The sequence below is a fragment of the Phragmites australis genome, chromosome 21 (assembly GCF_958298935.1).
Source record: "Phragmites australis chromosome 21, lpPhrAust1.1, whole genome shotgun sequence".
NCBI lineage: Eukaryota > Viridiplantae > Streptophyta > Magnoliopsida > Poales > Poaceae > Phragmites > Phragmites australis.
The window spans coordinates 10,952,963-11,025,051 of NC_084941.1; the positions used below are offsets into that span (position 1 = coordinate 10,952,963).

Consider the following 72,089-nt stretch of genomic DNA (forward strand, 5'->3'; position numbering starts at 1 on the left):
AACTCATATTTATAGGGCTAGGGGCGGTTGGTTGAGGTGGAGTCCAAGCTGAACACGAATCGGATTCGAGTTCGAGTCGGTTATGGTTTCCTTTTTTGTAGCTCTCTATTCCGAGTATGATATCTCCATCGTTCAGACTCCAAATTGGACGTTTCTGGACTCTAAATTTTACTACTCGAAAAGATCTACAACTGTGGTATTCATTAGAACATCTAAAAACGATATCTTGATTTCCAAAAATACACCACAATATAAACTGTTTGAACTCGGACTTATCTGCGCAATACTGATTTCGGGGTCATAACTCCTACCTCCATTATCCAAAAGGGGACTTCCATAGGTTCAAATCGAATCTCTCGACGAAACCTACAACTTCGGTATTTTTAAGATTTGCATTTGAGACTGTTTTGAACTCTGAAACTTCATGAGAAAACGAGGCTGTCCACGACTCCGCGAAAATTTGCAAATTTCGTGGATCCTTTATTGGGCCATCTAGAAGACTTGGCTAAGGGTTTAGACTTAAGCAAGATTGAGCCCAAAGATACTTTAGGTATATCTAGGGTTTAGAAAAGAAACTTTTGTAGAGAAATTTGAATAGGATTTGAATTTGAATTGAGGTTGAAGTGAATTTAAGAGAAACGAAAAATGAGGTTGAACAAGAATAGGAGTAGATAAGAAATTTGAATTTGAATTTGGGTAGAATTTAAGAAAAAAGGAGAAATTGGCTAACAAGGATTTAGATAATATTTGAATTGAACTGGAGAAGGATCAAGTATGATCAAGGATTGAATAGATGATGAATTCAAAGATTTTGAATTCCAACCATTAAGATCCTTAACTTATTCACTTATTCACTACTAAGTTTTGTAAAAACCTTTTCAAAATCTTTTTCTCTCAAAACACTAAAGAGAAAGAAAAGGAAAAGGAACTCTAATGCATTTACCTGGCTTCTAACAAAACTCAGCATGCAATGCACACAAAATAATAACCTATATTGATTGATTGATTAAGAAAATATGTTTTAAAACTATACTACTGTTGAAGCTATTCAATAATCTTGGAAAATTTTAGAAATTTAAGAAATCTAAAAATTAGGGTGTTACAGTAGAAAACCCAAGGGTATCTAGATACAATAGTTTAATACTACTCAACGTCAATAGTGGTGGGAACTATGATTCAGGTGTTGTTCAACCTTGGTGTTGGGAACCATGATTGAGGTGTTGGAAGATTGGTTAAGTCAAGAAGGTTGAAATCTTTAAGTGGTCATTTATTTATTGTTATTCATTTAAATATTACATGCTTTTAATTGTTTTTACATAAATACTATTTTATGCAAAAGAGTCATTGCCATATTGTTGTCAAGTCTTCATATGCATATTATTTACTCACAACTTATTGAGTATGACATATGCTCACTCTTGCTATCACTAAACACTCAGTTGGAGAAGGTATTGAAGAGTTTGTTGAGGATAGACTCTAAGATGCTTTCTACGTCAGTTTAACCTGTGGAGTCGTCCTGAAGGATTAGAGTCTATGTAGTTCCACTGTACTTTATTTGGATCTTGGCTCTTGGATTTCAATTTTGTAAGATGTTTAATGACAATTAATTATGATATTGTAATTATATTCATTTATAAAGTTACTATATATTAGAATTAATTTGTAGACTTAGAATATAGATGAGATTAATCTTTTTCTTAGACTGAACTCAACAATACCTGTCCTACATAGATCCACCTCCAGAGGGAACAGACAGAGCCATGCACTCTCCATCTGTAGCCCCACTGCATCTTCCTTCACTAGAATCCGCTCCTAGTGCATCTCCTCCCGAAGATCCAATCTCCCATGATTGGCTTCTGCAACAGTAGTAGCCCATAGATCTGGAGATTGTTGCTCTTGTCGAGGCGGAGGAGGATTGGTTAGGGGAACAGAAGGAGGAACCGAACGAGGTGGATCGGGACAAGAACCCCTAACAGAAGATCAAATTGCCTGCCAAGATCTCCCAGTACCACCACGATTGGTGGTCCTTTCCACACCACGCCCGTAGCTTCTAGATCTGAACCCATCCTGCCAGGAAGCCCCCAACCTAGACGACCAACCATAATCACCAGAGCAGTTGTGCTCTTAGGAGCCAACAACGAAGATACAACCTGATAGAACAACCTTGTATCTCCAGATATGGATCCTTTCCAACCCGAGGATAGCACTTAAGATGAAATAGAAGGAGCAGGACAAAGGTGACACGGCAACTGCCGCAGGGTGAAATTTGGAGGTAGTGGAAGTAGCTAGATGCGGAGAGGGGCTAGGTTTGGAGGTGGAGCGGCCAAAGGGGTTTTGGGAGCAAGGGGAGGGCACTAGGATTACTCGGGCTGCCATTGCGAAAACTAGTAACTGCCCCCATGCGAAAATCCCCAACTGCCCTCACCTTCCCTAGGCCCTGCGACGCCACCTGCAGATTCGATGAAGTTTGCACTACGCTCTCATGGCACCATTGTTGCTCGAGCACAATGCCCGGTGGTGCTCGACCTAGAGTACTCGCTGAGATATGAGAATTTTGTGTGCATGAAACCCGCAAGAACGCAAGGAAGAAAACGGCGAGAATGACCAAGGGTCCGAAGGAACATGAACCCAGTGAGCAGCCACTTCACGATACGCTGCCTCTAATGGAAACAGCTTCGCTGGAGGGAGACGGGGTGGGAAGTGGTGGTGGTCGGCTGCATGTATCCAATGTGATGCCATTGCACCGCACAACTGCGACGGAGATAGCGGAATCCGGGTTGGCGAGGCGGATGAACATGCATAGGATGTGACCTCAACAAGGCGACGTGAACAGACGAGGATGGTGCCGAACTCGAGCAGCACGTACCCCTGCCCTGCCTGATGCAGGACCGAGGTCTGCATAGGACGCGGACGCCATCGTAATCTTGTCAACAGGCGGTTGCAGCTTATAGCAGGCTCAGAACAAGAAGTGGAATTGCTTTTATAGGGTTTTGGTTCTCAGGAGATGGAATTGCTTTTATAGGGAATTGCTTTTATAGGTGGAATTGCTTTTACAGGAGGTGAAATCGTCGTTGCATCTCCCGAGGCTGGGTTGCTTTTTTAGGTGGAATTGCTTTTACAGGGCTAAGGATGGCATGTTGTTGGTTGTGGCTGGGCTGTGGTTGCTTATGGGGCAAAGAAGGCACGTTGTTGGTGGTACCAGGTGCCGTCCTGGTCGTCTATGGAAAGGTGCCCGGTTGGGGCTGGGGCTGGGGGAGCCCAAAACTGTGTTGTTGTTTGGAACTGATGACAAGTGAGATAAGCCATTGTGGCATGTCGACAAGGAAAACATTCTACTCCATAGATAAATTAAAATCTCTTTGGAATGGGGGATTCAGACAGGATTTTTAGAGGATTTGGCTATCTTCAATAGATACTCTAAAAATTCATCTTTTAATATACTATTACAGTATCTCCTAATACTATTACAGTATCTTCTATTTTTTTTTATCTCCAGCAGCTACTCTATTTTCTACCTTATATTAATCTTGTTTTCCTTTCAGATCCATAATCATTGTCTGTGAACAGTATTGAGGGGAGGAGAGAGAGCCACAAATTTACCGATCACCAGCCAGCTGCCGTCTCCGTCCGCATTGCTGTAGCAGCTGTTGCCGCTTCCGCTGGAGCACTTTGCCGCACGCAGCGATCGGTAAAACTAGTGCAACAGTGTTGCAGCTCCTTTTTATGGTTGCCGCTGGAGTCGCCCTAAGGATTGTTTCCTATACCCCTTTTGTTCACAGGAAAGGAAAGGAAACATTTCATAGGATTGCATTCCTGTGGTTTAATTTCATAGAAAAGTAAGCAAGAGGTCAGACCTCTCGAAAAGTTTCCTAGCGTGAAAAGATATCGCTCTCGCACGTCACTCGGTCTTGTTGGCGCCCTCGCTTCACACTTGTTCTGGGGAAGAATTGGTACCCCATCCTCACAAAGAGCATTGAGGCTACAAGAGCAGTGAGGACCTCTCTCCTCCAACCACAGGTGGCCTCCTTCCCCATCGCCGATCACGCAAGACATTCCTCGGCAACTACGTACCAGGGTTTAGGTTACCAACCAGAGCTCAGTTACCGAGCTCCGGCGGTAACCGAAAAATCATGATTATCGCAGTAACCGCTCGAATTTTTAAAAACTTTTGTACAAAATTCATTTGAATAAATTTGAAATTTGGAGAAAAAAAAACGCGATTTTAGCCGCTCAGTAACTGGTCGAATTGGACCGGTTATCGAGCAGTTTTTGCAATTTATCGAGCAATTTTCTCAAATTTTCCGCATTGTCGGTAACTGCTCGGTTTTGTCGGTAACCGCTCGATTTTCTCAATTTATTGAACGGTTTTCTGGATTTTCAGTGAAGTTGAACAAAAAACCTAAAAATTATCTCAATCTTGTAAAATCAATAACTAGTTCATCTGAGCTTCAAATGGAGTGAAATAATTTTTTTTTATTTCCTTGTAACATGATCTACATGATAAAAGTATTTATACTCATAAAAAAGTTCAAAAAGTTCTGTGAGAAAATGTATTTTTTAAACCAAGTTAAATGCATAGTTTACTCTTTGCTAATCCAAAAATCATGAAACTAATTTTGTTAGTCTTCTTACATGATCCTATGTCTTTTAAAAGTACATGAACTCATGAATTAGTTATTGTAACATGCAGTATTGTGTAAATGTGTTGCGACTAGATAAATTCATAACTGACCCATCACACCTCAAAAATTAGTGAAACTACTTTTATTAGTTTATTTATACTATGATTTACGTAGGAAAAATAATAGTAGACATGAAAAAGTTAATTACAATGTTGTTTCTTAACATATTCACTTTATGCTTATGAACTTTGTAAAAATCATAGAGAAATTAATAAAAATCTAAATAAAGTGAAATCAATTTTAAAGATCCTCTTAAGATACGTTCTACACAAGAAAAATATGTATTTGCATGTTAAACTTTTCATTAACATGAGTTAATAACTGAGCCACACGCTTCCATTTTTTTCATTTTTTTCAAACTTCCTCCCTATAGAATATGATACAAACGACATTATTTTCGAATTTTTTTTTTACAAAAGGTCTTAGAATTGTGTATAGTTTTTTAAGATTTTTTTTGAATTTTTTTATTTTTTAATTCAAATTCGGTTACCGTCCGGTTTCTGAAACCGAGATGACCGGTTATCACGATTTTTGCTCGGTTAACGTCGATTTTTTTAACCCTGCTACGTACGCACGCGGCTACTATGACGTGCAGGTTCCATCTAGTTTGCTTTTGTTTAGGAAGATTTGCCTTCGGTTTGCATGGCGTGTGGAGCTATAAATTATTCTTCCCCATCTTCAAATACCCATGTGATCTACATGCTTTTCCTTTTTTCCCCTGAGAATCAATACCTTCTTCTCTCTGAACTGGGAAGATCTGCCTTCCTCTTATCAATCTTGCGAGACGGTGACGTCCCCAGCAGATCCACGAACCGGGGCAACGCCATCTGTTGCAGTCTTTTTTTTGTTCTGCTTTGTTGCGGATTTCTTGGTCCCTTTGGCATCAAATCGATCTCTATCTCATAGGCGAAGAGAAGTGCAACAAGCAATGATTCAGGCAGCCCCTTTATCCAATCTCAATGGCAATGGAGGTGTTGCATTACCCGGAGAACAAATCTTCTGCTCTTCAGATCGGCTGAGGGGGGAGTTCGCCTTACCTCATTGAGGTTGGTCTAGTTCTCTGAACCTTTTTTTTTATTGAAAACTTTCTTTTGCTAATTTCAAATGTTGGGAATGCATTTGAGTACGATGGTGTTGAATGGAGCAGTGGCTGCACAACAAATTTCTCAGTTTTTTCCCCACTAGATTTCTACCAATAGTTAGATATACCTAGTTCCTCCCAGATGCATATTGATGTTGACTGCATTGTTTTCTTAGGGAAGTGATGCCGCTTAGAGGTTCTACTCAGATGAATGTGGCACTACTACATAATTCATTTAGTGGGACGATCCTATACAGACAGATCTACAGAGCCATCTGTACAAAGGGTACCACAGACGGCTCCAAATTAGAACCGTTTAAGAAAATGACAACGAGCAATTCTAACAAAGTGGGACACTATAATACAGACGGTTCTAAACTGCAACTGTATGTATTAATAGTACTAACAGTTTCAAACTGAAACCGTCTGTACTGTTCCTTTTGTACAAACGGTTCTAGTTTAGAACCGTCTGTACTATAGGCAATAATAGTACATACAGTTCTAGTTTGAAATTATCTGTACAAATGGAATAGTACTATCGGAGGATGAACTCCACAAGCGGGGATCCGGAGGGACCCCTTTGAGATTCGGTCAGGGGAATGATTCTAAATCTACCTCACACGTGAATTAAATGAGAGTATATGGGAGATGCAGGCGGGACGGATGATCGGATGCTAGAGGAAATAAATGCTCAGGGGATTTTAGACAGGTTCGGGCCACACGGAACGTAATACCATACTCCTGTGTGTATGCTATAAATGCTCTGGGAATGCCTCTCTATGGGTCTCTTGCGTTACAAGGATTTTTGTCTAAGTCTAGAGCTTCGGTCTTCGTGAGCCTCTGCTCGGCTTCGTTAGCTTGTTTGCTTGTCTGTTGAATTTCTTGAACTTGTCTTCTATCACTTCATTTCCACCTTCTTCAGACCTTGTTTCTCTCCGGGGTGCCCACCCCTTCTTATATCCCGTCGGGGCAGCCTGGCGTGTCCAGAAAGAATGGCGCGAGTCCCAAGGCGCCATAAATGGAAAGCAACCATCATGGGCTGCAGCTTGACATTACCGGGGGGGGGGGGGGGAGGGGTTGAAAATGCGTCCCCGTCCGGCCTTGTCGTCATCATGTCGCTTTTTAGCGGGTGCAGCAGGGGGGCCCACCGAGCAGCCTCCGAGCAACCCCGTGTGCCCGCTCGGTCAGAGCAAACTTGACACAGTAGAGCAATAAAGGCTCGCCCTTGAAGGGGGCCACCAGTACGGGCGATGAGGTGAGATACTTCTTCAAGTCCTGGAAGGCCTACTCGGCCTCTGGTGTCCAGTCGAAATGACCGGTCTTCTTCAGTAGTTTGAAGAGTGGGAGCCCTCACTCCCCGAGCTTGGACATGAAGCGCCCTAGGGCCGCCATGTAGCCAGCGAGACGTTGGACCTCCTTGAGTCGAGCCGGGGGACGCATCTGCTCGATGGCCCGGATCTTCTCCGGATTGGCCTCGATTCCTCTGCTGGAAACCAAGAAACCGAGGAGCTTACCCGCGGGTACCCTGAAGACGCACTTCTCGGGGTTGAGCTTCAAGCGGGTAGTGTGGAGACTATTGAAAGTCTCGACTAAGTCCTTCAGCAGGGTGACGCTTCGGGACTTGACCACGAGGTCGTCGACGTAAGCCTCGACGTTGCGGGAAACCTGCGAATCAAGGGTAATGCGCACGACCTGCTGGAATGACGATCCAGCGTTGCGCAAACCAAAAGGCATCGACACATCGCAATAAGTCCCCACCGGGGTGGTAAAAGATATTTTTTCCTCATCCTGTTTGGCCATGCGGATTTGGTGATAACCCGAATTTGCATCTAAAAAACACAAAAGATCTCATCCCGCAGTGGAATCTACAATTTGATCTATGCGGGGTAAAGGGAAAGGATCTTTCGGACAAGCCTTCTTTAGGTCGCTGTAGTCGACGCACATCCGCAGCTTGCCGTTGGCCTTCGGGACGATGACTAGGTTTGCCAGCCATTCTGGGTGGAGGACCTCTTGGATGAAGCTGGCGTCTAGGAGCTTACTGACTTACTCTTGGATGAATTCCTGGCATTCGGGCGCCTGCCGCCGGACCTTCTGCCTCACCGGCCGTGCGTCTGGCCGCACAGCGAGGTGATGCTCGATTACCTCCCTAGGGATCCTGGGCATATCGGACGGTTGTCATGCAAACACGTTGATGTTAGCCCGGAGGAAGGCGACGAGCGCGCTTTCCTATTTGTCGCCCAGGTCACCGCCGATCCGGATGACCTGGGACGAGTCTTCACCCACCACGACCTCCTTCGTGGGGATAGAGGCGTCGGTGGCGAGTCGGGGTTTGGATGAAGAGGGTCCCGGGCCCCCTGGGTATCCTTTGACCTCGGCTCGAGCAGAGACCAAGGCCGAGTAGAGCTGCTTGACGCAGGAGACGGCGCTGCCGGTCTTGGCGGGCACGGAGGTGGGGCCTGCGGGGCTCAGCATCTTAACCGTGAGGTAGGTATAGTGTGTGACCACCATGAATCGGGCGAGCGCCGGGCGCCCGAGGATGGCGTTGTAGGGCAGGGGGACCTCCGTGATGTCGAAGACGACGTTCTCCATCCGGAAATTATCCCGGCTCTCGAATGTGACGGGCAGCTCGACCTGCCCGAGGGGCAAAGTGTGCCCCGGCGTCACCCCGTAGAAGGGGAGCGACGGCTTTAGGCGCCTAGAAGGCACTTGTATCTTCTTGAAGGCCTCCTGGGATAGAAGGTTTAGGCCTGCACCCCTATCGATCAGCACTCTGCTGACCTTTACATTACAGATGGTAGGGGACACTACCAGGGGTAGTTACCCTACGCCTGCAGTACTCGCGAGGTGGTCCGCCAGACTGAAAGTGATCGGGGTCCTCAACCACTCCAGAGGCCTTGCGGCCATAGTGCCTGGGGTAGCCGAGGACACCTCACGCCGCATTGTCTTGACGCAGCGACGAGAGGAGGGCATGTACACGCCCCCGTCGATGAAAGCGACAGTGTGCTCGGGCTCTTGAAACCCGAGTTCTTGGTTTTCAGGGGTGGCTCTGTCGTCGCCCCCCCTGCGGTGCTCCTCGCACTCCTTCTGGCGCCACTCGACGAGTCGTTTAATCGACCAGCACTTAGTGAGGTCGTGCCAGTCAGTTTGGTGGATCTCACACCACTTTCCCGGTTCGGGCCTCACAGGAGCGGGAGCCCTCTCGGGAGCGGGCCTCCCGTCGACAGCCGCCCGGCGTGCTGACCTGCAGGCAGGACCTTCCGCCGCCACGACAGGGTAAGTTCATGAGCCAAGAGCGGGCAGAGCCCCTCAAGGCTACGTGGAAGTAATTGGCCATTACCTTTTCACTGCCGCCCACTGCTTGAACGGTGGTGGTGTAGATCTAGAGGAACTAGACGGGGTCGATGGACCCGTCGTACTTCTCCGGTAATTTTGGCCGGAACTTCGTGGGCCAGCTGACCCGACGGAGCTCATTGGTGAATGCGCGGCAGCCTGTGCCATATTCCATGGCACCAACAGCACCCCTGGGGGGCGAATGCAGGTGCATCGGAGAACGCCGGCGGTCACGGGCCGGCATAGAGGAAGCCTGGTCCTGTGCCTTGGCCTCGTGCTGGGACTCCCGATGGCGCTCAAGGGTGAAGCGCGCATCCTCGGCGGCCCTCCGCTCATTGAGGTGTAAGCGAAGGTCCTAAGCTCCTGTTGTGGCCAGGGGGTGGCACTACGCCTAGAGGCCCCCCGACCGGTTCTGCCACCACCCGAAAATGGACCGACTCTGGTTGCACTGCAGTGGGAGGTGGCATGGGAGCTTTCGGCCAGCACCTGCCGGTGGGCTGTGCCCACCAGGGCGACCACCTCCTGCAGCCAACGGGCTTCTGGGGTTTCCCCTGCTGCCTGGACAGGCGGGTGTCCGAGGAGTGCTTGCGCCGCAAGCAACGCACTCCCAGGGCTGGCGTCACCGAAGGCGAGCCTGCGCTGTAACGGTGCCCGACGCTGTCCAGATGTAGATCTCACAGCAGGGGCATCTGCTGCTTGCTGAGGGTTAGGCGGCCCGCCTACGACGGCGGCGGCGGCCCTGCTGGGCCCAGCGTTGTTGTCCCCAAGGGAGGGGGCGCCGTACGGGCCGACCGCTGCTGCTGCTGAGGAACAGCAGAAACTGGGGCCTCCTGAGCGATGGGCTCCACTTCTACGCTCGAGTTGGAGCTGGTGCGTTGAAGGCGATGTCCGCCTGCCATCTTTTCTGCAGAAATCAAGCCGGATTCAGAGATGCAACCCCCCTACCTGGCGTGCCAGCTGTCGGAGGATGAACTCCACAAGCGGGGATCCGGAGGGACCCCCTTTGAGATTCGACCGGGGGGATGATTCTTAATCTACCTCGTACGTGAACTAAATGAGAGCATATGGGAGATGTAGGCGGGATGGATGATCGGATGCTAGAGGAAATAAATGCTAAGGGGATTTTAGATAGGTTTGGACCGCACGGAGCGTAATACCTTACTCCTGTTTGTATCCTATAAATGCTCTGGGAATGCCTCTCTGTGGGTCTCTTGCGCTAGAAGGATTTTTGTCTAAGTCTAGAGCTTCGGTCTTCGTGAGCCTCTGCTCAGCTTCGTTAGCTTGTTTGCTTGTCTGTTGAATTTCTTGAACTTGCCTTCTATCACTTCACCTCCACCTTCTTCAGACCTTGTTTCTCTCCGGGGTGCCCACCCCTTCTTATATCCTGTCAGGGAGGCCTGGCGTGCCCAGAAAGGATGGCACGAGTCCCAAGGCACCATAAATGGAAAGCAACCATCATGGGCTGCAGCTTGACGTTACCGGGGGGGTTGAAACTGTGTCCCCGTCCGGTCTTGTCGTCATCATGTCGCCTTTTAGCGGGTGCAGCAGGGGGGCCCACCGGGCAGCCTTCGAGCAACCCCGCGTGCCCGCCCGATCAGAGCAAACCGTTTCCTTTTAATGAAGAGGTTGAGGAAGGCAATTTGGATTTTTTTTTTTGCAGTGTTCCTCTAATCTTGTGCATCACATTCATGTCCCACTTAGCTCCACACAAATACTTTCAGAGGTTCCTGAATCTCGATGTGAAAAGAAACAAAAGAGCTAACCTGCTAGCCTTGATGATGGATTTCATGAGAGATACCTAAAACTAAAGAAGGAAGAAATAGATCGATTTGCTGCTATTGAGGAGAAGATATTGGAGGATCCTTAAAGTATCAACAAGTGCATCACAATGCTTGAAGGGGTACATGTTCTACAAATGGGAGATATGTTGATAGTAGCTGATATCTTCAAAATTAAGGAGAACAGGAAGTTTTCTTGTCATTTTCTAGTGATGCATTACGGTTGTCTTGGATTACAAGGGAGATTGGGTGTAAACAAGCAGACCATCAAAATTAGGGATTTTACATTAGGATATACTTTTGCGTTAGAGTACTTTTGTGAAACAGTAGGCCAGTGCTTTTGTTTGGCTTCTCTAGGTCGCTAGGTGTAAGTAAGGCCCAAGATTGTTACACTCTATTTCAATAGCTTCAATTATGCTAAGGGGAAAAAGGAATATGCAAGTAGTTACAAGATCAAGTAGAACATGAATGTCACAAATTAGTACAAGAATAGTAATTGACCATGTAGGTCATATCAATACAATACAATATGTATGTACAAACTTGATTTGTATAGACTCTTTAGTACAGACGGTTCGAAAAAGTGTCTCATGCGGGGTTTTTGAACCGTCTGTACAAATTATTTCTGTAGTAGTGTGGTTGATCAACACAGTTTGTTCAATCAACGAGGGCACCATCAATCACAAGGGCTTGTTGATGTTGATGGTGAGCATCAGACTATAGAGCCTAGTCAAAAAATGGGTAATGCTTCTAATTTCAGTTACACCCATACATTACATTAAATTTTTAGTTTCATATTACAGCTGAAACTGAAATAGTAAAACGTTTGTTAAATGTAGCAAATTTAGGGACCACAAAGAGAGCCAGATGGAGTCATCAGATGAAGATGTTCCTTATTGTGCTTCTAAAAGATCATGATGTGCCGGGTTTTTGAACACATAATGCTTAGAGTAAGGAGGCATGGAAAAATATTGTTACTACCATCTAACGCGAGTTCTTGAAAATCTTTGTTGGTTATATGAGCCATGTCCTACATGAAATACAATGAACTTAATTAGTTTACTATGAGAGTAAATTAAATATCATGTAAATGTTGTAATAATGTAAAATTAAAAGTCAATATGAGTATTGAATAATCATTGGTGTAGACCTTCATGATAGGCGAAATATTCCCTGCTAACATATTGTACTTCACTTCTAAAGAAGTAGGTGACATGCAGTCATATCCAAATACATAGGCTCTGTACATGTGAAATATTGGGAAACATGTTGAAGGTAATCACCATATCGTCTAGACCTCACAGCAGTAGGTGAGAAACTCACTGCTATAATGGACTCCATCCAATTAAGGCGGATGACACTATAGTTGTAGCCAATGTTATAGGCTCTACTACTTTGTGTTGTGCCAATTCTATGAAAAAGGTAATCACCAAAATTTTGCATAAATTTCCACAAATTATTTATTCAAAGGATTAAATAAAAAATTGAATTGCAGCAGAAATGAAAATAAATAATTGCAAGAAAGCAAAAGAAAATGTATATTAAACTGTAATTATATTAAAATGTGGAATATTACTTAGGTAATACATAGTAATGGCAGAAAGTACACATCACCGTGCCATTCATGATGACCTGAGGATCCAAAATGCATATCTACATAAGGTAAATACAACAGAACACAATTTACATATAGTCTGAGAACTAAAATATAAAAATAGAGGTTCTCTAATTTATATTGATTTTTGACACGAAAATTTGTGAAAACTAGAGGGTTTTTTTTACAAATTAGCGCTGTGTAGGGTTGCCGCCCCCGCCGCTGGCCGTTGCGGCCATCCTCATGTGCTGCGGCCATCCACCGTCTTGAGGATGCGGTGGCCGCACTCCACCTTGGAAGGCATTAGCCTCGGGTGCCGCTGTCGGCCTTGGAGATGCGGTGCCACCATCACCGGCCTTGGCGATGGGGTGCCACTGCCATAGACCTTGGAAATGGGGTGTCGCAACTACTGGCATTGGATGCCACCACCTAGGGCTGATTAACCACCATGAGGATGGCGGGTGGATTTGCACCACTACCTGGGTGTAGCTGGAGGGCTATCGTTGGCCTAGTGCCATGTGCCCCTAAGGGGCATCGCCCAAATGATAAGCTGGCCAAAGGAGATGGAGGCGCTATCGCCGATGGAGGAGCGACCACCGTCGAGCTAAATCCGTCCGACCTGAAGGGCGCCATTGCGGGTGCCACCCCTGCCCTCCCGCCTATGCCCGATGCACCCTAGGCATCATTGGAGAAGAACCTACCAACAATGTTGTCGACATCACAGGAGGAAGGAGGAAAGATGCCCCTGGTGAGATGGAGAGCCATGGGATGCAACATGTCGGAGGCAGAGATGATACCATGACGATGACAACGGGCTCATCTACGGTGACCCAGATGAGGAGATGTTTCGGGTGTGGCCGCCTCCATGAGGGTGGGGTTGCCGCTGTAGACAACCACCCCGAAGGGTTAAAGAATGGTGCAGCGCCACGGGGTGGCCATGGTAGTGAAGGGTCGGGATCTAGTGCCATCTTCTTTGTGGACAAATATCTGAGAGAGATAAGTCATCTCCTTCATTTTGATTACCTTTTGTTCGGTCTTCTCCATCATTTCTTCTGTGTGTGCTTAAGTGATGCGGCCGATTAGGGGATGAGCGTGTTGATGACATATTGTGAATGATTGAGACAATAGAGTAAAAGAGAATTGAATATCTATTTCATTGATTTGATCACGAATATATACAAGTTGCATGGGTGAGTTTATGCCCGTTCGGAAGGCATCCATTCCGAATGGGAAACTCCCTGTAGGGATACAAGCAACTGCCCATGGCAGTTGTAATGTCAGTGTTTGATCATTTTGCCCATAACAGAACTTGTTGAACCTCACCAGGAAGTCCCAGGCAAAGAGCCCCCTGATGGTGATCCAATTGAAGATCACCTTGATCAGGTCTAGCATCGCGCACCGCCTGTCGCCGGTGTACTCAGAGATGACACCGCTAATAGCTACCCAGCCATAGGTGTTCATATTGGCCAACGCCCACTCCAGCATCTCTCCACAGACGTTCTTGAAGTAGATGTCAATCCCGTCGGGGAAGTACCTACGGATTTCATCAGACTGAGCAAATTGAATGCAAAATGATATAGACATTTCTGAGCAGAGCATGAACTAGGGCATTGACCTTTTGAGTATTGATTTCTGATCAGGCTCATCTTTGTAGTTGAAAGCATCATCAAATCCGAGCTTGTGTTTGAGCAGATCCACCTATGAATTAATTCAGAATTTCATAGAGCTTCACAAGCTGCAATCAAGATCTAAAAGTCCCATCAAACCCTATCTTCTCTGCCGAGATCAAATCAACAGCGCAGCAAGGATCGACCGAAGCTGATGGACCGGCCAAGTCTCCTGCCTTGCCCCTTGCTGGGACATAAATTCCTCTCTCACCTTTCCGATCTCCTCCTCCTACTGTTGTGAGCTTCCTGTGGTGCGTCAATTATGGAAGGGAGAGGGGGTGTTGGACTGCTAGAAGGTGGCGGCAGTGGCGCGGGTTGCCTGCGTGTGCCCACCACACTGCCTCCACCTCCATTCCATCAGGGCCGGTTCTTAGATTTTAGTGGTCCGGGGTGAAACTAAAAACAGGGCCCCATTGAATTGGAACATCAAAAAATTAATTAATAAATAAATTATAAAGATAATATTTTGTGCATTAAAAAATTGTTCATGATAAATACTTAAAGTATATAAAAAAATAATGCTCACCTCAAACACTTTCTAGAGATCATCTTAAACAATTTCTTCTAACATTTCTAGATATGAAGTCATTGATGATAGTATCAACATCAATTCATCCAATAATTTCTTCTCAATGCATAAAATTGTCAAACCATTTAATCTTTCTTGAGAGATTGTGGACCTCAAATAGTTCTTCAATAATTTCAACTTTGAAAAGCTTCTTTCAGCTGACGCCATAGTCACATGCACAGTAAATAAGAGTCGATAAGCAATTGAAATATTAGGATAACAATTTGCTTCTCTGATATAAAAAAAATCTCCATAGAAAATATTGGTCTATCTAGCAAAGTCAATTGCACAACCCTTAACTCATACATTATATCATTGAACTCAACATACTATGAATCATCTAGAGATAAAGTATTTGCAAATTTAGCGTAGTAAACTTTCAGTTCAATATCATCCAATGAATTCAAGGTTGTCAAGCTCAGTAAAAACCCAAATATAATTTTGAATGCTAGAGTTCTTCAAATCTATTTTTCAATGAAGTGTTTGCGATATCAACCATAACCAAAAAGTAATCATCTTTAAAAGCCTTCTCAGCTTGTAGAATTTCTTCATTGTAATCAGTTTCATCAAGTTGTTTGTTCCTTAGAGCACAACACTTTACTAGAAATGATGGCTCCACACCTATTTCAGATGCAATATATTTGGCAATGATCATACTAGAAGAAAACCCTTCATTTCTATACTTGTCAAAGTAATTAATTACACCTTCTATTTGCTGCAAGGTAGAGTCAATGCACATGGATGGTGATTGCAACTTCTTGCTCACAATATTTACATCAAATAAAACATCATGCCAAAGAACCACATCAAGTATAAACTCAAAGCTGCCAAGCATCTGAAATAATTTTTTTGCATCACTTGTTGCCATGGGTTTGATATCACAAGCTTGACGTAACTTAGACAAAGCTAACCTTAGGTGAGGAGCTTGATATCGAATTGCTTTAACACTTTTGATCCAACTCTCCAAATGAGTATGCCACAATGATTTCACAATTAAACTTGGAACGTGGTCAAGCAAAACTTTCCATTTTTTGGTAGAACCAGAAAATAATGCATATATTCGTTGCATAATTCTAAAAAATGAAACAGCTTTACCATAAGATTTTGCCTTATCACAAAGAGTAAGATTAAGACTATGACAAGCGCATGGCATATACAAAGCTCCTAGATTCATATCAACCATCTTTGTACCCCTGGTGTTTTCCTTTCATATTAGAATCATTGTCATAACCTTGACCCCTGATATCATCAATATTAAGACCAAAGGACTTCATGGAATCAAACAAATATTGAAAAGCCCTAAACCAAATGTGTCATCCACCTTCAAGAATCCCAGAAAGTACTCCACCTTCAACTCATCAAGTCATTTCCTTTTTTTCCTTTTTTCGCTGCCAGATGCATGCTTTCTAGAAGACATGATATCAAGAATGTGCTGATTTTTTTATAAAAAAAATACATTTAACGGTTGAAAATTAGTAAAAAGGAGGGGATGGAAACATGTGAATTGGGGTTTGCAAACAGCAAACACTGACCACCAAGTTGCCGAGTCAACGATTAGGGTCCTTATGGCTTACATTGAGCTACTGATGTCACTGTGTCTGTCGTTGAATCTGATCGGCATCGAACAAAGCAGGCATGACTAATCTAAAAAAATTCAGAGTTCAGAGATCAAATAACATACTACTTCAATGTTTTCTACTACAAAATGGAGTAGCAAGTAGCGAGATAGACTTGCATAAAACAATTTTGTTGGCAAAATAGAGTAAAAGAGAAAAAAAAATGGCGATGGAATTAGCAAGGGGAACCATTCTGCTAACCTCCTTGGTAAAGCTGACAGTTGTCGCCTTGGACTTGTAGGACTCGGTAGCAACATCATAGAATGCATCAGTGAGCTCGACTTGGGAGGAGTCCACAGTCCACCCAGATGCCACCTCCGAAGAGCACGTGCGGCAGCGTAGGAGGCGGATCAAGACTACACGAGATGAAGCGATCACATTGACTTCTTTGCACATGAGAGGATTGCTAATTTAGGATACTACTAACATGCTGCGATGGAACCAAAGCAGCTTCTTTTGGGCCGACCAAAGGCCAAAGCCCATGTACGATCATGTAACTCCGGTCACCAATTGTTTGGAATTTGGACTAATATGCTTCGTTGGGTCACCAGTAGTATACATGTATACCTCTATGGTAGGGGGCCCTTGGTTTTTGGGGCCCGGGCAACCGCCTCGCTTGCCCCCCTCCAGGGCTGGCCCTACACCATCCAAATCCTACTGACCTTCTCATGTACCAAGAGGCACCCAAAACCTAGACCTGCCTCCATACATCCAAACGCTAGAACTCCAGGTATTCCAGTAGGGAGGAGGAGGAGAATCAGAGCTCATGGGATCCACGGATGACAACAGAGAAGGATCGAAGGTCTGTGGTGGGATGGATTAGAGAGGGAAGGGAAAGGAAATGGAGTTTTGCGGTGGTTTATTGGAGCCCGCGTCTTCTTTGGGATCGTGGGCATGCCGGTTGGATCGCACGTGGGAGAGATCAGCTCGATTGGCTCTAGCACTGGAAAAAATTCTATGGAGCCAAGTAAGTCTCCTCCTGCCTCCTACAACACTGCGTGGATGGCCATCACCTGCCCACAATGTGAATTTCAAAGCAGGTGGATGGAATCTACTCAACGCTAATCATATATGTTAAGTAACGAGCATGTAAAGGATATTTTCCATTTTGACAAAATACATCGCTTTGAGATCTACATTGGGCACATGTGATGACTATCCATGTGATGCTTTAGGAGGAGATGTCTACAACACCACTACATAGAATTTTTTCCTGTGCACCACTAGAGGAAGCCATCGAGAGGGGGGATCGGGATGGGAGATCAGGGACCCTGCAATAGCCTATTTTCTAGCCAGCTATACACACAAACATTTTTTTTTCTTAGATAAGGAAGCTTTATTGACCCTTAACGTTATATCAAGGTGATACAGATTAAGAGTACACTTTCAGCCTCTACATAACTAAGATGCACACAGCTAAAAAACACCAAAAGGAAAATAAAATAAAACAACTCCAGTGTTGGTTTATTGTGGAGGAGCCGCTGTGCGTATTCTAGATTGCCATCTAAACCGGGTAAAAAGCTCCTTAACCACCCACTCCAAGTGCACGCACATAGCTGCCACCGTCTCTCTGTACTCCTGCTGTTGCATAACAGATCATGTACGGAGTTAATGTGCACATGTATATATAACAATTTTTCTTGTTATTGAAGACAATATCATTCCTGCATAGTCATAGCGACCAACAAAAAGTGACCGCCGCCACCATAATTTTAGCTTTTCGTTGTTTGCTAAGACCACGAAGCTAATTTCTAAATAAATTTGGTACACCTCACGGTTGGTAAAAATTTGAAGCTATCTTGACAATAAACCGTGCAGAAGGAGTGAATCGACAGTCAAAAAAGAGATGCTTAATCGTCCCATTTTATGACAAAAACAACACTTCTAATTTTCTTGCCATTGTCTATTAGCTAGATTATCTTTGATCAAAAGTACCCCTTTATGAAACACACACACATTAATACATGTATATACATACACACACACACAAATATGGTGCTATTTGAAATGCACAATCAGCCTCTTTGCAATCAACCGAATGCCAGCATTTTGCTGGTAGTCATATAGTTCCAGTGAGAAGACGGCATCCACCATGTTCCCTTGAACAAACAAAGGGTCCAAGTTTGCAGCATCAACCTTGCTAAAAACAAGCTTCTGAATGTTACCACTAGGCTCTTTCTGGTATATATCTGTTGAGTACATCGCAGAGTAACCGCTGATCGTAGTAGGGATGCTACAAGTAAAGGCCATGTTAGATTTATGAAAAGCACAATCACTTAAATATTAATAGTGAAAAAATAGAATACAACTCACTTTAGGCGGACAATCGGATAATTCATGTATCCATACTTCTTGATCAGGGGTCTCCATTCAGAAGTGCTGCCGGATTCCTGAGATGACCTCCGAGCAAGATCATCACAGAATTCTAAAAGTTTACTGATATTCTCAGGGATCTCAACCACTATGCTCAGCTTTGGCCAACCTGCATTGTCTAGGAACTTTGCACTGACCCCAAATTGGACATTCAACCCTGCACAACAAAGTTGCAGTGGGGTATCCTTGTGTTGGATAAATGTTCTCCGACCAAATTGCTGTGATGGAGCAACTGAGATTTTGATGAACTCAGGTGAAACATCATCTGGCTCAACAAACCCAGAATAGCCACGGGAACTTGCATCCATCTGTGTAGTGGCATCTAACTTCATTTCCTCGATATGGGATACAAACTCAACAGATTTACTTGTTCCCTGATTATATCCCTCTGGCATCGTAATGTCAACCGGAGAAGTTGTCCACTGAACCTCTGGATGACTTGCCTCCTGTGAAGAGAACTTTGAGATTTAGCCAACAGATTATATTCAACAACGAAACAGAGCAATGAATTCTACAAACATACCAGGAAAAGCACTGTAGCACAAGACTTGAGAACTTCAAGATTCAGTCTAACATAATCAAGACTCCTGTAGATAATTGCAAATCAAATTAGGAGAAGGCAATCAACTCCAGCTCAGTTCAATCAATGGAATCATAAGGGAACTCTCAATTTGCAAGTTGTAACTGTTCCTAATATGAATATCAATGGAGTGTCATTGAAGAAGTATATTAAAACGGAACATATTGATCAATAGATGTCACTTGTGTCTGGTAGCTGGTCATTCCCAATCAACATGTACTAAGAGTTAAATTGATGCAGTTCACAATCACAACATCTATTCAGAATGATCAAGATAAAATAGCAAACGTAGCCCGTGACATCTTTTGGGAATTTAAGTGTGTCCAAATGAGCTAATCCTAAGATGGGATTGGGAAGATCCAGGGGGCGGTTGAATTTGGATATCCTGGAAGAGACTATTCTGCATATTGAAAATTGCAAAGAGGTCAAGGATGGTATCATGTTGTCCAACCAAATCCCTCATATGAGTATGACTATCAAAATAGCCTGATGCAAGGTGTGCTCAGCTGAGCTGGGTTACCAAATACCCACTAAAAGGATGCAAGCCAAGTTCCAGAATGTGATGTAATACGAATATTAGATATGTGCTTGACCATTTCACACTTAAATGGGAAAGGTTGCCAATGAAAACTAAAAGTCATAAAAGCACTTAGAATATAAATGCAACACACTTTGGATTAGCATGATATCTACCTCTTCATTTGCCTCCCTAGGTCGAAGTAATTAGCTAAGCTTGCCATCTGCAAATGAAACAGATAAGGAAAGAACATCAGATGCATCCCTTTTGAAGACAAGAAGGAGCTGTGTCATCAATGAGAAGTTCCAATAGAGGTCAAGATTTTTCAGCTTAGGTACAACATCAACCATCCTGATGATTCATTTCTATCCAAAACCTACTTTCCGAAATTAAAACTGATATCACATCAACAAAAAGTTCTGTACCTTCATGTCCCCTGCTCTCCTCCCAAACCGCTGGGTAAGCAGAGGTAATGTGTCAATGAACCCCTTTGGTTCAGGAGGTGGCCGACTAATCTCAGAGAATGCCTCCCTTATTCTTGGCCAATCAAACCTCTTAATGTTGTGCCCTGCCCAGACCCGCCCTGTCCATGATTGGCATGGTTTTTATGAGTGAGATTGTTTATCTAATATTTAGGTTCAGAATGGTAAACTCCATAAACATTCCTCCCCTCTTAATTAATTGAGACAGAACTCCTGACATTTCCCGTAAAAAAAATACATTAGGTTCGGGATAAGCAAGACCATGTTTTTAGCTTGTACTATGCTGAAAAGTAATGAATAACACCAACTGACTGTCCAACCTACGGCTCATATATAAGAATTCAAATTTCTATCGTTGTGCACCTTGACTAGATACCAAGACCTTGACTAGTGTTCTAGTCATCGTCTAGACCAGGGATTAAAATTTCGCTAAAATTTCGGTGAAATTTCATGAATTTTGATAATTTCGGTGGTGAATAAAATATTTTATTTCAAAATTTTCTTTCACTGACACGTGGGACCCACGGAGTAGAAAGATGACCAAAATTTTGACAAAATTTCACGAATTTCGGTCTTTTCGCCGATGAACGAAAAATATTGTAAAACGAAATTGAAATCCCTGGTCTAGACACGCTAAACGACCATATACGCAAACACTGCTAGTTGCGAGGGGAGGGCACTAGGATTACCCGGGCCGCCATTGCGGTAACTAGTAACTGCCCCCATAAGAAAATTCCCAAGTGCCCTTACCTTCCCCAGGCCCCGTGACCCCACCTGCAGATCTAAGGAAGTTTGCATCGCGCTCTTATGACGTCATTGTGGCTCAAACGTAACGCCCGGCGGTGCTCAACTGAGAATACCCACCGAGATCTGAGAATTTTACAGGCATGAATGATGAAACCCGCGAGAACGCAGGCAAGAAAACGGCGAGAACAACCAAGCTTTTGTTGGAACATGAACCCAGCGAGCAGCTAGTTCACGACGCGCCGCCTCTGATGGAAGCAACGTCACCTTAGAGTCGGGGCGGGAAGCGGCGGTGGTCGGCTGCATGTATCCAGGGCCGGCCCTAGGGGGGCGAGCAGGGCGGTCGCCCCTGGCCCCCAAAACCTAGGGGCCCCATACGTATATATATATTGTGTATGTGTTCTGTTTTCTGTGCTGACTAGGCTGTGCTATGTGTATGTGTTATGTCTCTGCATCGTCTGAAAGAAGCTTTTCATAGTTGAAGTTATTGAACAATTATTGTCAGTAATGTCTCAAGAATGGATAAATGGTTTGGCGACTTTATGTATTGAGAAGAATTTGCTAGATGAGATTGATATTGATACCATCGTAAGTGACTTCGCTTCTATAAATATTAGAAGAAATTATTTCAGATGATCTCCACAGGTAAAGTTACATTCATATGCTATTTTACTTTTGTAAGCTTAGCTACATTCATTGTCTCTAACATGTATAATTATATTCTTATATTTGTTTTAAATTTATGATAAGCTGGCTTCTGTTTTAAAGTTGGATGATAGAGTCGTGATTACTAATCTTGATGCTGACAAATACAGAGACTTGACTGAGAAGTATGTCTTTATTTTACCCTCTCATATAGTCATATGTTTCATGTGCATCTTATTTTCTCTGTTTATGTTATTATGTACTAGGCATGCTATTTTTTTCATATGATATATGCAACTACTATTTGTTTAATATAAAAAATATAATACTATTGCTTTGAGCCACTGTGCTATATAAATATTTCAAAATTTATATTTAATAGGGTTTCATTTTTAATCTCGCCCCAAACTACCGAAACGTTAGAGCCAGCCCTGCATATATCCAACGTGTGTTTGGTCTCCCATTGGTGAACAAAAGCGAGCAGCCAGTTCACGACGCTCCATGAATTAACACGGCAACAAAAGGTTGCAATTCGGCACAAACAACGGTGCACAAAAGGGTGGGGACAAAAAAACTCACCGTGCAGGATGTCGTAGACGTCGTCGGCGACGTCACGGAAGCTCGGCGCCCTTGAGAGGTCGTCCCGCGTGATGCCGTTGAACAGCACGGACGTGGCAGAGACGGCAGAGGCCGGGTCGGCGGGGCGGACGAGCGTGGTGTAGGGCGCGACCTCGACGAGGCGGCGCGGGCAGATGAGGATGGCGCCGAACTCGAGCAGCGCGTACCTCTGCCCCGCCCGCTTCGGGACTGAGGTCTGCACACGGAAGAAGGCGATCTCGGGACCAACTGCGCCCGGAAGCGCGGGCACCCGCGCAGATCCCTCCGCCGCCGTAGCTGTAGGCTCAGACGCGGATGCCATCGCCATCTTGTCAACAGGTGGTTGCGGTTTATACCAGGAGGCGCAATTGCTTTTATAGGGGTTTGGTTCTCAGGAGGTGGAATTGCTTTTATAGGTGGAATTGCTTTTACAGGAGGTGGAATCGCCGTTGCATCTCTGGAGGCTGGTTGCTTTTATATGTTGCATCCCCTTCACACGATGCATCGTATCGGCGGCCCGTCCAGTCTGCAGTATTAGCTCGGTTTAAAAATATTTTTTATCTTTAATATTTTAGACGTTTAAATTTAATGTTTCAGACGTTATAAAAAGTTGTTACCGTAATTATTTTTTATGTTGCATCCTAGGAACCTTTTGTGTATAGATCCGGTTAAAAAAATTATCTATTCGTGTTAATTCCTATATAGCTCTAATATTTCAGATGTTATGAAAATTTATTGCAGAAGTTCTTCAAAAATGTTGCATCTGTGTACAGATTCGGACTAAAAAATTATCCATTCTTGTTAATATCTATATTTTTGTATCTCTAATATTTTATACGTTCAAATTCAATGTTGTAGGTGTTATGGAATTTTGTTGTAGAAGTTATTTTTTATGTTTCGTCTCGGAATATAGAAATTAACTTAAATAGATAAAAAAAAATTCCAGATCTGTATGATTTTTTTTATTTTTTACATTGTGAATGTTAGTTTTAAATATTAAATCTTCGATGTTAGACAGTTATATCTCGGACGTTCGGGCACATACCGAATTACTTTTACAGGGGTAAGGAAGCCACGTTGTTAGTTGTGGCTGGACTGCGGTTGCTTACAGGGCAAGGAAAGCACGTTGTTAGTGGTACCAGGTGCCGTACTGGTCCTCCACTTTGGAAACGAAGGCACACTGTTGCAGTGTTGTGGCTGGGCTCACGAACGAATTTTGGAGGAATCACGCGTGGCTCGGTCTCGTTCGCACCGCCGCTTCACGCTCGTTTTTGGGAAGAATCAAGGTTTAAATAACTGTTTGGAGCACGAAAACTGAGATTAGATTGTAGTAATCGAAAAATCGCGGTTATAACTGTTTAAAATTTGGTGAGAATTCGTTTAAAATTTACTCGATCAAATTTAAAATTCGACAAGAATTTGAACTGAATCGACCGAACGGTAACCGCTCGGTTTGCACCGGTTACCGAGCGGCTTCACCAATTTATCGATCGTATTTTCTGTATTTTCTGTATTGTCAGTAACCGCTCAGTTTTGTAGATAATCGTTTAGTTTTAGTAATTTATCGAGCGATTTTCTCATATTTCAGTAATATTAAAAAACAAAAAAATGACTCAACTTTATAAAACTAATAACTACTAATTTATCTGAGCTTCAAATCAAATCAATTTATACAAATTTGGTTGGTACATGATAAAAATATTTTCGTGGTTATCTGGAGGTGGGATTGCTTTTATAGGTGGAATCGCTTTTACAGGGGTAAGATGCCACTTGTTGGTTGCATCTCTGGAGGCTGGGTTGCTTTTACAGGTCGAATTGCTTTTACAGGGTAAGAAAGCCACTTGTTGGTTGTGGCTGGGCTGCGGTTGCTTACAGGGCAAGGAAGGAGTCCTGCAGCGTCCGCGCAAATCTTCCGACAGAAAAATGACATAGGGCGGAGCGGCTCGTGCCTTAGGGCTGGCTGGCGCTCGGGACGGGCGGGGCGGGTGCGTGCCTTAGTGCGTGTACAGTAGTAGTACAGACGTGTGCTGTTTATAACATACTTTCACATTATCTAAATATAATAGAAAAGATATATTTTATAATAGTTGTTTGTTATGCTGTATATATAGTATCCTATACCTTTTTATTCTTGCATGCATCTTACTTTTTTATTCTTGCATGCATCTAAGAAAAGTGCGGATAAAAAATAAGCTTTAACTTTATGTCATGTTTTGTGTTGCTTGCTTCCATAAACTTAAAAAAAAAACTCCACATCTATGTTTATTTTTTAAGGAACATGAATGTTATTATAAATGAAATAGATGAACTAATTTGTGCAGAGATGAACTTTAATTGAATGAGTACACAAACTTTGAATATATAAATTATTTGCACAGAATGAAATTGAAATATAACTTTAAATATTCACGGCTTCTCTTATTTAAACTACTCTTTCACGACTACATGATATGGTTATTGAAACTAGTCTCAACGACTTACCTTATTTTGAAAGTTTTCCAAATAATCCTTCTTGAGTTGTTTATGAGCTGGCCGAGCTCAAATTTTGGAATTCCTTTCTAGCACCTCCTTGAAGGGAATGTTAGGCCTACTATTGACTTCCAGTGGTCGAACATAACATGACCTTGGGGTCTCATTCAAGTCCAAAGGAATGTCAACCATATCTCCTTCATCTTCAACAATCATATTATGAAGAATAACACAAGCTTCCATGACTTTTGCGCAAGCAACCCGCTTCCAAAATCATGCAGGGCGCCACACGATGTTGAAACGTGATTGCAGTCTCCCAAATGCCTACTCAACATCTTTCCTTTCCCTTCTTGATATTCTGCAAAAAGTTTATCCTTCTCTATTTGAAGAAGTAGTATAGTCTTAACGAAGATGGCCCATTCTGGATAAATTCCATCAGTAAGGTAATAACCCCTATCATATTGGCTTCCATTAACGGTGAAGTGCACCTGTGGAGCTTCCCCTTTTAACTCTTCAATGAACAATGGTGACCGATTAAGCACGTTACTATCATTGTTTGATCCGGCGATACCAAAATAGGCATGTCATATTCGAAGGTTGTGTGAAGCAACTGCTTTGAGGATCATAGTAGTGACACTGTGATCACCTCGAGTAAATTGCCCCCTTCATGTGGTAGGGCATTTCTCCCACTGTCAGTGCATAAAGTAAATGCTTCCTAGCATCCCAGGGAAACCGCGTGACTCGTTAATTTGAAGCAAATTCTCCACTTCGTCACATCTAGGGGGTCGCAAATATTCTTCACCGAACACTTCAATCACACCTAGTGCAAACTGATCCAAGCACTACAATGAAGTGCTAGGAGCAATCTTCAATGTCTCATCGAGTTTATCTGCTGGTGTGCCATATGCCAACATACGGATTGCTGATGTACACTTTGTGAGCGGCGAGTGCCCTAGTCTATTAGTGGCATCTGTCCTATAAGTGAAAATAGGGATCCCAATTCTCTACGGCGTTCACAATACGTAGGAACAAGTATCTTCTCATCCAAAACCTTCTACGAAACATACGGTCAGTGTAGAGAGGGTGTTCAGAGAAGTAATTGTCCGCGAGTGCCTTATGAGCGGCTTCATGGGACCACTTCGGCGGTGAGAGTGTTCAGTTCGACGAGCTTCAAGTTTGGCCTTCAATTTCGCACCGATCCACTCACCGATTTGGTCCAAGACATCTTGCTCTACCATGAAGTCTTCTAACGTGTATACCTCCATTGGATCAAAACTATCAATGTTGTCATCATCATCAGAGCAAGAAGAGGAACCTGCATGATATGACATATTGTGGAGCATCGATGATGTCCTATGTGATACAATGACACCCTTAAATTAGTTTGCGTACAATGATTTTGTAGACGGTAATCAAATTAATGTACGGGGAAACAAGGTAGCATTAGAAAAATAGGCTAATTTGTACGATCTTGTATCCACAAAACATAATTCGTACTGATAAAATTGCATACAGAATAATTTGTATAAGCCAAACTATATGAATGAACATGCAATATTTATCAGCATCTTAAAGTGCTACGCTCGATCAACAAAGAAAAGACTAGAGATATCAGATATGCACTCACCGATTGCAGAATGCAGGCACACAGTGAAGCAGGGAGTACTAACTGGCAGTAGAAAGAAATGGCTATGGGCTATTCTGAAATGCTGATCGAGACACGGACTCTCTCAACTCAGTCGTGTATCTAAATAACTTATGTCCAGTACCAGCTCACTAAAACAAACCGAGTCTTCTGCCATGCAGATCTTGACTAATACAATTGCATACAGAGTCAAAAAAGCATATCCGAACTACTACTGTACAGTAGCACCTAACGAAAACAAAACTGAGTCTTCCGTCATACAAATTTTGACTAATACTAATGCACATGAATGTATACACTAGTACACGTAAGCTTGCGCTAGAGATCAAAAGCAGCAGAGATGAACTCAGTTGGCATTAAATAAAATAATAGAAGGATGAACTAGTGCATATTTGAAATTTTAGTTACAGACCTCGCAGATCATAATTCCTAAAATTAAAATAAAAAACAAGCTTGTCCACATGAACTCGCATGAAGTCATGAACACTATACTCTAGACCCTGCATACCAAACTAACACTGAACCTATGACCTTAACTCCAAGTAATCTTCATCAAATAAGAAAATAAGAGCATCGCAACATGATCTTGACTCCAAGTAATTTGGAAAAACATAATCCAATGACCAATGATATGTAGAAAGCATAATAATCAACAATACAAGAGCCGATCTAGTTATAAATATAAGAGCTGTACACTTAACCAGAACTCAGGAAATGGGGAAACAAGTTACCACAATTATCTTTGAACTTACTACTGAGAATTGCCAAACAACCTCTCTCTTATAACCTTCAGTCCCTTTGCAAACTCATCTTTTATACTATCTGTCATCCCACTTGTGTCTTGCGTAGCCATTGCTCTGTATGTTCTCCATATTTCACACTCCTTGCCATGCTTTCTTGCCTCTTTATTCTCCTTTGCTGCAAGGTAGGTGATCTTGGCTGTTTCAAGCTTCTCGGCAGAGAGACGTTGCTGCTTTTCTAGTATCCCACTTCGATTTTTGCTAGACTCCATCTGAATTTCCTGATACTTCTTGAGCTCTTCCATTTCTATTGCAGCTCCCTTCGCCTTGCCTTTGGCCTTTGCCACTACGTGCAGCCTTGGCTTTTGTTCTCATTGGGCGTGGTTGATCTCCATTCGGTATAGCGGAGTATGCATGTCCTCCCGGCTCCTCCGCATCTGTCACCCTTTTTTTCTTTGCTTCCTCGAGATTCTTATTGTAGTTATGCCACTTGGGCTGGTCTCGGACAGCCTTCCAGACATTCATGAGAAGAAATTGTCCTCCCCAATCCTTATCATAAAATGCATATGCCTTGTCTATTAATTGGTCATCAGACTACCCACTAGAGTATACTCTAAAAGCCTTGTTCCAAGAGTACTGAAACTGGTAGACCAACTTGTTAACAGTATGCAATCGGTCCTTGGCTGCTTCGCACTTCTCCACCGACTTTTTGGAGTGGTGCTGTTGTAGACAGCAGCAACATCATTCCAATATTGTTCATTCTTCTTGTTATTCCCCTTGATTGGGTCATTGGAATTATTTAACTGGAGCTCATCTACATTGTGAATGAATAAGATTAGTGCATATTCGTTGTGATTATGTAGTTAATCATACAGAGCGACAATGAGTGCATAAAAACATACCAATCTTAGATCCTCCTCTGGATTCCATATAAGCCGCCTGCTAGTCCTCATTTCGCCATCCTCGTTCGCACTTTCAACATCGATGAATTGCTGGGATTGTGAACCAGATGGCATATGTGAAGAGCTCAGCTCATAAAGTGATGGCGATGGAATCCCTTTGGACATCGATGGCCATGGTTCCACAGAAGGAACATGATGTGCGGGAGCAGGACTGCTGCTGAAATGAAATTTTGGTGACGCAGGTGCATGATGAGGAATTTGTTGTGGAAAGGGGACAGTTGACGCATTCTGGATATAGCTTAGAAAGCCACCAATCGGACGAGGATCTTTACCCTTGAAAAAAGAAAATAAGATGAACACTTGGTGCTAGAAAAAAAAGCAAGAATAACATGAGCTAATTAGGTATCAATGTCAATTATTATGGAACGTACGGTATGCATCCAGATAATTTATCAAGTGCTAGCCGATCAGTCAAAAGAATTCAGTGGCACTAATCAATTTGCAGGAATAAAAGGTACATAAAGTCGTCTGGTCTTTGCTGCATGTGAAGTATATGAGAAAGCTTAATTTTTGTCAGAGCAGTAATCTAGATTTTACACATTGAGAAGCCTATTCAGAGGTTGAGGAAGGCAGTTTGAATGTGGCTGATACATATCAGTCGCCATCTCCTACTTTGAATGCTCCAGGTGAATAAGGTTTGCAGTTTCCTTTTGATGAAGAGGTTGAGGAAGGCAATTTGAATTTTTTGCAGCGTTAATCTAATCCTGTGCATCACATCCATGTCCCACCTAGCTCCACACAAATACCTTCAGAGGTTTTTGAATCTCGATGTGGAAAGAAATAAAAGAGCAAACCTGCTAGCCTTGATGATGGATTTCATGAGAGATACATGATATTGAAGAAGGAAGAAATAGATCGATTTGTTGCTATTGAGGAGAAGAAATTGGAGGATCCTTATTGTAAGACCCCTTTCCCCTCGTTGGGACATAGATTCCTCTCTCTCCTTTCCGATCTCCTCATCCTGCTTTGTGAGCTACCTGTGGGGCGTCAATTGGTTCCTTAGATAATTATCATTTAGATATGTGACTTGTTTGTTAAGTTCTTTGTTTTATTATGATGTTATTCTAAATGATCTATAGTCTTATATCATTATGTGAGATAATAATGATTCACATACTATCACATGTATTAATTGATGATCATATTTCACGGATCATAGATATTGAGATACCAAATCAATAATATGGACACATGTTAGAGAATATGGTGTTGGACAGATCTACCTTGAGATATTACTGGGATTGTTATATGATGTGTCATCAGTTGCAATCTCAAATAGTGTACCTGCAGGATCCTTAGATCTGAGATCGTCATTGATTCCTAGAATGTGTAATGGCACACTTAGAGACGGTCAAACGCTACTCCATGACTAGGGAGTCATAAATATAGCTTTCATATTTGCTATGAAATATTTCGTGGGGTGTGAGTGATTAAGGTCAAAATTTTCCCTCCTATATAACGGGAGAGATATTTCTAAACCTCTCAATGTAGTTAGATTAGGAAGTGCATGACCATACCAATGTGATTAAAGAGTTAATCATGAGTTGAATAATCTGGTACAAGATTGAATGAATGGTAAAGCTATCACAAGGATGTCACGTGTCTCATCTTTAGCTTGATTGGTATTGTGAGACAAAAGGATTGGTGCATGTGCATATCAAGATTTAGCTGATATGATCTTTATATATATTCGAGAGTTAATAAGCATTGCTAGGGACCACTGTTGATTTCAGTTTGGAAAAGGGTTTCTGAGTCAAAGCCTTTTATTCATGAACCTAATGGGTCACACTTAATGGGTTGGAACATGACACATAGATTGGATTCGTAAGAGGGTTTAAACGGATTGTGATTTGTGAGGGACTAGAGTTCTAATGGGATTCCAATATGGTAGCCTATAGTAGGAACTATATAAGGGGAGGGGTGGGGAGGGGTTTGCATAGTTGAGCCACTTCAAAACCCTAGCCATGCCCCTCTCGGCCTGACCTCTTGAAACTCTAGTTGTACGTGCAGTGCTAGCACATCAGCGTTTGACATTCCAACCCAATAAGTGTGGATACTGTAGAGACACTACTGCTATTATGGCGTTGATCGGCTCGACGCCGCTCCTGGTAAGGCAATCACGACTAGTCGGAACTCTCCCGACTAGGTAGTCAGAACGCTCTCGATAAGGAAGTCGAACTCGAAGATTGATCCTGACTAGGAGGTCGATCGTCTACAATAACCCTGCTGAGTTTGACTATTTTCTCTACATCGACGCACACTTCATTAGATTGGTCTACTTTAACTCTTCTTCCGTTGCACTACGTATAAGTGGTAATGGTCCATGATCCTCTACTTACATAGTTTTCTAGTTGAATGCGGTTGAAATTTTTATTTTGCGCTAGCGTAGCCTACCAGTTCCCCAACAGCTGATGGGGGAGTTTGCCTTCCCTCATTGAGGTTGGTCAAGTAGTCTAAAAAAAATCTATTTCGTACTTTCTCTGAACCTTTTTTTATTGAAAGCTTTCTTTTATTAATTTCGACATTTGGGAATGCTTTTGCGTACGATGGTGTTGAAGGGAGCAGTGGTTGCATAACTTTTGGGGATGCATTTATGTACGATGCTATGTAGAGATTCTACTCAGATGAATATTTTTGATCAACACAGTTTGTTTAATCGACAAGTCCACCCTCAATCACAAGGGCTTGTTGATGTTGACGTTGAGTATGGCACTATAGAGCCTAGTCAAGAAATGGGTAAAGTTACACCCATACATTACATCGACTTTTTAGTTGCATATTACAGCTGAAACTGAAATAGCAAAACGTTTGTTAAATGCAGCAAATTTACACCCAAATGGAGTCATCAGATGAATCTGTTCCTTATTGAGCTTCTAAAAGATCATGATTTGCCGGGTTTTCAAACACATAATGCTTGGAGTAAGGAGGCATGGACAAATAATGTTTGTCACCTGAATACAAAGTTTGGTACATCATTTTCTCTTAATCAAGTCAAACTGAAGGAACAAGATTTGAAGAAATATTATCGTAGTGTTTAAGATTTAATGGTTGAAAGTGGTTTTGGATGGGACAATGAGAAAATGATGGTGCATGCACCAGAAAGTGTTTGGACCAGTTTTGCAGCTCACAAGAATAGCAAGTTGGCCCTCCATTAGAGAGATAAGTCGCTCCCATATTTTGATGATTTGGTTCCATTCTATGTTGGTGAGCTTTATATATTTTTTATCAGTGCTTTGTCTTTTTGGTAAAATATTTTAATCAAGTTTTTTATTAAATATGGACCATGATGCAAGCAAGTTAAAGAATGCATCAGTTACATCAACACAACCATCGCATGTGGCTGATAAATATCAATTATCATCTCTTAGTTTGAATGCTCCAGGTGAATTAGGTTTGCAGTTTCCTTTTGATAAAGAGGTTGAGGGAGGCAATTTGGATTTTTTGTAGCGTTCATCTACTCATGTGCATCACATCCATGTCCCACCTAGCTCCACACAAATACCTTTAAGGGTTCCTGAATCTCGATGTGGAAAGAAACAGAAGAGCAAATTTTCTAGGCTTGATGTTTGATTTCATGAGAGATGCATAAAATTAGAGAAGAAAGAAATAGATTTATTTGCTGCTATTGAGGAGAAGAAATTGAAGGATCCTTACTATAAGACCCCTTTCTTAAGATCTCCTATGCCTCCTGTATTAGTCACTGGATCAAGTAGTTGATACACATAGTACAATAATTATTGTGTCATAGTCATGCATCATATATATATATATATGTATGTATTAAGGTTCTAGCAATACCAAAGGTCTTAAACCATAGAGTATATTACAAGCCTAGCCAACAAAAGCGCAGTGAAACAGCAACCCAAAGCCATAAGCATCTAGGATGCGAACACGACCACTAATCTACTCCTCATCCGCGCCTTCGTCTCCAACGAAGTTAGCATCTATTTTCTTATCTGAATGATAGCAAGAATAAGTATGAAAGGTACTCAGCAAGTCCTATACTATTAGTGTAGCCCCCAAGAGTATCCTCACCATAAGATAAGATTTTATGGTTTAGTTTTAAGCGTAAAGCAGTTTATACAGGTATCTAGTTATATTCTCTACTATTCACTTTGAAACAACGTAGGAGGGGCTACACCTCACTCTGCAGTCCTTATCATTATGTCTGGTGTACCTCTAATACCACACAGCTTCTGGTAGATCGAGCTAGCAAGCTCATCATACAGACATTGAGTCCACAGACTCACTCATCAAACATACACATACCCTGAGTCTAACCAGGTGAGGTCATTTCTTTGCATGTCCATGACCGTGGATATAGCTATTCGAATAAATTTACATTCTACAAAGGTTGTACATTGTACCCACAAGATATGCTCAGCCTCCAACCGTTACAAGCGAAGGAGCAAATCATACCAAGATGCTTTAATCATCTTCCCTTGCTGGACTGTACTACGGGACACCCCAAGTGCTTTAGGTCTACGCAAGGGATGACAGGGTACCACCCGAACCTTCGAAAAGAGTATGGTTCCATAAACATCCGTGAAGCACCTGACAAACGCTTGGATGCCCGTTGCTCCTTTGGCCTCCTAGTAAATTGTTCAGCTTGGTCGAGAGACAGAAATGTCAAGTCATGCCCATAATAGACACATGGTTGCACTGGGGTGGCTTAGAATGACGGCGCAATGATTCAGTACTTATACGGCCAGGGCAAGCATCTTTAGTTGACAATGAATACCACGCAGGTGATTCAAGTCCTCAAGAGCATCCTCACTATAGGACTACTCTACTTGCCCCGTCAAAACAGTTTTCACCTATTTTACACACCACATACCATATCCTATATGACAAAGGATTCCACAACCACCAAGATTCATGGCATATGAGTCAATTGATTAATCAGTGAAGCAACATCCCCGAAGAGATGTATTTCATCCTAAACATGGTAGATATCAAGGCACCGTCCGATGTTAATATAGATAACGATAGGTAATTCTAAAGTGATACGTATACTGGATAATGACATTTAAGACATGATAATTGTTTGATAGTACTACAAGGAGTTGATAATAACACAATACATAGCACATGCGATTGCAAGTCAAGTTTAAAGTTGATCAATTAGAATATTGAAAACATGGGTTCAAAATGATCATGGAGATAGAACTTTCCTTCTCTGAAGTCTTTTTTCTAGCCCTTGGTCGAAGTCGGGGTTCTCTGGTTCTGCAAATGCAATTATGATTAACGATGGCTTATATTAGAGAAGAATAAGATATACCAAATGGGATACCAAATGAGAAGTAATGGATATCACACTTAGATAAAAGATATAGATCTTAAATTTAGATGAATTTAAGCAAAAGAATCACCGAATTCAGAGTTAGAACGAAGAAGTTGTGACTCCCGAGAGATTTAATCTAAAATTAAATCGAGAAATACTAAAAAGTTACCATTCATGGGTGGGGCAACAAGTGGGACCCACTAAATAGTGTTGGGCCTACTATAAAGTGTACTGGTGGGACCCATTGCAAAGTGCTTGGGTTGGGTTGGATATGGGCTTTGGGTCGGGTTGCACAGTGGCGGCCCGATGGAGTCAGGCCGCTTGGCTTCGCGGGCTAAGGTAGTCGAGCACAGTGGAAGCTTGGGCTTGGGCCAGGTTGCCCAGTGTTGGACCACGGGGATATGACCTCGGGCTTGCTATGTTGTGCCAGTAGGCTGGCTCACCAACAATCGAGCAACGACATGCATTGGCCAGGTCATGCTGGCGGAGCAGTGTAGCGACGAAGGTGAACAGAGGCTGGCGACGAGGAATCGTGGGGGAGCGACACCGGAGGCTCATCGGAATTGCACTCCCACCAGGGTTTTACGATGATGAATACATGATGGGCATCTACTTGTGAGGGGGGCTCATTTTGGGGCTTATCGACGACAGGCGGTAGTTGGAGCGACATTAGAAGATGGCAAGAGTGGGTCAAGGCGGAGGAGCAAAAGTTCAGCAACACCTATCCTCTATTTGCGTGAACAAGGCACATGCTAACCTATGAATATGGCTTCAAGCAGCTCCACAACACTAAGGTTGGTACACGGGGGTGGCAAGGGTGGCTGGCGGTGATGAGGGGCTCGCCGCTAGTGCCAGCAGGCCACTGGGCAATGGCAGTTGCACTAAGACGAGCTCCGGCTATCCTAGCGCACTACGGAGAAGGTTAGAGGGAGAGACAGGGATGCTCACCGGCATTCTCGGGTAAGGAAGGTGGCTGGCGGCGAAGGATACATGGTGATAGCAATGGTAGAAAGCTTGGCCTAACATGGGCGCTTCCTCCTAGCTTCTGGATAAGGAAGGGCATCACATAGGGGTGGGAAGCGAGCTCCTCTTGCTCCTTGGCTGCATATGGGGAAGGGGCGGTGACAGAGCTACAACGATGGTGATGAATTGGGCGACAACGATCTGTGGTTGGGAGAAGGAGGAAAATAGGGCTAGGCTCCTTGCCTTGTACAGAGAGGGGAAGCAGGAGGTGGCGGTGGTGAGGTGGTGCGGCGCGTGGCTCGGTGGTGGCGCCTATCAGAATTTGCACTGCGCTGGCGGTGTGGGCACCGGCCAACCGTCATGGCGGTCACCAAAGCCACATATGTCGGCAATAGAGAGGGCGAGAGAGAGAGAGAGAGAGAGAGAGAGAGAGATGCCTTGAGAGAGAGGGAGGGGGCATCGAAGCCGCCGGTGTCTTAATGGCGCGGGAAAGCGACGATGACAGCTTGATAAGGAGCAGCATGACGCGGTGAGCTGGAGGTGGTGGAAGACTCCTAGCGGTGGGGTCCGCGACTCAACGAGGGAGAGAGCGAGTGCTACTACGGGCTAACATGTGCGTGTGAGCGCTGGGCCAGGCGAGCGCGGGAGTTGGGCTGGGGAGCGTCACGGTGGCCCATGCATGCGCAGAGGGTGGGGGGAATGAACACCGGGCCAGATGGGCTGCGTTGCTAGGTTGTGCAGAGAGAAAAAGAGTGGGGCGGCGCAAGAAGAGAAAGGATTTTGGTATTGCTTTGGAAGAGGTTAAAATAGAGTTATTTAATTTAGATTTGGATTTGGATTTGGCATTAATTCAAATAAGAGTATTTGAATTAGGATTTGGATTTGAAGCTTTGAGATTTGGGAGAGGATTTGAATTCAAAATATTTGAGTTTGATTGGATTTCAGCTAAATTGAATCTAAGGAATAGATTAGAATTTGAGAGATATTAAAATTCAATTCTCCACTCAAAGAACTATAAAAACAAATAAATCTAAATGCATATGATTCAATTTATTGCAGGGATTGATTTAAAAATTAATTTGGTGCTCTTTGGAATACTTAGCCAAAATAATATATTTGAATATACACATACAAGTATATATATATATCTTCAAATATATATTTCCTTGATTTTATATTAGTTTAAATAATTAGAAAACATTAAAAAGGACTAAATGTTGCTAAAATTTAAATGCTAAAACTCGGGATGTTGCACTTATAGCATCTACAAGTGCATCACAATGCTTGAAGGATTACATGGTCTACAAATGGGAGATATATTGATGGTGGCTGATATCTTCAAAAGTAAGGAGAAAATTGAAGTTTTCTTGTCATTTTCTAGTGTTGCATTACGGTTGGCTTGGATTAAAGGGGGATTGGGTGTAAATAAATAGAACATCAAAATTAGGGATTTTGCATTAGGATATACTTTTGTGAGTATTTTTGTGAAGCAGATGGCTGGTGCTTTTGTTTGGCTTCTAATCTAGGTCACTAGGTGATAAGTAAGGCCCTAGATTGTTACACTCCCTTTCAATAGCTTCAATTATGCTAAGGGGAAAAGGGAACATGCAAGTAGTTACTAGATCAAGTAGAACATGAATGCCACAAATTAGTACAAGAATAGTAATTAACCATGTAGGTCATATCAGTACAATACAATATGTATATATTAAGTTCTTCATGCTACGTAATGATCCTACATCCGTTGTGCTACTTCATATCGTTTTTTATTTCCTGCTTCTCAAGAGTTGTTAAATGCTTGGATATCACCATTATAGTAGTGGTCTCCATTTGGCACGTCAACAATCTGGTACTGGCAAAATACATGCGCGTTTCTACGGACAATCAATATTATATACATACATCATGTAAGCTCAAACAGAAAGAGTAAAAAAAAAAGTGATTATGCCTAACAGATGTTTTCCATATCAGCTAAATAATCAAATCAAGATGCATGTTGTTTATGTGACCATAAGGAGACAATTCAACACCTTTTCTTCAAAAACTGTGCACATGACTTTTGGTTTAAGACCCCCAAATAGTGTCACCAATATTTTTGGTTCATGGTTGAATGAGATTGATGTTAGTGCTAGTGCTCTATGTTGGTAAATTTGACATAGTCAGAATGACATTATTTTGAACAAAGCAAAAATTGACTCTACTATACAAGTTATCTTCAGAGGAACATACTAGTTTCGCTTTTGGGTTCTATTGCAAAAGGTGTAGAAAAGGGACGGTATGCGAGTTGCATGCCACCAGTTGGAGACTACAACAATGGAGATCTTTGCAAGACATAGATGGAAGTTTAGCAATCGAATTTATTTTCGAAGTTATTCTCCATTTATTTATTTGGAAATTTGGGTCATTTGTTAGACCGCCTTTGGTAGCATGTTCATTTAAACTGTGTAATAAGTATCAGCCATGTACATCTATAGATATAGAGGCTGGGATATTTTTCATTAGTTTGATGAAATATAACTCCCTTATCAAAAAAGGTTTATGTGCCATTTTTTATTGGAACCAACAAGATGCATAATGAATGTCACACAACAAGTCCACATTTGTTCAAGGAAATAAACTATGAGTACCAGAAACTAAAACACTATAATTATATTGCATGTTGCATCGCCTTGTCTTTATCACCCGTCACTAATGAGTGTGCCCTCTCTACCCGTCACTAATGGCTGACTCATTAGTGACGGGCCTTTAGGTAACCTGTCACGAATGAGTGTGCTCTCTCTACCCGTCACTAATGACTCCATCATTAGTGACGAGCTTTGAGGTCACCCGTCACTAATGAGTGTACTCTCTCTACCTATCACTAATGACTCCATTATTAGTGACGAGCTTTGAGGTCACTCATCACTAATGAGTGTGCTCTCTCTACTCGTCACTAATGACTCCATCATTTGTGACAGGTTTTGAGGTGATACGTCACTACTATCTTTAGTGATGGGTTGTTCCCTCGCTGTCACTAATGACCCCTCATTAGTGACGGGTCTTGGTCGAGTCCTAACCCGGGCCACACATTAGTGACGAGTCGTCATTTAACCCATCACTAATAGTGCATTAGTGATGCGTATTGAGCAGCCGTCACTAATGACTTGTCTCCTTTGATGGTTTCTTATGTAGTGTTTATCCAAAAAAAAAGTTTATGAGCCATTTTTTATCGGAACCAACATGATGCACAATGAATGTCACACAACATGTCCACATTTGTTCAAGGAAACAAACTGTGAGTACAAGAAATTGAAACACTATAATTAGATTGCATGCTGCATCACCTTGTACTTGCCAAATTAAAGCCAGTTCAAGCCTTACAGACGCATTGTCGCATGTTTTGTTCAGTCATATTAAGGAGCACTATAGTTTACAAAAGATATATGTCAGCCAACATGTCTGTAAATAGCAAGATAACAGAGGCTCAATATCTACAAGATGACTGATAGCATATATGTAAGTTCAGCTCAAGCCTCAATTAATGAGCATTTTTTTGTTAGATCAAAGGATTCCATGTGATAAAAATATTTAGAAAGTAAGCATTACGATGCAGAAGGGTGAAAAAAAAGTACTTCTTTTCCAACATTACTGAGATATTAACCATAAAAGGTACCATGTACGCATAATATGTTAAACATGCTTTCTATACACAAATTTGTGGAACCAAAGTTGTTCTACTTGTAACTCATGCAAAGTCAACATCGCATTTCTTATACAAACAAGTTAATTCCTGACAATAGATGAAAAGTGTCTTTCATGACAAAATAGAAATTGCACGTCACTATGTAGAGTGCTAATGAGTTTGCTACTTTGCAAATAAGGAAGCAACTCCGTGAATGACATGCTTGTACTTGTCTTGTGAAATGGCAACCAAACAGATTTGGTTTGGATGTATTCCTCACATTTGTACCACACACACACTAGATCCCATTTGAAACATAGGGGCAGTCCATTAGTGCACAAACTGATTTAATTCAAAACCATATATCCATTAATTGTAATTTAGTCAACGTTGTGTCCTACGAACAAAAGGTACAGCTGAAGTCTGTGTGAACAAAACAGTGGCACAAAACAAACAAACAGAGATGTTCAATAATGGCAGAAATGGTGTATGGCGATAATGATGGTTTGGGATCACTGGTGCATACCTTAGGTATCGAAACGCTATGCGGAGAACGCAGCCGCAGCTGTTGCTGACGGCACTGAAGTTCATTGCCACAGCTTTGAAATGCCAAATTAGTGATCATGGTGTGAAGAGAGCACATATCAAAGGCACAAATCCGACTATGAGACAGCACCAGCAACGATCACATCTTCCATTGCTTGGTTGCTCTCATGCAGGACGCACTACAGGGAGAGCACGCATGAGTTGTCCACGGACCTCTGGAGCAGCCACCAGGCAGCAGTGCCGGGCTTTGCCACCACCGACGTGAACTCACAACGTGAACGCTACCCTGCGTACGCATGGGTTCGAGGAACACCCGGGCTTCAACAGGAAGGATGCCACAAGCTCCAACCAATCTGAGCAAGAAATCCCCAAATCACATAAGCACATGCACAAACATGCGATCCCCAAATCATGCACAAGCAGAAATGTTTAATCCCCAATTTGCACTACCAATCTGAACATTCTACAGCATCGAAGACCATAGACCTCGGGCCCAGATGCTGCGTAGTAGAGCATCGCTGCCCCGAGCGACGTTAGTGTTGGCCTAGTCATCAACCTCACCACATTGGCATCACTGTCAACCTCTCTCACTCTACGCACTCAAATCAACGGGCTCAGGATGAGGATAGGGATGGCAGTTACCCCCGTTGGGTCGGGTCCCCGTGGGTTTCAGACCCGACGGGGGCAGGCTCAGGTGGGAAAATAGCCCCATGGGGGCATTGGGTCAAGGCCCTGACCTGAATCGGGTTTGGGGTCGGGGCTATGTTTGCCCCCACAGATGCCCCCATGGGCCCCAAAACACGCTAATTGGCCTAGGAGCGGAGGAGCCCAGGCAGCCTAGCCGACCAGCATGTGCACACCAACTAGGCCATGTGCACAAGCATGCTAGCTTGCTCGAATGTGTCCTACCTGGCCACCATCCGTCTGATCACCCATCGCCTAGCCGCCCGTCGCCCGACCTCTATCCGTTAGTTCGACCGCCACCCTCGTCACTTCCCAGCCGCTCGCCATTGCTGCGCCCATCCTGTCCACTCTGCCTCGCCTGCCCACCTTCCACCGCCTTGTCCTATCGCCCACATGCCCACGCCCTCCACCACCGTGTCGCCCCGCCCCGTCGCCCGCACCCCCTCTGTTGCCGCTGCCTCACCCGTGCCTTCCGCCGTCGCGCCACATCGCCCATGCTACTCTGTCTGTGGCCGCTGCCTCGCTTGTGCTTGGGTCCCCGCTGGGTCTCAGGTCCCCCCCAGGGCCAGGGCCGTTTTGCACCCGGTATCCATTTCGACGTAGGGTCGAGTTTGAGAAATTAGGTTTTGGGTCCGATCTATTCTAGCTAAACCCGATGGGGGCAGACCCATTGCCATCCTTAGATGAGGAGAGGAGATGAATTAGCACATAGAAGGAGACGTCTAGTACAAAAGGCAAATAACATGTGATTGATAGTACTTTTGGAAGGTAAGTGGGCCCAACTTATCACGGTGACCATTTGATTAACTTGGATGGATAGTGGAGATCGTTCAAATTAGTCATAACTGGTGAATTATATAGGAGTATAGATGGATCAATCTCTTCATTATAATTACTTGGCCAGAACATATCTCCATTATGTAGGCGTATGAAGTTATTTAGAACACAACAAGCAACATATATGTTAACTTGTTTATTAACCAGGTAATGTAGTCATTAGTATAGGAAATCTCATTTTTAATACACCAATTGCCCTATAAATATGGTTTTTGAGCTGTGCATGTTGAAGATTGAACAACTCCTTGTAATCCCGTGGCTTTTGATGTGCTCTTCCTTATTCTTGTAAATGATGTCTTGTCCCATGGTATGGTGCAAGGAACTACGTTGTATTTGTATAACCATCATCTACAAGAAAAAGTTTGCCAGGAGAAACTTCAAAGCCATGGTCAAGTGCATCTTGTAGAACCATTACATCTGAAGCAGATCCCTCCTCGATAACATGTACATGTACAAACTTTAGATCAAAATCACAAGCTAGCATAACATTATGATATATTGTTTGCTTTCTATTTTGATATGGTTCTTGTCGGTCTAAATGTGTGTCCCATTAATAGAGCTGATAGAGTCCTACATGAATCAAATTATAATCTTGTCTCTAAAGTGATCATTTTGACTTTTTGAAATTAAATGAATTGGAACATGCATTTGTTTATACCTCGAAGGGGTGAAATTTTGGTCTTCTAAAGATCTGATGTGGGTGTAGGGAGGTTTAGCATATATATATATGTATGTATATATGTATATATATATATTTATAAATATATATGTACATATATATTGTATATGTATGTATATATATATATATATATATACAGTATATATGTATACATATATATATGTATATACATATGTATATATGTATACATATATATATGTATATACATATACACACACACGCATGTAAGCCATGTAACTGCATCAAGCACCGCACCAAAATGCCGACTTATTGTTTCTCCATTGTGTTAAAACTCATATTACAAGGTCTCCTTACTTGCATTTTTTGCTAGTGCATACAAGAATATAGCAACTTGTTCTTCTACAGAGACAGCTCTTGGATTAGCAAGTAGTTGTTTCTCATGCAACTTATTGACGAAAGCTTGAAAACATCAACTTCCATGGGAATGTTCCTTTTGCTTAGGCTCCCATGTTCCATTAAGATTTTGTTAATGCGACCAGCCCCTGAAAGTTTTGATGTATGCATCGGTTTCTTACTAGATGATGACTGTGATGAATCTCTGTCCATGGTAGGGAGACCAAAAACATGAACTCATCTTCATTTCGTGATGTTGTCGGTAGTTTGGATCCATGACAATGACAATGAAAAAGTAACAATGGATACTCAAATGTTATGCTGGTTTGTTCTATCATTATCTACAGCCTCATAGGAGAGAAGAAATAAGAAAATAAATTGCTAATCCTTACATACATTCAGAAAAAGTTCAGTTATGACTCACCAAATGAAGTGGCACATTTGATCTCTTAACATGCTTGGTGACCGAGTAGAACGTGCAAAACGGCAATCAAAGAAGAGGTACTTAATTTTCTTGTGTTTGTGATAAAAATTACACTTCTGATCTCTAAGCCATTGCCTTTTTCTAAGATTATCCTTTGTTAACAGAACCCCTTTACGTAAATAGCAAAGGAATATTTTAATTTTTAACGATAACTTTAATTTCCACATTTTACTCTTCTGGATTGGTTCATCACCTGGCACCAGGGCCTTGTACAAAGAGCTAACCGTAAAATTTCCAATTTTATTTAAGCTCCATTTGAACTCATCTTGGCCCCCCGACAAAGTGATGTTTGATAAACGAATTGTCAATTCATTCCATGCGATAAATTTTGGACCATTTAGATCCCTCCTAAACGAAATATTTTTAGGGAATGACTCCATCACCTTAGTTACCGAGTCTAGTTTGTTTCACACTATGTTATATAATGAAGGGTATAGGCACCTCAGAGGCAAGTTGCCTAACCAAATGTTCTCCCAAAATCTAATTTCAGATCTATAATCCGAAAAGACATCTGGAAATTCACACACCACAGGAATACTCAACAGATCCGTGGTGGGAATAGCCTTCAGAGCATAAAGGCAAGGATCAACGGCCTTGAGCTTCAAATGAATTCGGGTGCCGGCGAACCATTACGAGTGATGGTCCGCTGAGCACAATCCATGACAGCTTCATTCTTGGCAAGCCAATTCATCCCCAATATGACATCTATCCCCTTTGAGTCCATCACTAACAAATTGGCACAGAAAGGTATATCGTTGATAATCACTGATGCGTTGGACACACATTGCTTAATAAGAATCTTAGCTCCGGGTGCATCTATAAGATAAGGCATAGGGGTGGTGCCGATTCTCAACTCGTGCCGCTGTGTATAACTCGTCGCTACGAAACAGTGAGAAGCTCCAGAATCGAAAAGAATGACTGCAGGAGCAATGATAGAATTTGAATGCATAAGCAACGTACCCATCAGCACGTGGTCACCATCGTGAACCTCTTCAGCGGTGGTGTGGCGCGCTCGGCCACGCTTGGGGACGTGGGTGGCCTGAGAAGACTACGGTGCAGAGCAGGTGGTGGCCTTGGAGCGATCACCACAACTCCCGGCTTCGGATATGGGTAATCCCAAGTATAGTGGCTGACACGGCCGCAGTTGTAGTACGGGCCACCGAGGCCACCTGTCATGCTCACTTGAGAGTCAACGGGTCTTGCAGGCTACCCTTGTGGAGTGGAGAAAGACGGGCGCTGCACCATCCACATGGAGTAGTCGATGCCGACACATGAGATGGTGGAGGCTGACTCTCAGTGCGGGCGCGTTGAGAGCTCCCGTCCATGGAAGACGACGGACCCCTCTTGCATTTCTTCTCCTCTTGGTGGTTCTTGAGCTTGCCACTCCACTGTGAGAGATGTGCTCACCAACTTGTTGAAATCGGTGAACTCATGTGCGGATAGCCGGTCTTGCATCTTCGAGTTGAGGCCATTGACAAAGCAGTATTGTTTCCTCTCGTCGGTGTTGACCTCATCCTGAGCATACTGTGCAAGGTGGTTGAACACCTGCACGTACTCCATCACTAATCTACCTCCTTGCTTGAGTTCCATGAATTCCCTTCTTTTGATCTCCATAAGGCCCTTAGGAATATGGAAATCCTGGAATGCCTGGCGGAACTCCACCCAAGACACCCGATAATTGGCGGGGTGCATGGCCAAGTAATTGGACCACCACGCGCCCGCCGGGCCTTGAAGCTGATGAGCAGTGAAGAGCGCCTTCTCGTGGTCCTCGCATCGAAGGGGAGCGAGTTTCTGCTCGATGGTGCGAAACCAATGGTCGGCATCGAGCAGGTCCTTAGCACGTGTGAGGGTAGGTGGTTGAGTCCTAAGGAAATCCGAGAAGTCATCTCGGCGCTCGGCCCCACCTCCTCCTTGAGGGGTCGTGTTACGCACGAGAGCTGAAGACCTCACTGGAAGGTCTGATGTTTGAGCAGAGTACTCACCGGAGCAATTCTTCCAGAAAAGGTGTTGTACTGAAGAATGAAGGTTAAGTCTCACCAGATAGTCCGGTGATCAGTGGGAGTTTCACAAGAGCATTCCAGAGAAAAGAAGATAATGCTCAACCCACTGGATAGTCCAGTGTTGAGAATGATGAATACACTGGAGCATTATTACTAGAGAAGGATGCAGCCACTGACGATCGAAGGTTCAACCCATCGGATGGTCTGGTGTGAATGAAATGAACACCGGATAATACACCAGACAATGAACAGTGCAAAAAAGCATAATGGAGTTCAACCTAATGGATGGTCCGGTGATGAAGAATGTGTAACATCGGAGTATTATTTCCGGAGAGTGTTGCATTGGCTCGGTTGGCTAAAGACAACTCACCGGATAGTCCAGTGATGAAGTGATGTGCACTGGATGGTTACACAAGAGCAATTTACCAGAGAAGAAGGAAAAGCTCGGATGGCTCAGAATAAATCACCGGATAGTCCGGTGATGGAGATGAAGTATACACCAAAGTGTCCGATGTTCACAGGGGCTTGAGTGGAGTTCTAACAGTTAGTTTGTAAGAGTGTACTCACTGGATGATCCGATGATAGTACTATTGTTCTCACCGGATCATTCATGTTAACAACTTTTCAGAGCCGTTGGGTTAACGGCTAGTACGTGAGTTTAAGGCTATAAATACCGACCCATTCGACCATTTGAAAGGGTTGGAGTCCAGAGAAGTTCATGTACACCTGAGAAGACATCCAAGCCACCAAAGTGCTTCAAGTGATCAATCAAGGCGATTAAACGCACCATTAGAGAGTGGTTAGTGTGTATAGGCCTAGAGAGAGTGTTGCTTGGTGATTGGTGCCTCGAGATTGGATCAAGGAGTGATCCAAGCTTGTACCCCTTAGTACGCTGACATCTTAAAGTCTTAGTGACTCGCTGACAAGCTTGTTAACCCTCTGGTTTGGTGTGGAGCGACGACAAAGTGATTGTGCGAAAACGCGGAGACTCTTGCCTTGGCGACCCAAGCTCTGAAGTGATCACAGCGGCAAAGAATTGAAAGAGAGGTTAATGGTGAGACATTGTCTTGGTGGCTCATCCGGGTGGAAACCTTGTCTTTGTAAATTGGTGGCTCAAGAGCCATGATCGGATGCCGATCGGGAGCATATTCTTTGCAGAGCAATAACGTGGACTAGAGGTGGCATTCATGCTATTGATACCATGAAAAAAATTCTTGTACCGAGTTTACTTTCTCTACCTTATTTACGTTTCCGCATTTACATTCTTGCAATGTATCTTCTTATATAGGTTGTAAGTGCTTTGATCGGTAGAATAGACACATTAGATAAACTTAGAGCATATTTAGATAGAAATTGATATAGGTTTAGCTTATGTTGTTTTTAGAGCTGAAATAGTTTTAAGTGCCATAATTCACCACATCTTAGGACGTCACCGATCACTTCAAGTATCTACTACAACAATTACAGCATACTTAGACGTAGATTAGACCGGCTGTCCAGACACACGACACTCCATATCAAGATATTTTATCTTCCTTGGCGACACACTGGTCTCTTGATCATCTAAACAGCAACCAACGGTTTCGCGTTCCAGCACGGAAGCAGAGTACCACACTGTTGCTAACGCAGTATCCGAGTGTTGCTGGTTGTGATCACTCCTCGGCGAACTTCACTGTGATGTCCCCAAGGCGACAGTGGCCTTCTGCGATAACATCTCTATGGTGTACATGTCTTCTAATCCAATACATCATCGACGCAGAAACGCATTGAGCTCGATATACACTTCGTTCGGGAAAAAGTGGCCTTATGTGAGCTTTGTGTCCTGCATGTTCCCAACGCACAGCAGTTTGCAGATATTTTCACCAAAGGCGTGTTCAACGAGTTCAGAGACAATCTCTGCGTCGGACAAGCACCAACTGAGACTGCAGGGGGTGTTAGTCAATAGTTTGTATAGCGATGCATTAGTCGAGCCCTGCGGCAGCCGAGTCGCTCGTACACTCAACGTCCTCGCCAGGAGCTTTGCTTTCTCACGTCGCTCGCTCGCCCGGCATGCTCGCCAGCGTAAGAATAGGAATATAGGTTACCGCTTTGTTTCTAAGAGGACTGAAACGATTTATATAATAAGAACCCAGGCTGCAAATAGCATACTCGACTAAAAATTAAAGGATTATTGGTCAAGTTAGAACCCCATGAAAATAGACACTGGTTCTATCTGAATGTTCTGTTTTGCACTAGAAACTCAAATTATCTAGGAACATCAAAGAATGGAACTTTGCAACTAACAAGGGTTTGGTACAGAACTTCCCAGATATCACTGATCATAATTAGCATAATGCATCATCACCTATTCGTGAAACAAGAGATACATTATGCTGTATAATGTGTAGAGTTCTCAGGCTTACCTGCAACGGACAATTACTGGAACAGGTTTCAGGGCTTTGGGTCCATTCCTCAAACCCTTCTGAGACCTGAAATACATGCGATTGTATGAGTTAGTCTTCCATCATTAACAACTACTGGCAAGAACAAGAAAAACTACTTCAAGAACATGATCGCAGCAAATGACCTCAACCTAAATGAAGCTGAGACTAAGCAAGCATACCCCCCCTGATCAACAGCCAAAACTGGACGAATTGTACTTGCCAGATAATCTAAACAAGCGTCCACTATTTAAGCAAGTATCTCCGATAAAAATGTGAACAAACATTCGTCCAATGGAGTGGAATGGTTTTTTTCCACTCTAAGCAGCTTGTTCTTGCAAACCTAAAACAAACTGCCTGGCACGGACATTGTCCAATCAAAGAACAGAAAATGAAAGACAAGTTTCTGCTCCCACAGCTCACGAGCAATTCAGCGAACACCTGGTGCGCGAACACTGCACCACGAGTCTACCACAGTACCGATCCGCACCGGCATTGAATTCATCAGGATGAAAAGACCACGGACCGCGGGCAAACATAACAAATGTGTTGAGACGGGAACGAAAACGGTGGCAGGGACCTTCTTCTTGGGACGGCCATGAGGTCCATGGCGGCGCTGCGGGCGGGGAGCGCGAGGGCAGGCGCCGCCTCCGGAACCGGAGCGGGCGGAGGGATCGGGAGGGAGAACGGTTTGGGCTACGAGAGCTGGGGGAACTTGGTACTGGCCTGCGTAGGAGGTTGGGCCCTGTGCTTCTGCTACTCCGAGGAGACAAAAAGCCCATCCAAACTGGGCCCAAGTTTTCTCCTGGCCCAGAGAGAGACTAGGTAGGAGCTGGTCCGACGGCCCAGCGAAGCAGAAAGAGATGGGATAAATTGTTTTTGCAAATTTTACTGTTGGACAGGGCGACTTCGTGGCAATTGCTAGAGGATAAAAGAATTTGATCTTTAGAGAAAGACACTGACAACTTGTAGCTATTTTATAAGGACTAGCAATTGCACACATATTTCACGTATATAAAATCAATCAAGTATATAGCCATTTAAAAAATATGAAAGATAAATAATGGAAGATTAACTGTATTTTTAGAATATATAAAAGGTAAATATTAGACGCTTAAGAATGAAAGATAAATAATAAGAGATTAAATGTATTATTGAAACGAGAAATAGGGTCTAACTTGGTACGGTGAGCGTTTGATCAATTCGAACTATAATTCCTATATTTTATATGAGTATAAGATAGCGTGCCCACTAAAATAACATTTACTGCTGAATAGAGAGAGAAATAACTCAAAATGTCCTTGATATCCCTGTCAGCTTATATGACTGACACATCTCTCTTTTCTTTCTTTCATCTTCCCTTTCTTTCCTTATTTCTTTCTTTGATCCACCTAAGCCGGCCAATCAGCTAAAATTCTTATTCTACGCACGTGCACTCTGAGCACACGATCTTCCCCTTACATGTGCGTGGGGGCCACGTGAAGGCAACTTTATCCAAACTTTTCTTGGTAATTTTTTCTCAAAATTTTTGAGCTAAACTTTTGTTATTAATTTTATCTCAAAACTTTTAAGTCAAACTTTTATGTTAACTTTTTCTTAAAACATTTTTTAGTCAAACTTCTGAGAAAAAAGTTTCTAACAAACTTTCAGAAGAGGACGTGAGTTATCTGCTAGCGTGTGTGCATGTATTAACAGGGTCCCCAATTGGCAGGGAAACTGGTGACAGCATACAAGTTTGAATTTATGTATGTCACAGTGAAGCTCTTTGGAATACCATCTTCTCTCGGATCTCTAGAGTTGATTGAACAGATACTCAAAGAAATCAGACATACCTCAGATCTAGACCATTTTATAGAGGCTATGCTATATAGGGATGAAGAAAGTATCACATGTAGGGTTAAAATAAAGGTGAACAAAAAAGCTACAGATAGAGTTCCGCTAGAAGTTCCATCAGGAGAGGTGCTAACAATTTATGTCCACTATGAAAAGATCACAAAAATCTGTATTTTTTGTGTTGCTCTATTCCACAACATCAAAGAATTGTCCAAAAACAAATGAAATGCTTCTAATGCAGTAGCTAGCAGAGCAAGTAGAGGCCCTAACTTTTGTCATATATGGACCACGGATGACTAGAGTTTCAGAGATACCTCTTGAAGCTAGATAGGTTCATGAATATCAAGAGAGCACAAATTTACTTCAATAGTTTTAGAAGCACTTTGCACAAAGCCCATCCTCTTCAGCACCTTTGGCTGGGAACAATCAAGGATTGAAAATAGCTGACCCCATTCCTATGCAAGGGATTGAGCCAAATGCTTCTGTACATACAAAACAGACTCTAAGATAAGGAAAATAGATAAGTCAATAAGCAAACAATGATCATGCGAACACAAAGAAGTGGGTATAAGTAAGCAATCAATAGTTGAACAGAAAGGAAAAGAAAAAAATATAGAATGAGACAGAAAAAGGAATAGTGGCAGATGTGCAGGACAATCAGTTAGAACCCACACCACCTGGGGACTGACAACAACAAATCATCAACACCCATAGCATCACACAACAAACCTCATATAACCCATAGCCTGCGACCACAACTCCCCCTCTCAACACAGCTCTAGTCTTCTCTACCATGTCATCCCTAATTCCTCAGCTTTCATTGCCCTTAAAATCCCATGAGCAGATGAGCCCGAGCAAGACAAAAACCCCAATGCAGATGGTATTTGAGCCCCCACCCAAGCAGTAGCACACACCCTACAACCTAACCTACTCGATGCCCCCTCTGTCATCCGCCAACCATGGGGATCGCCCGCTAGCCTTCACGCCACTGGCCTCCGCCTCCCCCATCCATTCCACCTCTGCCTCTTCCCATCCCCTGTGTGCTACCCAAATGGATCAACACAGAGATACGCCAATCGCCATCCTTCATTCTCTGAGCACATGTCAGGAGCGCCCCCACTAAGAAGATTCAAGACCCCCGCTGGCAAGGAAGGTGCACACAACAGTGGAGCTCTGGAAGCTCATCTCCACCATGCTGCTGGTCTCAGGAGGGGTAGATCCCCATCACCGACTTCCTCAGTGAGCTAGGGCTCTAATTCGGCCCTCTCCCCCTCCCCAGTGATGTACCACCGCGATGATGACTAGGGACGGCCTCGAGCTCGGCGGAGTGGTTGGGACCAGCGACCCATCGCCGGTGATGGACGTCTCAATAGCCGTCGTGCTTCCCTTGGCAAAGATGAAGGTCAAGCTCAGAGAGGCTCCGCTCTCGCTACTGCTGGTCTCAGTGATGGCCACGTTATGGCAAGTTTTTACCAGGCCTCTATTGTTGGTGCCAACCAGGAAACTCATCAAAATAAAGACTACATTCATAGGAGAATTCATGGTCAAGCTCTTTATCCACCTGCATCACCTACTAACAATGCTATTCATGAGACTTAGGCGCCGGCACAAAGGCGCCATGGGCACCATGAGTCTTCTCAGTTGGGACTGCCGAGGCTTGGGTGGATGCCTCAGCAGTTCTAAGGTGCAGCATCTCACTCGGCTGATCAACTCCACGAATGCTCAGGTAATTTTCATCTCTGAAACACGTAAGAGTAGAATTTCGAATGCTCAGTTAATTAATACTTTTCTTGTGAATGACTGCTTCATAGTTCTAGCGCAATGGAAATCTAGGGGCCTTTGGCTGATGTGGAGGTTTGATATAGATCTTTTGGTGCTTCACTCTAGTCAGAACTTTATCTTAGCTTCTTGTATATATAGGCTTGATGCCCTGAACTTCAATATTGTATGTGTTATGGCGATCATCATCATAAAAACAACGCTAGTATCTGGCACCAAGTGTCTCATTTTGTTTTTTCTGCACCAGATACTCTTGTTTTTTGCATGGGAGACTTTAACAATATCATGATTGTAAATGAGAAGTGTGGTCCTAGGAATGCTAATGTGACTCGTATGAATAAATTCTGCTCTTTTATCAAGCAATGTGGTTTTATTTACATGGGTTACAATGGTCCGACTTATACTTGGTGTAATAAAAGATTCAGTGGTGTTCCACTTTTGCGCATTTAGATCGTTGTTTTGGCAATGTGGAATGGTGTTCTAATTCCCCTATGGTGGCTGTTTATCATCTACCTATGCTTTATAGTGACCATACCCCCATTCTTGCTATTATTATCTAACGCTCCAAAACCAAAGAAAACATACAGGTTTGAAAACTGGTGGTTAATGGAGAAGGCTTTTCAGCAAACTACTTCTACCAGTTGGTAGCAACCCTCCACTCAGAATTTCCATAACAAAATAAAGAAACTAGCTGCTGATTTGAAGATCTGGGTCAAAAAGAAAAAACCTCTAAATGAACAGCTAGCAAATATATAAAATAGTCTTCTTGAATTGCAGAGTAAACATCCAGCTGGACAAGATCAAAGGGCACAAGCTGAGTTTACCAAGCAACACCATGATATCTTGGACAAGCAAGCTGAGTATCATATGCGAAGAGTCAAGAAGCTATGGACTACAAATGAAGATAGAAACACACATTTCTTCCAGCAAGCAATCCTGAAAAGAGTAAGGAAAAACAAAATCTCTTTTATCATAAATGAGGAGGGTGCCATGAAGGCAGCACCTCATGATATGGCTAAAGTATTCAAGAATTATTTTCAAAACCTCTTCACCTCCCAACTTATAGACATGCAATTACAGCAACTGCAACATCAAGGTAATAACTCTCAAGTTACAATTAATGATGAATATGCTATGTCTATTCCAAATGAACAGGGACTTCTAGGACTTTTGAAGGAAATGAAGAATGATGCTTCACTAGGATTAGATGGCCTAAATGTGGCTTTTTATAGAGCAACTTGGGGATAGGGCAGGATGTTCCTAACCTAATCTCCTCCTTTTATCACACATGTCAGTTTCCCCCTGCTCTCAATGATACTCTTATTGTTCTCATCCCCAAGAAAAGCAATGCTATTGTTCCCTAAGATTATAGGCCCATAAGTTTATGCAATGTTATTTACAAGCTCACTGTTAAATCTTTGGCTGAGAGAGTCAAGCATTACCTCCCAAATAATATCCACCACTCTCAATATGCTTTCATCCAAGGTAGACATATCACTAGCAATGTCATTCTTGCCCAAGAGATTGTTCATTCTTTTAGACTTAATAGCTGGAATCAAAATGCTTTTTTTACTCAAGATTGATCTTGCAAAAACTTTTTATAGAATTGAATGGCTTTTTATTGTGCAGGCTCTTTGACATCAAAGGTTTCATGGTCATTTCATTGATCTGATTTATGCTTGCATTTCCTCACCAACTTTCTCTATCATGATCAACGGTCAGGCACATGGTCGTTTTGGTTCCCATCGAGGGATATGCCAAGGTTGTCCCCTGTCCTCTTATCTTTTTGTCCTGGCTATGAATGAACTGTCTATTTGTCTTCAGCAGGCACTACACAAAAACAATCTGAAAGGAATCTCTCTAGGGACAAACTGTCTTTCGATTGACTCTTTACCTTTTGCTGGCAACCTCATCATTTGTGGCAATGCAGACAGGCAAGAAGTCACCACAATTAGGAATATTCTCCAACACTTTTGTAGATACTTAGGTCAAATTCCAAATTGGAACAAGCCCTCTATTCTCTTCAGTAAAAAAGGTGCCTCCTTCTACTCAAGCGGAAATTCAAGATATTTTTCCTGTTTCTTTGGTCACTCAAAGTACTATTCATTTGGGGCATCCTCTCCTTCTTTCCCACAAAGACCGGAACAAAGCTTATGAGTTCATTTATCAGAAATTTAAAAACAAGCTTACAACAGTTAAAGCTAACAAACTCAGCCATGCTGCTCGACCCACTTACATAAACTCAGTTTTTGCTTCCATTCCTATTTATTATATGGCTAACATCCTTTTCTCCAAAGCTTTTATTGCTCTGATTACTACAATTGTGAGAATCTTTTGGTGGACTAGAGTTCAAGAAGGAAACCCTACCAAATCCACCCCTTTTAGGGCTTGGGATGACATTTGTCAACCAAAGGAAAGGGGAGGACTGAGAATAAGAGACCTGGAGCAGGTGAACAGAAGTCTCGTCATTAGATCAACTTGGATGATATCTTATAATCATGATCCTCATCTCTCGGCTGTGCTAAAAGCTAAATACCATCTATACACCTCCTTCTGGTAAGCACCTATTTTAGGTTCAAAATCTGTGTTTTGGTCCTCCATCCAACAGGTAAAAGATACTCTCATTCAAAATTGTATTTATCAAATCTCTCAAGAAAACACAAATATTTGGTCCAAGCTTTGGTGTCCCATATGGAAGCAAATACACTCCTTTTTCAATACTACTGATCTTAGGGAACAAATACCAAAAATTATTTCTGATCTTTGGCTCCCGGATACAAAAATTTGGGTTGAAAACAAAATCATTCAGTTTTTCGGTGAGCAAGCTGCTCAATTATTTTGTAGGTCTAGGTCTTAGATCATGAAGATCAGGATATATTGTGATGGAAACCATCTTCTTCTAGAATATGCACAACAAAAGAGGCCTACATGTTCGCCGAAATCTGAAACCAATTCCTACTAGAGCTTTACCCCAATAAATTCTCAGCTTATTACATAAATCTGGAACCATAAATTGCTACAGCCTCGCATCAAAACTTTTGTTTGGAGATTGCTTAGAGAAGCTATGGCTACAGGTGAAAGAGCTAGTAGATTTTCAAATCATATTGAACCAAACTGTAAAAATGTGGCCTTCTTGAAACTGATCATCACCTCTTCTTTACCTGTGATTTTGCTAGAGCTGTATGGTTCACAACTAATCTAACACTCAGATCTGATTTACTATCAGAAGGTGAGAATGAGATTCAAACTCCTATCAGGGCTATTTTTAACTCTAGCTCCTATGTTTGTAGAAAATATTCACTACTCTTTGGTATATATGGAAAGCTAGGAATGATCTCAGGTTTAACAGGAAGGAATGAACTATGCAACAAGTGCACCATACAACATAAGCTTCAGTTTCAGGTATAATTCTCAATACAAATGTAGGACATGTTCAAATATAACAAGATGGACAGGAGGTTTAACAACAAATGCAATTGCAAAGGAGGGGACAACACTTCTATGAAATGGCTATGTAGACAGTGCCAAGACCTCTACTTCCAGGCCCCCGTTGCTACACTGATGTTGCTATCATTCCAAACACACAAACAACAGCTAAAAAAACAAGACTAGGGATCTTCATCCACGATGTAGCAGCACATACCTCCACTTCTACATGCATCTTTATCTCTGCACAGATATTTGGTATCCTGGGCCCTCTCATGGTAGAAGCACAGGCTACCAGGTTAGCTTCTAAGGTAATCAAAGCCCTCAGTATGGACCTCAGACAATGAACTTATAATAACAACTTTTTAAAAAGAAGATATAATTACTGCACTATGGCATTGGAATCTAAGACCATAATCTAGCTGACTTAACGAAGAATAATTAAGGAATTTATTTTGAGGTGCACAAAATCAACACAGAGATAAACGGATTTTTTCATAACCTAGCTAGGAAGGCTTGGCATCAAGCTCCTGTTTACACATGCAATCACTTTGACCTGTGTAAAGTTTTTTTTTAATGAAAATCCGGTGTTTATGAAAAAAAAGAGAGAGAATGTTTTGCTTGCAACGAGGGAAAGGAAGTGATCCTGGTCGACAGGCCACATGGCTCCTCCAGCCCCTAGGCACCTTTCCATAGAGGACGACCAGGACCAGGAGTCCCCCTCTGCCGAAGACGCCACGTGGCACCAACAACGTGCCTTCCTTACCCCGTAAGCGACCAAGAACCAAACTCCTATTCCAAAACCCCACCTCCACGCCACCGCGCCGCGCCGGCAATCCGTCCAACACCTCCCTCCTCTCCCCCTCCTCGTCGCCGCCGTCACGCCTCCTCCCATTGCCGCCCCTACCCCCACGCAAGCCCTAACCTCCCTCCCTGCTTCCTATATAGCCACCACCACGCGCTCACCACCCGCCCCAACCACTTGCTGACAAAGATGGCGATGGCGTCCGCGTCCGCTTCTGAGCCTGCAGCTGCGGCGGCGGAGGGGTCTGCGCCGGTGCCCGCGCTGCCGGCGGCGGGTGGCCCCGAGATCGCCTTCTTCGACGTGGAGACCTCGGTCCCGCAGCGGCCGGGGCAGGGGTACGCGCTGCTCGAGTTCGGCGCCATCCTCGTCTGCCCGCGTCGCCTCGTCGAGGTCGCGTCCTACGCCACGCTCGTACGCCCCGCCGACCCGGCCTCCGCCGTCTCCGCCGCGTCCGTGCGGTGCAACGGCATCACGCGGGACGCCGTCTCCGGGGCGCCGAGCTTCCGTGACGTCGCCGACGCCATCTACGACCTCCTGCACGGTGAGTTTTTTTTGTCCCGAACCTTTTGTGCACCGTTGTTTGTGCTGAATTGCAACCGCGGAGGGCAAGGTACCCTGTTGCCGTGTTACTTCGTGGAGCGTTAGAACAATCTGTGGTCAGTAACGTTCTGGACGTAGTGCGCTTGGGTCAGAAATGGTACCTCTGATGCTCAATTTTCGTAAAATTTTCATGGTTACCGTTAGTCAGATGATCCATGAGAATCGAACAAGGTAGCAGCTCATGCTGTCTTGTAATCGAATTATTCGGGTAATTGAACTCGCGGACAATGACGGTGGTAGGGAATCACGCAGTTCCAAGGAAATAGAAAGTAGTCGTCAAATTAAAATATACAGAGTTTTGTGGAGCTGACAATACGATAATTTTGTTTCCCTGACTGACTTTGATATTGTGAGCTCCTGCCAATCTGTTAAGATATTTGTATATATGAGCCGTAGATTGGACAGTCAGTTGGTGTTGTTCATTACTTTTTGAGGAAATTGTCCTCATACCATTATGAAGATTTGCATCTTGCCAAAATACCACTGGTGTGTCTATGACATGTGGGGTCAGGTCCCACATGTCATTGATATAGTTTAGTGGTATTTTGGCAAAGTAGGAGAGAGAGAGTGGTATGGTGGCAATTTTAGCAAAGTAGGATAGTGCAAGGTGAAAGCATGGTCTTGCTTATTCTGAACCTAAATGTTAGATAAGCAATCTCTCTCGCATAAAAACCATGTCAATCTTGGACAGGTCGGGTCTGGGCAGGGCACAACATTGTGAGGTTTGATTCCGCAAGAATAAGGGAGGCGTACTCTGAGATTAGCCTGCCACCTCCTGAACCGAAGGGGTTCATTGACACCTTACCTCTGCTTACCCAGCGATTTGGGAGGAGAGCAGGGGATATGAAGGTACAGAACTTTGTGTTGATGCGGCATCACTTTTAATTTCATAAAGTATGTTTTGGATAGAAATGAATCATAAGGATGGTTGATGTTGTACCTAAGCTGAAAAATCTGGACCACTATTGGAACTTCTCATTGATGACACAGTTCCTTGTCTTTAAAAGAGATGTATCTGATCTTCTTTCCTTATCTGTTTCATTTGCAGATGGCAAGCTTGGCTAATTACTTCGGCCTAGGGAGGCAAAGGCACAGGTAGATATCTTGCTAATCCAAAGTGTGTTGCATTTATATTCTAAATGCTTCTTACGACTTTTAGTTTTCCTTGGCAACCTTTCCCATTGAAATGTCAAATGGTCAAGCACACATCTAATATTTGCATTACTTCACATTTTGGAATTTGGCTTGCGTCCTTTTAGTGGGTATTTGGTAACCCAGCTCAGCAGAGCACGCCTTGCATCAGGCTGTTTTGATAGTCATATGATGGTATGAGGAATTTGGTTGGACAACAGGGCACCATCCTTGACCTCTCTGCAATTTTCACTACACAGCATATTCCCAATCCCATCTTGGGATTGGCTCATCTGGACACTTAAATTCCCAAAACATGGCACGGGCTACGATTGCTATTTTTATCTAGATCATTCTGAATATATGTTGCGATTGTGCAGTGCATCAATTTAACTCTTAGTACATGTTGATTGAGAATGACCAGCTACCTGATACAAGTGACAGCTATTGATCTATATGTTCCACTTTATGCTGTTCAATTTTCCTTTAGTTCCGTTTGGACATACTTCTTCAATGACACTCCATTGATATTCATATTAGTAACAGTTACAACTTGCAAGTTGAGAGTTCCGTTATTTTACTCCTTTGATTGAACTGAGCTGGAGTGGCTTGTCTTCTACTAATTTGATTTGCAATTGATCTACAGGAGTCTTGATGATGTTAGAATGAATCTTGAAGTTCTCAAGTACTGTGCTACAGTGCTGTTCCTGGTATGTTTGTGGAATTCATTGCTGAAGATAATCTGTTGGCTAAATCCCAATGTTCTCTTCACAGGAGGCAAGTCTTCCAGAGGTTCTTACTGTTGAGAACTTGGTTGAGCGTCCAATAACTAGGAGCCAAGCTAACGGGGCTGCTTCTCCTGAGGTGCCAAAACTTCAACCAAACTCGTCTCCTGATTCTTCAAAACGTCAGCGGACAGTTTCTTCAGTTGACATTACGATGCCGGAGGGAGATAATCAGGGAACAAGTGAATCCGTTGAGTTGTTATCCCATATCGAGGAAATGAAGTTAGATGCCACTACGCAGATGGATGCAAGTTCCAGTGGCTATTCTGGGTTTGTTGAGCCAGATGATGTTTCAACTGAGTTCATCAAAATCTCAGTTGCTCCATTACACCAATTTGGTCGGAGAACATCTATCCAACACAAGGATACCCCACTGCAACTTTGTTGTGCAGGGTTGAAAGTCCAGTTTGGGGTCAGTACAAAGTTCCTAGACAATGCAGGTCGGCCAAAGTTGAACATAGTGGTTGAGATCCCTGAGAATCTCAGTAAACTTTTAGAATTCTGCGATGATCTTGCTCGGAGGTCATCTCAGGAATCCGGCAGCACTTCCGAATGGAGACCCCTGATCAAGAAGTATGGATACGTGAATCGTCCGACTGTCCGCATAAAGTGAGTTGTATTCTACTCTTTCACTTTTAATCTTGAAGTGGTTATGCTTTTCATAACTCTAATGATGGCCTTTCCCTGTAGCATCCCTACTATGGTCAACGGTGACTCTACGATGTACTCAACAGATATATGCCAGAAACAGCCTAGTGGTAACATTCAGAAGCTTGTTTTTAGCAAGGTCGATGCCGCCAACTTGGACTCTCTATTTGTTCGAGGGAACATGGTGGATGCGCTCTTCTCACTGGAACTATATGACTACCAACAAAATGCTGGCATTCGGTTGGTTGGAAAGAGGCTGGTTGTGCACTTACAATAGCACCTGGTTTAGTTGTTATGATCCTAGTGCTAGAAACTAACTCTTGCACTAACTTAGTGATCCAAGTCTTTAACTGACCATAAGCATATGTTGATGTTAAATTAGCATTCAAATGTTGTAAAATATTTCTATGTTATTCATTTGTAAAAAATTGAATGATCATTTCTTATTCTGGTTCTATCAGTCTATTGAGTTGCGCATTTACTGTACGGTATATATGCACTTTGCTGCTGCACTTCCATGTATTTGTTTCGGCTGGGAGATTATCATGTTGCGATAAACCTATCTATGCTACAGCAGGAACTAGGATCTTTACTAGCACAAAAATACTATGCTGGATGTGCATGCTGCTCTGTTGGCTTGATTAAGGCCCTGTTTGGAAGGGATTCTTCATTAATTTCTCTCCAAATACCGGAGAAGCCCTGTCAAATGGGCAGTTTTGTTTCTGATTCCCACAAGAAACCTGGAGAAACAGTTTTTTTTTACTACCAACAAAATCACCTAAAATGTGGTTTCTCACCTGAATCACCTCTTCCTCTCACAGACACTCTAAATTAGAATTCACCAAAACTAGCTAAAGGATTGTATAAAATGATTATGATTCAGAAACGTTTTAAGGAGAAACAAAATTAGAAACATCCATTGGAGAATCCAAAACCCTGCCAAACACACCTAAATTCAACATAAATGGTTCAGAGGTGAATTTACCAATATGGCGAGCTATGGCGCTCGCCATAACTATATTTTGGTGCGCCTACTATTTATTTCTAGGTTATAGTGGTTGCCATTACCAAGTGAGCAGAAAGAGCAAACTAGTGATTACCTCTACCCCTACCTCTAATTTATCTATGGTCTTTGGTCTATGTTTGGCAGGTTAATATGTATGATAAATTGGTGATTGATTGTTGTGTAATATTCGTTTATCGAGGTATTTTTCAATGTCCTACTTTCATTTTATCATGTTTGTATGTGGATTATATTTGATGATTCTATTCAGTGTTATATAATTTTATTACTATATGGACTACTTTGATTTTGTATAATACATTATTGTCTATGCTACCGACTCCGCTATACCTCAAATTTAATCCCGCCTTCGCCATTGGTTCTTTTCGTGTAACATGATACTTCATATGAGCTAGCGTAGGCATATGAAACAAATCAAGCAACTGGAGGGGCAGAATCAGGCTGCTCAAGCCTCCAACTTCAAACAGCTTCATTTATACACCTGAGCAAATCTTAGGCTGCTCTAGAGAAACCCAGTTCATTACGGCACGGAATATTCCTTACCTAAGGCTCAACCCGATTTTGGCTCAACTTTTGCTGGCCTGACAACATTGATGGGCAAGTGTAGCAAACATGCCCTTGAGACTTTGTAACGGCCATTTTAAGTATGTATATGATTTTGATGATTAATGACAACATAATCAATAAGCTCTTGCATGAGTCGATCAAGAAAGACAATGGTAATAGGGGGAGAATTGTCTCCATGGTGGCCACAAAAAAGGGAGGCAAGATGAAGGTAAGAACATGTTATGACAAAAATGGGATATTTCCCTTACAATTGCTATCATTGTTTGTTCTTATCATGCATCCAAGCAAGTAGGTAAGACTTTGTGCCATTTAGATTTAGTTTTTAATTGGTATATTTTAGTATTTGCCTCTTGCTTTGATTGTGTTGTCATCAATCCCCCAAAAGGGAGAGATTGTAGAGAACATAGCCCTCTTAGGGTATCTATATGATTTTTGTGATTAATAACAATATAGTCAATGTGACTAACATGTTTATCAGGTATATGTTTTAGTAGGTCTCATGGATGCAACAAAAAAGAAGCCACCGAAGCCGGGATAAAGAGAGGAATGAATTGAACCTGTTCCATTAATTTTGATGTAATCAAATGGAATGGATTTCTGTACAATCATGTAGAGCTCTTCTCAGGCTTTTCATAGAGTCTAAGATCATCAAAATTAGAGTTCGGAGCGAAAAGTTATATCCAAAATACATATTACTGTTATGCTAAAATTGTACCAGCCGGATAACCTGGTGCTCACAAATAAAAAGCTCCGGTGCTCAAAAAATGCTCCGGTGTTCACAAAGAAAAATATTCCGATGTTCATAAAAAGTTTACAGCGGAGTCTAATACACGCAGGATGTTCCGGTGTTCATAAAATGAACACACCAGACTATTGTTCAGAGGGGCTCCAAAATGGCTCAGTTGACACCATATGCACACCAGATGTTCCTGTGTTCACAAAAATGAACTCAAAGGACCATCCGGTGTTCACAAAAATAAAAGTGGAGTTCCAACGGCTAATTTTTAGAAGTACACGCCGGATAGTCCGGTGCTTGTAATGTTGCACACGTCGAATTATCCGGTGAGTACAACAAAATGTGACCATTACAGCAATTGCTAGTTCACAGGGTTGAGGCTATTTATACCCCCCACTCAATCATTTGAGTGTGCTGGAGTTCAAGGAAGGTCATAAACACTTGAAAAGACAACCAAGCCACCAAAGTGCTAAAAGTTATCATCTATGGTAATTAAGCACAAGATTAGAGAGTGATAGTGCTAATAGACCTAGAGAGAGTTGTTGCTAGTTGTTGCTACCTAGAGAAGGGATCAAAGAGTGATCCTATATTGTATCAAGTGGTACATTAACACCTTAGAGTCTTGGTGACTCACTGGCGCCATGAGCCTTGGTGGCTCATGCTTATTGACCCTCTGACTTGGTGTGGAGAAACGATAAGACACTTGTATAGGGACACAGAGACCCTTACCTTGGTGGCTCAAACTCCAAAGTAAAGATGGTGGCAAGTGACACCGAAGAGAGACTTGTGGTGAGGCTTTGCCTTGGTGGCTTAGTGGCTCAACCTACTTGAGGCCTGGGCAGCTCAAGGGCTGTGACCGGGTACCATCCAGGAGGTATAGCCTAGGTGGCTTCTTCAACGTGGACTAGGGGTGGTGTTTATTCCATCGATATCACGAGATAAAAATCCATTGTCCCGAGTTTGCTCTCTCTACCTACGTTTCTGTATTTACATACTTCTATCCTTGCTTATTTACCTTCCTAGAGTAGTTTGGTAGGGTTGACTATATGTTGCAAACCTTTTGAACGATAGAGTAGACACACTAGATGAACCTATAGCACATTTAGATGAAAATTAATATAGGTTTATCTTGTGAAGTTTTTAGAGCTGAATAGTTGTAAGTGTCATAATTCTCCCCTCCTCTTAGGATGTCACCGATCCTTTCACCACTGTTGCTGATGTTGTAGTCATTCAAGCAGTTTGACATGAGTTGATCACAACTGTCATCGTACGAGACATACAAAGTAGACTTCTATAGTTTTATTGAGTTCGGCATGGTTGACCACATAGATGGACCATTGATTGGTTCACTTTCATGCTGACACAATTTAACAATTCAAATTGTGTTTTATTTGCAAATATATTATGCTACTATTTAATTACTTATGTCGCACACAACATTTTTTTGCAGTTGAGGTGGATTGCTGGTACTACACACGATGTCTAACCTAGTTTGTCGCTTTCATCGACTAGCTAACAGATGACCGCGTGCGGTGGACACCGTACACAATCACCGATGTTGACGCTTGTGCCCTATTAGGTCTTAGATCACTTTGTAGCATTGATAATGACTTTTGGCTTATGAGGGGGGACCTTGTCTTCGACATCCATGTCGAGCCTTACATCCTAGGCTGTGTTCTCTAGCAGTTCAGGATGTCCCGGAAGTTTCCTTTTGCTGAGGGTGTATAGTGTGACAGAGGCCATTCACAAGTAAGTTGTAGGAGTATGCCTATACTTTGATTAGTCTTTCTTTACTTAAGTATGCATATACAATATTTCTATTTTCAGCCTCTCAAGGAAGGGGTTCGGGCTGCAGTATGAGGACACGTTCACCATGAAGTTGCAGGAGTGGTTGGACAATTGGCTGCAAGTTGACATGGACGTGTACGAGCCTGTCGAGCTTAATGACTTCTCAACGTACTTGGTGTACCTTCATTGGTTTCATGGGGCCACACATTGGAGGTGTTTCCCTAAGTAGCAGAGTGGGGTTCCCCACCAGGCTAGCATCAACAACACATTTGCTACGCACCTCGTGTCGCATACAATGACCTGGTGACTATTCTAAACATCTATTCCTAGATGATGTGGCTGGGCCATCTAGGAGGAGGTCTCCACCACCACTATCGAGACCGGTCTAAGGAAAAGACCAATATCATGTATGTGCTGAGCCTAGGAATCAGTCCCAAAATACAATGACTTCATAGATGAATATCATTACAATATTTTACTAAATCATCATTAAAGGTCTTACAAAAGTGACCTTCAAGGGTCAAGACCCAAATAAAGCTGTAGCAGAACTATATAGACTCTAATCCTTCATGACGACTGAACAGGCAAACTGATGTAAAAAATAACTTAGAACAATCCATCCTCGATGAATTCTCCAACATCAGCAAGTTGTGAGGAAATAATATGTATATGAATGCTTGACAACAATGTAGCAATATGACTATTTTGCATAAAACAAAAATATTTATGTAAAAACATTTGAAAAGCAAGTAATAATTAAATGAAAAACAATAATAAACAACCAACACAAGATTCCAACCATCTTAACTTAACCAACATTTCAACTCCTCAACCATGGTTTCCATCACCAAGGTTGAAAAACATTTTAATCATAACTCCCACCACTATGATTGACCAAACTAACCAAACCATCAAGTTCTAATCATGTGAGGTTTTTCTTGCCACTTGAAACAATGAGTATGACTGGTTAATTAGTTTTATACTCTACAGAGATTATACACTTTACCCACAAGTCATAATTATCCATTATGCCCGAGCCGATCAAACACTTACACACTTCCGAGGTGCACAGTCAGGAAATTACTACAAAGCCTTTACAATACCCCTCTCATCACGTGTAAAAACATTTGAAACCCTGGAAGTACACCCTTTCGTTCCATCCAACCAAATGGTCTACACAATATTGAGAGTATAGCAAATTAATCAGTTAGGTCCATCCCATACTAGGTTTGTAGTTATATTATTAACTCAGAAAGATCACTCCATGAACTAGTCTTTAAATTTGAGCAAGACAACCACAACCCAATCATACATCTTGTACCCATATCATCAACCACTTGCTCAAATCTAAATTCCATGTTACTATAAAAATTAGACCATCACCTTTTATCATAGTTGCATAGGACCATTATTATATTCAGTTGAGCCATTATCATGATCACCATCACAAATCAAGGCTAAGCATGACCTACCCTTCCGTAACTAACTAACCATGGCGACAAGTATGATAAGGGAAAACTAGGGTATAATATAACTCTTGCGATTCTTGATAATATTATTAGCATGCATGTTTGTAAAATAAATTTTTTAAAAACTAGGATAAATATATTCAAGAACACAACTTGCCTTCACTATACTCATGTGGATCTTCGAAGTTTTGGTCCTAAAATCCTTCTAGCTACTCCGGAATGTTAGTGTCTATCGCGAACATAAGCGAAAAGGCAACACGTAAATACCAAGATCTAAAAGAACCAAATATCACACAACAAAAATCATCACATACAACCAATACTACAGAATAGGGCTTCATTGCTGGTTCCAAACCCCCTATCACTGTTAGTTTTAGAACTGGCAGCGATGAATTTTCCAACCACTGGTCGTCCCAAAACCTGATCTGGGTGCCATCTTTGATAGTGAAGGTTCCGAAGCGTAGAAAATCTCGCTTCACCTTCATAAAGTTGGCCCAGAAATGCGAATCCCCAGCCTTCCATTGGACCTGCGATAAGGGTTTAGAGCCCAGATACTTATTGCAAACCAGCTGTTGCCACATTTCATCAGAGGTGAGCAACTTAAAAAACCATTTGCTGAGTAAGGCAATATTCTTAGTATCTAGATCCTGAATCCCTACACCTCCTTGATCTCTGGGTCAGCACAATATGTTCCATTTAGCAAGGTGATATTCTTTCTTAAGATAATGATTAATGTCAGAGAATGAGTGTACACTGAGCATTTTTTTGTTACATGAACTACATTTTGTCGTCTTCGCATTTACCTTCTCTTCAAGTAGAGAAGTATATAGTTTGGCGCCCTCCTCCTTGTGCTCTGCAGGTATGCTTACCAAGATTGCCTCCCTGTTATCCATTGCAATCTGCACCAAGAGCACAAGAGTTCTATATGTAGGAAGAGCAATGCAAAGGACACCATGCCGAGAATAAGCATGTGCCATAAACAGTTCGAGGGATTAGTGACTCTGAACTCTGACGAGCACCAAAAAACAAAAGGCCATGGAGACAATTTACTTTCATGGGCTTCTTCACATCGCCCTCCATGGTACCATATGGCTTCCTCTGCGGTATTCTCAGCAAGTAGGATGTGTCATCCAGGAATTTCTGGCGAATGCAGCAGGCCTAAGGCAATGCCCAGAAGCCAGAAGTGAGAAGTGATTAACATATATGTTGGCGCAAGAGATCATCTTCTTCAGCAAGTATAGTGAGAGTTTCTTCTAAGGAGAAGACTCAAGTTTGGAGACAAAGTTTGAGAGGAAGAAACACCACAAATGTATTGATAGTAGAAAAATAGATCGGTTTGGAGGGAGTATCATAGCGTGACTTTGTGTTTAGGCACATATGTGTCCTGTGTGTTGCCTTGAGCATTCTCCTTGTGACCCCCTTGCCCAGATGACCACGACCCCCTATTTCTAGGGTGGTACGTAGCTTAGTGTACAAGTTTTCACGGTATACAAACATCTAGGACCCAACTGAATTACTGGGCCTTATGCCGGATAACTAATTTTTACCCTGCATAGAAGATAAATATCTACCATAATAACTATTGTGGTGCCTGCAACCTGAGGGGTGAGCCGGTCGCCAATTGCGGCCCAGCACCGCGTTGTCAGGGGTGTCAGGATAACCTCCATTGTACTGGGGTGTCAGGACGTTGTCCACTAGCCTAGGTATTTAACGCCGATCACTTCCTTGCAGGCAAAGGATGATCGACGTTCCCTTTCTGGTAGATCTTTCTTGAGGCTTGATGACTCATCCCGTAGCCTTTGGGAAGCCTGTTCGAGCTCCGGAGATGGGGGCTTCGGGGGAGACATGGCTCCGGGAGATGGAGGCTTCAGGAGGCATGGTCCGGGGGATGGAGGCTTCGGGAGGCATAGTTCCGGGAGATGGAGGCTTCGGGAGGTATGGCTCCAGGGCATGGGCTAGCTGAGCCACGGGGCCGTCAGGAGTCCTTAAAAACGACCAACAACAGTAACCCCTTGCGAGGGCGGCCAGCGGAGCGGTTGGGTCCATGGTTCTTTCGGAGCAGGGCATCCGGTGGTCCCTGGCTTTACTGTTGATGGCTCATGGTCCCTAGTATCACTTGGTTTGTCTTAGAGGATTTGATCCACTTGATCCGGACTGTTCGTTCGACGACGTTGGTGATAACGGGCATTGAATGCGCCCTGTGAAAAAAGGCACAATTACGTTTTGTCAGGCGGACGTGGGACGTGTGGCGTCTTGTGGTTGGGGGGTCACGAGGGGTGGGGGGTTCCGCTCCCCCATGATTGTGGCCTGCAGGAGAACAGACAGGGCATGCGCCCGTTTTTCTAGGGGAGGTAATATCTCCCTTATCTTTATAAGGAGAGGGATTACCCTGGGCGGCCTTCTCGCTTGCACCTTGTTCTTGTCTGCCCTTTGCCTCCAGTTGTTCTTGCTTTGCGTGTGCATCTGTCGATTGCTGTTCTTCTCTCTTCTTTTTTTCTTACCGTCCAACGCCTTTCACCATGCTCCTGTGGTCTGTATGGCTAGCTCGAGTGCTCCGGGTGGAGTTGGAACTCAGGCTGTGAGCGAAGTCGCCAGTGCGGCCGTGGCGGGGGGCTATCAGGCGGCGCCAATTTCTCCATTGTTGATGGGGCCGCCGCCAAGGGTGGAGCTCCGACGCGCCAGCAGAAGTCATCCCCAGCAGACCTCTGTGCTGGGGGTGTCTGCCATCAATGACGAGGAGCTTGACTGGATGGTTACTGGAGGGAAGATTCCCTCTAGGGTTGTCGCTCGGTCCCCACTGGACGAGGAGGTCCCAGGGCCTCTAGCCCATGAGGTCATGGTGTTCGAGGCTTTCTTTGAAGCAGTCCTGGGCTTTTTGTCGACGCCGCTACTCAAGGAGGTGCTCCGCCACTACTATGTGGAGCTTCCACAACTCCATGCCAATGCCATCGCCCACCTGGCCACCTTCGAGTGGGCCATGCGGGCGAAGGGTTGTGAAGGGAGGGCAGATTTCTTTGCAGTTCTCCACTTTGCTAGCTGCCAGCTGAAGTTGATCAAGGGAGATGGGACGAAGAGGCCCCTCAGCTTCAGTAGTGTTAACTTCTAGATACGGCTGTAGTACCATGATGCCTTTCCGGCGAAGGCTATTAACGATCAATGGTATACCGGCTGGTTGCAGCAATGGTTTTACAGCAACATAGGCTTCGCATCCCCCCTTCACTCCACAAACCGGGATATCCCGTATGTTCCAGAGCCAGATACGGGGATCACGGACGACCAATTCGCTTTGTGATTGGCCCTTCTTCAGAGGGTGGCTGAACAGATGAGCATGCGTGACCTCGTAGAGGAGTTTACCATGTTGCGCATTCGGCTACTTCAGATGGGTTGGGACTGCGCCTTCGAGCAAGGTGCGGAAGAGTGGTCGAATGTGTACTCCGCCCCCCCGTCAACTCTGGTGAGTCCTCTTTCTTTGTTTGGTTTTAGACCCGCAGATGTGAGCCTCCTTTTTGTTTCAGAGAGCTGCCTTTCCCTGGAGCGTGCGGCGGAGATCGCGGAGGTGATCCTGGGCCCATTTACTCACGTGGAGCGGGAGCGGCGGGTGGCTCTAACACAGAGCTGAGAGTGGTACAACCGCGTCTGCTTTTATCGTAGAGTGGGGATCTGTCGGAGCCTAAGGCTGCTAGGAAACGAGCGCGCGGTGCTCTTGCGATCCGCGAGAGGCCACTCCGGGCCCGGTGGACTTCTGTCTCTAAAGGTTCACATACCGGTTCGATGGCTGAGTCATCTGAGGTGCTGCTGGTCCGTAGGAAGTGTCAAAGGCGGGTCGGGAGCACGGGCGACCTATCTGGAGGTGAGGGTCAGCTCTGTGGTGGTGACCGTGGGAAGGACCAGCCCTCTCCAGACATTGCTGGCCAAGGCCAGAGCTAAAGAGGAGGCGTGGCCTCCGTGGAATATGATTTTGGGTTTGCCGGTTTGGACGTCGATGACATTACGGGCCCTTATATGAGAGGTTTCGAGGCACTTGGTGAGGCATCATTGCTTCGTTAGTTATATCCGGTTTTGGTCGTGCACCGGGATCTTGATTTGTGTTTCTTGGTATTTTGCTGTGACCATCGAGGTGGATGTGTCTTCGACTCCTCCCCTAGAGGTTTCGGAGCCTCGGCAGGGTTCGGGGACTCCTTTGGAGGTGTCCCTGAAGGCCGCCTCAGGGGACGTAGCCTCCTTTCCGCAGAGCCCTGAGCCGGCTGGTGACTTGACCCTAGCGACCGGTGTTGGGGGTTATGTACCCTCCTCCAGGGCTCCCTTCGCGGTAGCCGAGGGGGGTCCTGGTCTCGGGGTCTTGACTTTGGTCTCTGGGTCGGCACAATATGTCCCATTTAGCAAGGTGATATTTTTTTCTTAAGATAATGATTAATGCCAGAGAATGGGTGTACACTGAGCATTTTTTTGTTACATGAACTGCATTTTGTCGTCTTTGCATTTACCTTCTCTTCAAGTAGAGAAGTATATAGTTTGGCGCCCTCCTCCTTGTGCTCTGCAGGTATGCTTACCAAGATTGCCTCCCTGTTATCCATTGCAATCTGCACCAAGAGCACAAGAGTTCTATATGTAGGAAGAGCAATGCAAAGGACACCATGCCGAGAATAAGCATGTGCCATAAACGGTTCGAGGGATTAGTGACTCTGAACTCTGACGAGCACCAAAAAACAAAACGCCATGGAGACAATTTACTTTCATGGGCTTCTTCACATCGCCCTCCATGGTACCATATGGCTTCCTCTGCGGTATTCTCAGCAAGTAGGATATGTCCTCCAGGAATTTCTGGCGAATGCAGCAGGAGATCTGCTGATGTTTTCATAGATAGAAGAAAGAATAAACAACGCAGTTCAAAAACAAGTACAAAGATGACCGCAACACCCTGCGTTCTGAACCACTCGCCTCACTCAGGAGGAAAAGCACAGAGAAGAAACGGGAGGGAGGCGACAGGTACAGGAGCACTAGAAACTCAGGAGAAAAACACCACTACAAGAAGGACTCTCTGTAACCAATTAATCTTCGTTTGGCACCTCAAAATGCTCCCTCCAAGCAATTCTCCTGGTGTCAAAGGAGTCTTTGATCATGTCAGCCACTCTATGCGTGAGCAAGAACTGATTTTGGAAGACTCTTCTGTTTCTTTCTTTTCAAATGTGCCACCAAAAATATATGACAATTCCATTGAAGTCTCTTTTTTGGTTGTGATCTATGAATCTGTTTGATTGATTCCACCATGCGCGAATCGAGTGGCAGGAAACCAATTGTGGAAGGTGATTCAGTGCGAACCAAATGCATATGTGTTGCCAAGTTTCTCTAGTGAAAGGGCAATCTTTGCAAAGGTAAGTTGCCGTCTCTTCCTCTTGATCACACAGACGGCAAATTGTAGAATCCCCCCAACCACGTTTGGCCAGATTATCTCCGGTTAGGATTTTATTTTGTAGAAGAACCCATGAGAAGTTTTTACACTTGGGCTCTGCTTTTTGCTTTCTAAAGATTCGTCATATTGTGTCTTTTGATCTTGCCTAACAACTGATGTGATATGCGCTTTTCGAATTATACTCTCCATTTTCAGTCCATCTCCAAGTGATGGAATCTTGGGATCCTTCAATTATACTAATGCCATGCAAATTCTCCCATAGAAGGGTCAATTGATGGAGTCTGTCTCTGTTTCTATTTGGCCGATCCAATTAATCCAATTATGGTTTGGGAGAGCTTTGTAAACCAACTGATTTTTCCTTCTGGATTTTTCAAAGACACTCAATATATTGAACATGATAATACTGTTTTGAAATACACAAGCAATTTTAACCTAAAAGAAAACAAATGAAGTTGCTGATTTCACCATTACCGAGCAAGATCACGGTTATCCAGTGCTTCATATGCCTTGCCACGTAAAAAACATATAGTTGATTCGATCTGCCAGGCAAGTGTTACGTTAATAGTAATTAGCAATCATCATACTCAAAGAGAGAAAGAAAAGGGGGTTGGGGTGGGGGGGGGGGGCTCATCACACATTGATCTCATGGTCTTCAGCATCCTTATCAAAATAAATGTCACTGCAATCATCATGATCAAGAATATTTCCATGCGCATCCACTTTTGCATCCCCAAGCATTAGCAAACACTGATGCCACTCTTTCAACTCCTCCTAAACAAAGAAATAAAACTGTGAAGCTATAATGAAAGCACACCGCTCACTAAGTTAACAAACTAAATTAACCTAGAAATGGGAAGCTGAAGCCTTATTTGATCAGTCTATCCATAGATGACAAAACAAAAACATTTTATATAAATCATATGTCAAATAATCTTATATGTCCACATGCTCTTCTCGTAGCTTCATTTTTCCAGAATTAGGAGAAATACATCAGAAACATGCTGCTAATTCCACGTGGCAGGAAGACTGATCATTTTCCCTATAAGAAATTCTGGCATTGTTCTAACTTCTAAGTAGCAGGAAGATTGATCAAATAAGAATTCAGAAACGCACAATCAATTTGTGTGCTGACAAACACAAATCAAGGCAAGCGTATGACCAATTAGAATCTATCCACTACGAGCCCAAAACGAAATTGCCAGCATGAGGGGCGCAATGTGTCTGAGCAAATGGCCAACCACACTCAAAAGCATCCCACCGACACAGCTAAGCTGCATTTACTGTGTTCGTCCGACACAAATAACGAATAGGGTGACTTAAGAAGCTCCAGCACTCTCCGCTGTAGATCTTTCAACGAAGGATTGTCAACCCATCTCACCTGTCAATGTGTTTTGTCCAGCTCCTTCAGTAGGCCGATCATGACAACGCCCCCCCCACCCCCTCGAGACAACACTTGTCCCAAGTGCTGAACAGGTTGAACCAGCTGTGTAGTCGATGCAGAAGAATCTTGAGGCCACCAAGCTTTGATAATTGAATCATAGAACTCAGGAAAAGTTGATTTGATAAAGCTCTTGTCTTCCCAGGTTGCTTCATCTAGTGGAGAGTTGTCCCACTGAATGTGCCATTGAGTGATGACATTATCCCCTCTAGGAAGTGCTTGAGTGTCCAGGACAGCATCAGGATTATATTTGATCCGTCTATGGGAGTCAACAAGAGGTAAATCTGCTGAAGGAACAACTTTTGGACCAAGGTGTTTCTTCAGTTGGCTTACATGAAAAACAGGGTGTATCTGAGCTCCAGCCAGCAAGAGCAACTTGTAAGCAACTGGACCAATTCTTTGAAGAATTCTGTAGGGACCATAGTACTTAGTTGCTACCTTAAGAGAATTTCTGATGCCCAAAGCAATTTGACGATATGGCTGCATCTTCAACTATACGAAATCACCCACATTGAAAATTCTTTCGGTCCTCTTCAAATCAGCAAATTTCTTCATTCTGGCCTGAGCTTGTGCTAAATTTGTCTTGAGTGCAGTGCTCATTTGTTGCTTCTCAGTTAAGAAATTTCTGGCTTCACACTTTGGGCCTGGAATACTTACTTCACTTATAAGTGGAGGAGGAAAGCCATATAATGCCTGAAAAGGAGTAAACTTTAGTGAAGTATGATAATTTGTGTTGTACCACCATTCTGCGAGGGGAAGCCAAGAAGACCAACGCTGAGGCTCATTGAAAACCATACATCTCAAGTAATTCTCCAGCATTGATTCACACGTTCAGTCTGTCCATCACTTTGAGGGTGATACGCAGAACTGAATTTTAGAGATACTTGCAATGTCTTGAAGAGGGATTTCCAAAAATCACTAGTAAAAATCCTGTCACGGTCGGAGATGATAGCAGTGGGTAGTCCATGCAGTTTGAAGATATTATCAATAAAGGTTTGAGCCACCAATTGAGCTGTAAGAGGGTGTGCTAATGGCAAAAAGTGAGAATATTTTGTCAGCCGATCAACAACAACCAGAATGGTATCTTTTCCTTTGGATTTGGGAAGTCCTTCCACAAAGTCCATTGAAATGTGGGACCAAGCCAAATCTGGGACAGGAAGAGGTTCTAGTAGCCCAGGATAATGAGAATTCTCAGATTTTGCTCTTTGGCATACTGGACATGTTGAGACATAGTGCTCCACTGATTTCTTCAATCCAATCCAATGGAATAGTCTATTAATTCGTTGATATGTGGCAGCAATTCCAGAATGACCTCCAATAGCAGATGAGTGAAGAGCAGATATGATGTTGTTTTGTACATCCTTGTCATCACCAATGTGAATGCGACCATTGTATCTAAGGATTTCAGAATGCAATGTATATGTAGAGGATGGATTAGGTGAGAGAGACAATTGAGTGATGAGTTGCTGACAGGAACTGTCATTTTCATAGCTCTTCAAAATTTCTACAACCCACACGGGTTGTGCCACAAATATAGCCATACAAGTATTGGTCCTTCTGGACAAGGCATCAGCCACAATGTTATCTGTGCCCTTTTTGTATTCAATTGAAAAGTCCAAGGGTAATAGCTTAATCAATAATTTGTGTTGTATGCCCTCTTGAAGTTTATTCTCTGTAATATACTTAAGGCTCTGCTGACCAATTTTGATGATTAATTTGGAGCCCAAAAAGTAATGTTTCCACTTCTTAACAGCTTCTAGAATTGCCAAGGCTTCTTTATCATAAGTGGAGAGTGCTCGAGATTTGGTGCTGAGGGACTTACTAAAATATGCAATGGGCTACCCTTGTTGCATAAGAACTGCTCCAATTCCCACTCCACATGCATCAGCTTCAAGAATAAAGGGTTTAGTGAGTTCTGGTAATGTAAGCACAGGTGCAGAGATTAGCCTTTGTTTGATGGACTGAAATGCCTCAGTTTGCTGTGGCCACCAAGAAAAAGAGTATTTCTTCGGCATATCATGTAAAGGCCTACAAATGACTCCAAAACCTTGGACAAATCTTTTATAATACCCAGCCAATCCCAAGAAGCTTCTGAGTTGAGAAACATTTCTAGGAGTAGGTCATTCCTTAACAGCTTGAATTTTGCTTTTATCAGTAGAAATGCCCCTAGCATCAATAATGTGACCCAAATATTCAATTTGTTGGACAGCAAAGACACATTAGGACTTCTTGGCATAAAGTTTGTGCTGTTGCAGAAATATCAGAACAGATTCCAAGTGCTGGACATGTTCAACCAATGACTTGCTGTATACTAAAATATCATCAAAAAAGATTAACACAAATTTCCTTAGGTATTTGACAAAGACTAAATTTATCATAGGTTGAAAGGCTGCTGGTGCATTTGTTAGCCCAAATGGCATCACTAAAAATTCAAAATGTCCAAAATGAGTTCTAAATGCCATTTTTGGCACATCCTTTTCATCCATCAGGATTGGGTGGAATCCAGATCTGAGATCTAGTTTGGAGAAGAACCTAGCTCCATGTAACTCATCAAAGAGATCATCAACAACATGGATAGGAAATTTGTTTTTAATTGTCAAGTCATTGAGTTGTCTATAGTCCACACAAAATCTCCAAGTCCCATCTTTTTTTCTTGCAAGTATGGATG

The 72,089-nt window shown here is 43.1% G+C and overlaps 3 protein-coding genes and 1 non-coding gene across 4 annotated transcripts; 2 read left to right on the forward strand and 2 right to left on the reverse strand.

Moving 5' to 3' along the window:
- The first annotated feature begins 5,617 nt into the window (after positions 1 to 5,617).
- LOC133904200 (small nucleolar RNA snoR77) lies at positions 5,618 to 5,754 on the forward strand. Its single transcript, XR_009907433.1, has one exon. It is a non-coding gene; the product is annotated as a small nucleolar RNA snoR77 (small nucleolar RNA).
- Positions 5,755 to 18,140: 12,386 nt separating this feature from the next.
- Positions 18,141 to 22,637, reverse strand: LOC133903438 (protein NEN1-like). The gene is made up of 6 exons (XM_062344822.1): positions 22,237 to 22,637; positions 20,212 to 20,369; positions 19,963 to 20,009; positions 19,213 to 19,276; positions 18,630 to 19,135; positions 18,141 to 18,549 (listed from the first exon to the last, which is right to left on the reverse strand). Exons 1-6 carry the CDS (start codon positions 22,580 to 22,582, stop codon positions 18,315 to 18,317), a joined length of 1,356 nt encoding a protein of 451 aa, XP_062200806.1. The 5' UTR covers positions 22,583 to 22,637; the 3' UTR covers positions 18,141 to 18,314.
- Positions 22,638 to 26,724: 4,087 nt separating this feature from the next.
- LOC133903163 (uncharacterized) lies at positions 26,725 to 46,985 on the reverse strand. Its single transcript, XM_062344501.1, has 4 exons — positions 46,563 to 46,985; positions 45,965 to 46,030; positions 28,011 to 28,343; positions 26,725 to 27,922 (listed from the first exon to the last, which is right to left on the reverse strand). The coding sequence occupies exons 1-4, from the start codon at positions 46,983 to 46,985 to the stop codon at positions 27,908 to 27,910; spliced, it is 837 nt and encodes a 278-aa protein (XP_062200485.1). The 3' UTR covers positions 26,725 to 27,907.
- A 6,789-nt stretch (positions 46,986 to 53,774) lies between these two features.
- On the forward strand, positions 53,775 to 57,444 carry LOC133903900 (protein NEN1-like). Its single transcript, XM_062345379.1, has 6 exons — positions 53,775 to 54,366; positions 55,117 to 55,274; positions 55,474 to 55,520; positions 56,203 to 56,266; positions 56,331 to 56,950; positions 57,032 to 57,444. Exons 1-6 carry the CDS (start codon positions 54,015 to 54,017, stop codon positions 57,264 to 57,266), a joined length of 1,476 nt encoding a protein of 491 aa, XP_062201363.1. The 5' UTR covers positions 53,775 to 54,014; the 3' UTR covers positions 57,267 to 57,444.
- Positions 57,445 to 72,089: the final 14,645 nt, after the last annotated feature.

Coding starts and splice junctions, on each gene's coding strand:
- LOC133903900 (XM_062345379.1), top strand. CDS start 54,015: ATGGCGATGGCGTCCGCGTCCGCTTCTGAGCCTGCAGCTGCGGCGGCG. Junction 55,275..55,473: donor GGAGAGCAGGGGATATGAAG/GTACAGAACTTT, acceptor TTTCATTTGCAG/ATGGCAAGCTTGGCTAATTA. Junction 55,521..56,202: donor CTAGGGAGGCAAAGGCACAG/GTAGATATCTTG, acceptor ATTGATCTACAG/GAGTCTTGATGATGTTAGAA.
- LOC133903438 (XM_062344822.1), bottom strand. CDS start 22,582: ATGGCGATGGCATCCGCGTCTGAGCCTACAGCTACGGCGGCGGAGGGA. Junction 20,370..22,236: donor CGTCTACGACATCCTGCACG/GTGAGTTTTTTT, acceptor AATCATGGACAG/GGCGGGTCTGGGCAGGGCAC. Junction 19,277..19,962: donor CTAGGGAGGCAAATGAAGAG/GTAGATATCATG, acceptor AATTATCTACAG/GAGTCTTGATTATGTTAGAC.
- LOC133903163 (XM_062344501.1), bottom strand. CDS start 46,985: ATGTGTGCAATTGCTAGTCCTTATAAAATAGCTACAAGTTGTCAGTGT. Junction 46,031..46,562: donor ATGGCCGTCCCAAGAAGAAG/GTCCCTGCCACC, acceptor CATGTATTTCAG/GTCTCAGAAGGGTTTGAGGA. Junction 28,344..45,964: donor CCAGTAATTGTCCGTTGCAG/GTAAGCCTGAGA, acceptor TCTTTTTTCAAG/GGTAAAGATCCTCGTCCGAT.